This window comes from Oryctolagus cuniculus, chromosome 17 (assembly GCF_051225735.1).
Source record: "Oryctolagus cuniculus isolate XC-2025 breed Fujian yellow rabbit chromosome 17, ASM5122573v1, whole genome shotgun sequence".
In the NCBI taxonomy this organism is placed as follows: Eukaryota; Metazoa; Chordata; class Mammalia; order Lagomorpha; family Leporidae; genus Oryctolagus; species Oryctolagus cuniculus.
In genome coordinates, this window is record NC_142883.1 from 48,777,975 (window position 1) to 48,849,576 (window position 71,602).

General features: G+C 42.8%; 3 protein-coding genes across 11 annotated transcripts in view; 1 reads left to right on the forward strand and 2 right to left on the reverse strand.

Annotated features, from left to right (window-relative positions):
- Positions 1-6,592: 6,592 nt before the first annotated feature.
- Positions 6,593-32,973, reverse strand: SPATA22 (spermatogenesis associated 22). Of its 7 annotated transcripts, none has more exons than XM_051824541.3 (9): positions 32,115-32,244; positions 30,252-30,356; positions 27,226-27,354; positions 25,092-25,152; positions 24,877-24,972; positions 21,231-21,576; positions 18,555-18,681; positions 15,002-15,099; positions 6,595-7,595 (listed from the first exon to the last, which is right to left on the reverse strand). In XM_051824541.3, the coding sequence occupies exons 2-9, from the start codon at positions 30,292-30,294 to the stop codon at positions 7,404-7,406; spliced, it is 1,092 nt and encodes a 363-aa protein (XP_051680501.2). In that variant the 5' UTR covers positions 30,295-30,356; positions 32,115-32,244; the 3' UTR covers positions 6,595-7,403. The 7 variants fall into 7 exon arrangements, with proteins under 7 accessions (XP_089174533.1, XP_089174535.1, XP_069916142.1 ...); XM_008270891.5 differs by having other exon boundaries at positions 31,959-32,179; XM_002718870.6 differs by having other exon boundaries at positions 32,052-32,175.
- Positions 32,974-35,803: 2,830 nt separating this feature from the next.
- On the forward strand, positions 35,804-51,933 carry ASPA (aspartoacylase). Its single transcript, XM_017349056.4, has 6 exons — positions 35,804-36,255; positions 39,923-40,118; positions 41,851-41,944; positions 47,659-47,766; positions 48,226-48,335; positions 51,441-51,933. Exons 1-6 carry the CDS (start codon positions 36,020-36,022, stop codon positions 51,636-51,638), a joined length of 942 nt encoding a protein of 313 aa, XP_017204545.1. The 5' UTR covers positions 35,804-36,019; the 3' UTR covers positions 51,639-51,933.
- A 7,692-nt stretch (positions 51,934-59,625) lies between these two features.
- The window catches only part of TRPV3 (transient receptor potential cation channel subfamily V member 3), a 31,034-nt gene continuing 19,057 nt past the window's right edge, over positions 59,626-71,602 (reverse strand). Inside the window, exons 13-18 of one of the 3 annotated variants that reach the window (XM_051824511.3) lie at positions 69,011-69,176; positions 68,810-68,876; positions 67,322-67,596; positions 65,173-65,285; positions 63,439-63,518; positions 59,626-63,196 (exon numbers count right to left, since the gene is read on the reverse strand). In XM_051824511.3, the coding sequence (XP_051680471.1) occupies positions 63,102-63,196; positions 63,439-63,518; positions 65,173-65,285; positions 67,322-67,596; positions 68,810-68,876; positions 69,011-69,176 (796 nt within the window). In that variant the 3' untranslated portion in view covers positions 59,626-63,101. Of the gene's footprint in view, positions 63,519-65,172; positions 65,286-67,321; positions 67,597-68,809; positions 68,877-69,010; positions 69,177-71,602 lie in introns of all 3 variants that reach the window. The other 2 variants (XM_051824510.3, XM_089318410.1) reach the window with 2 other exon arrangements.

Consider the following 71,602-nt stretch of genomic DNA (forward strand, 5'->3'; position numbering starts at 1 on the left):
GTGAAATAAAGACCTTTCATAGCAAACAGAAATTGAAAGAATTTGTTGCTACTTGTCTAGCCCTGCAAAAGATCCTTAGAGATGTGTTACACACAGGAACACAGAAACATGGCCATCAATATGAAAGAAGGTAAAGAAAGAAAACCTCTTAGTAAAAGATCACAGGAAGCTCAAAGCATATATTAGAAAAATCTTTGGGGAAAATGGCAGGGCAAAGTTACTACTTATCAACAGTCACATTGAATGTTAATGGCCATAACTCTCCAGTTAAAGACACAGACTGGCTGAATGGATTAAGGAACAAAACCCATCTATTTGCTGCTTACAAGAAACACATCTTTCCAACAAAGATGCATGCAGACTGAAAGTGAAAGGCTGGAAAAAGATATGCCATGCCAACAGAAACCAAAAAAAAAAAAAAAAAAAAAAAGCTGGCATAGCCATATTAATATCAGACAAAATAAACTTTAACACAAAAACTGTTAAGAGAGACAAAGGGAGGCACTATATAATGATTAAGGGATCAATTCAACTGTAACTATTATAAATGTAACTGTTATAAATATATATGCACCTAATTTCAGGGCACTGGTTTATTTAAAAGATATGTTAAGGGACTTAAAGAGAGACTTAGACTCCAATACAATAGTACTGGAGGACTTCAATACCCCACTCTCAGAAACAGACAGATCAACCGGACAGAAGATCAACAAGGAAACAGCATATTTAAACAACTCTATAGCCCAAAAGGATGTAATACATATCTACAGAACTTTAAATACTACACTTAAAGAATTTACATTCTTCTCAGCAGTGCATGGAACCAACTCTAGGATTGACCACGTACTAGGCCATAAAGCAAGTCTCAGCAAATTCAAAAGAATTAGAATCATACGATGCAGCTTCTCAGACCACAGTGGAATGAAGTTGGAAATCAGCAACTCAGGAATCCCTAGAGCATATGCAAACACATGGAGATTGAACAACATGCTCCTGAGTGAACACACTGGGTCATAGAAGAAATCAAAAGAGAAATCAAAAAATTTCTGGAAGTAATTGAGGATAACAGCACAACATATCAAAACTTATGTGATACAACAAAAGCAGTGTTAAGAGGAAAGTTTATAGCAATAGGTGCCTACATCAAGAAATTGGAAAGGCACCAAATAACTAAGCTTTCAATGCATCTCAAGGATCTAGAAAAACTACAGCAAACCAGACCCAAAACTAGTAAGAGAAGAGAAATAATTAAAATCAGAGAAGAAATCAACAGGATTGAATCCAAAAAAAAAAAAAATTACAAAAGATCACTCAAAGGAAGAGCTGGTTTTTTTTTTTTTGAAAAAATAAACAAAATTGACACACCACTGGCCCAACTAACAAAAAAAGAAAAGACCCAAATCAATAAAATCAGAGATGAAAAAGGAAATGTAACAACAGACACCACAGAAATAAAAAGAATCATCAGAAATTACTATAAGGACTTGTATGCCAGCAAACAGGGAAATCTGTCAGAAATGGATAGATTCCTGGACACATGCAACCTACCTAAATTGAACCAAGAAGACACAGAAGTCCTAAACAGACCCATAATTGAGACAGAAATTGAAAGAGTAGAAAAGGCCCTCCCAACAAAGAAAAGGAACAGATGGATTCACTGCTGAATTCTTCCAGATATTTGAAGAAGAATTAACTCCAATTCTTCTCAAACTATTCAGAACAATCAAAAAGAGGGAATCCTCCCAAATTGTTTCTATGAAGCCAGCATCACCTTAATTCCTAAGCTGAAAAAAGATGCAGCATTGAAAGAGAATTACAGAGCAATATCCCAGATGAACATAGATGCAAAAATCCTCAAAAAAATCTGGCTAAAAGAAAGCAACAACACATCAGAAAGATCATCCACCCAGACCCAGAGGGATTTATCCCTGGTATGCAGGGATGGTTCAATGTTTGCAAATCAATCAATGTGATACACCACATTAACAAACTGCAGAAGAAAAACCATATGATTATCTGAACAGATGCAGAGAAAGCATTTGATAAAATACAACACCCTTTCATGATAAAACTCTAAGCAAATTAGGTATAGAAGGAACATTCCTCAACACAATCAAAGCAATTTATGAAAAACCCACGGCCAGCATCCTATTGAATGGGGAAAAGTTGGAAGCATTTCCACTGAGATCTGGTCCCAGACAGGGATGCCACTCTCACCACTGCTATTCAATATAGTTCTGGAAGTTTTAGCCAGAGCCATTAGGCAAGAAAAAGAAATTAAAGGGATACAAATTGGGAAAGAAGAAGTCAAACTATCCCTCTTGCAATGATACGATTCTTTATTTAGGGGATCCAGTGAACTCTACTATGAGACTATTGGAACTCATAGAAGAGTTTGGCAAAGTAGCAGGAATAAAATCAATGCACAAAAATCAACAGCCTTTGTATACACAGGCAATGCCATGACTGAGAAAGAACTTCTAAGATCAACCCCATTCACAATAGCCAGAAAAACAATGAAATACCTTGGAATAAACTTAACCAAGGATGTCAAAGATCTCTATGATGAGAATTACAAAATCTTAAAGAAACAGAAGAGGATACCAAAAAATGGAAGAATCTTCCATGCTCATGGATTGGAAGAATCAATATCATCAAAAAGTCCATTCTCACAAAAGCAATTTATAGACTCTATGCGATACCAATCAAAATACCAAAGATATTCTTCTCAGATCTGGAAAAAATGATGCTAAAATTCAAATGGAGGCACAGGAGACTACGAATAGCTAGAGCAATCTTGTACAACAAAAACAAGCTGGAGGCACCACAATACCAGATTTCAGGACATACTACAAGGCTTTTATAATCAAAACAGCATGGTACTGGTACAGAAACAGATGGATGGACCAATGGAACAGAATAGAAACACCAGAAATCAATCCAAACATCTATAGCCAACTTATATTTGATCAGGATCTAAAACCAATTCCTGGAGCAAGGACAGTCTATTCAATAAATGGTGCTGGGAAAACTGGATTTCCACGTGCAGAAGCATGAAGCAAGACCCCTACCTTTCACCTTACACAAAAATCCACTCAACATGGATTAAAGACTTAAATCTATGACCCGACACCATCAAATTATTAGAGAACATTGGAGAAACCCTGCAAGATATAGGCACAGGCAAAGACTTCTTGGAAAAGACCCTGGAGGCGCAGGCAGTCAAAGCCAGAATTAACAATTGGGATTACATCAAATTGAGAAGTTTCTGTACTTCAAAAGAAACAGTCAGGAAAGTGAAGAGGCAACTGACAGAATGGGAAAAAATATTTGCAAACTATGCAACAGATAAAGGGTTGATAGCCAGAATCTACAAAGAGATCAAGAAACTCCACAACAACAAAACAAACAACCCACTTAAGAGATGGGCCAAGGACCTCAACAGACATTTTTTCAAAGGAGGAAATCCAAATGGCCAACAGACACATGAAAAAATGTTCAGGATCACTAGCAATCAGGGAAATGTAAATCAAAACCACAGTGAGGTTTCACCTCACCCTGGTTAGAATGGCTCACATTCAGAAATCTACCAACAACAGATGGGAATGCAAACTGGTAAAGCCACTATGGAAATCAGTCTGGAGATTCCTCAGAAACCTGAATAAACCCTACCATACAACCAAGCCATCCCACTCCTTGGAATTTACCCAAAGGAAATTAAATTGGCAAACATAAAAGCTGTCTGCACCTTAATGTTTATTGCAGCTCAATTCACAATAGCTAAGACCTGGAATCAACCTAAATGCCATCAACAGTAGACTGGATGAAGAAATTATGGGACATGTAGTTTATAGAATACTATACAGCAGTTAAAAAAAATGAAATCTGGTCATTTGCAACAAAATGGAAGAATCTGGAAAACATCATGCTGAGTAAAATAAGCTAGTCCCAAAGGGACAAATATCATATGTTCTCCCTGATCGGTGACAGCTAACTGAGCACCAAAAAGGAAACTTGTTGAAGTGAAATGGACACTATGAGAAACAATGAGTTGATCAGCCCTTGTCCTGACTGTTGATGAACAACTTAATACTTTATCCCTTTTAGTATTTTTTGATCTGCTTAACATTATTGGTTGAACTCTTTAATTAACACACAGTTATTCTTAGGTGTTTAAATTTAACTGAAAAGTAATCCCTATTAAATATAAGAGTGGGAATAAGAGAGGGAGGAGGTGTACAATTTGGGACATGCTCAATCGGACTTGCCCCAAACGGTAGAGTTAGAAATGTGTCAGAGGATTCCAATTCAATCCCATCAAGGTGGCATGTACCAAAGCCATCTCACTAGTCAAAGTGATCAATTTCAGTTCACAAGTGATCATGATGAGAAGTTTAAGCGTCAAAGGGATCACATAAACAAGACTAGTGTCTGCTAATACTAACTGACAGAATTAAAAAGGAGAGAACGATCCAACATGGTAAGTGGGATACACAGCAGACTCATAGAATGGCAGATGTCCTAAACAGCATCTGGCCTCAGAATCAGCCCTTAAGTCATTCGGATCAGGCTGAAGATCCCATGAGAGTATTTTAGGCATAGAAAGCCAAGACACTCTGGGGAAAAAAAAAAAACTAAATGAAAGATCTCTGCGAGTGAGATCCCAGTGGAAAGAATGGGCCATCAAAGAAGGAGGCACCTTTCTCTGAAGGGAGGAGAGAACTTCCACTTTGAATATGGCTTTGTCTAAATAAGATCTGAGTTGGCGAACTCAAAAGGCTTCCATAGCCTTGGCAACTCATGACAAGAGCCTAGGGTGATTACTGACGCCATAAACAAGAGTGTCAATTTGTTAAGTCAACAACAGGAGTCACTGTGCACTTATTCCCCATGTAGGATCTCTGTCCTTAATGTGTTGTACAATCTGAATTAATGCTATAACTAGTACTCAAACAATACTTTACACTTTGTGTTTCTGTGTGGGTTCAAACTGTTGAAATCTTTACTTAGTATATATGAAATTGATCTTCTGTATATAAAGATAATTGAAAATGAATCTTGATGTGAATGGAATGGGAGAGGGAGCGGGAGATGGGAGGGTTGCGGGTGAGAGGGAAGTATTGGGGGGGGGGGGAGTCACTGTAATCCAAAAGCTGTACTTTGGAAGTTTATATTGATTAAATAGAAGTTAAAAAATAAAAAATAACCTCCTGAATATCATAGTTTTTCCTTTCCTTATTGTGTAGAGAAACACAATTTTCCATTGTTAACTGGGATTGAATGACCTCAAGCAATACAGCAATTCCTGTGTTTGTTGATTCAGTGACAGAAGAATACCAAATTGCTAATTGGTAGACTTTACTTCCAGTAGATTGGAACCATTGAAGCGTTCTTGGTAGAAGCATTCCTTCCTTGGGGATTGTGTCAGACACTTCTGGTACTACTTCAGATTCTCGCAGCTATCATATCTTATTCCAGACACAGCTGTAGTAACCAGCTCTGCACAAACATCAACCAGCTTCATGGAGATACAGCCTGAAAGCATTACCTCAGGACTACTCCACCTGCTTCTTGTCCTACTATAGGATTCCTCCGAGTCCATGGAGTGATTTATCATGGAAAATCAGCTTGATGCTTATACATTCACAATCTAACAGTGTAGAGAAATCAATGCCCTATGGGTCAACCCTACAAAACGGGTGCTGGGAGAGCTAACAGATTTATGCCTTAGTCACTCTTTGTGGTGGCCAACTTAAGCATCCTTGTTCAGGCCTCTCTTAATCCCTATTTAACACCCCTCCATACCTTCCACTGCATGAGATAAAATTCTCAAATATAACTCCTCACACATAAAATGTTGTCTCAGTCTCTATTTTTTACACAACTCAGGCTGACAGAAAGTAATCTCTCGGCCGGCGCCGCGGCTCACTAGGCTAATCCTCCGCCTAGCGGCGCCGGCAGACCGGGTTCTAGTCCCGGTTGGGGCGCCGGATTCTGTCCCGGTTGCCCCTCTTCCAGGCCAGCTCTCTGCTGTGGCCAGGGAGTGCAGTGGAGGATGGCCCAGGTGCTTGGGCCCTGCACCCCATGGGAGACCAGGAAAAGCACCTGGCTCCTGGCTCCTGCCATCGGATCAGCGCGGTGCGCCGGCCGCAGCGCGCCGGCCGCGGCGGCCATTGGAGGGTGAACCAACGGCAAAAGGAAGACCTTTCTCTCTGTCTCTCTCTCTCACTGTCCACTCTGCCTGTCAAAAAAAAAAAAAAAAAAAAAAAAGAAAGTAATCTCTCTAAACCAGCAGAGCCCAAAATTGGAGGAGGGGTCCTAAGAGACTGTTATTTGTTCTAATAATAATAATGAAAGAAGGCTGTCCTACTCCCACCTCTTGATTCCCAGGGTTGTGAATCACAGCTATGGGACAAATATAATCATGTATGGGTTTCTGGTTCAAAATACATATCATATTCTATACACTAATTTTTGTAAGTTTATTTACTGATTTATTTTAGCACTTTCTCTTTTTTAAAGATTTATTTATTTTTATTTGAAAGACAGATTATTTTTAGCACTTTCAACAATGGCACATAGTAGAGCATCAATGAATATTTGAATTAAAGGAACTGCATAAACTAGCAGATCCAGAACAATGCACAATAGCAGTACCAATAATGGGCATACTTGACATGCTGCTGATGGTAGGAATGTCTGTGGTACTTCCCCCAAAGCTGGTTTGGGCGATGATTCCAATGTATATTATCCCATATTAAAGAAACATCTATAACTACTATTATAGAATGTTTTTATCTGAAATGGCTGTTGAATATTAGCAAATATTCCATTTTAATACAAACAAAATTATTTTTCAGAAATTATTTCTATATTTAAAAGGTTTTAAATATTTTATTTTGTTTTTAACAAACACACAGTAACAGCACACGCCTCTAGGGTACAATGAAACATTCTAATACATTTATGAGTACACAATGTATATAAATCGAGACAATCAACAGCTCCATCTCCCATTACTGTCCCATGTCACAGCATTTGAACTCCTCTATTCCAGCCATGTCACTGTAAACTACAGACCACATGCTGTAGACCACTGTAGAGCACCAATAATGTATTCTTTATTTATTGCTGTATTTTGGTATCCATTATCCAACCTCCCTCTCCTTCTATACTTCTACTTTCCAGTCTCTAGTAATCAACATAACACCTGAATGTACCCAAGTCTGATATCAGAAGCCATGCAGGCTTGCTTAGTACTTGCATGGGAGGATGTAAGTATTTTAACTCAGCAAATAAAATATACAAATGCAGTAGAGATAAAACCACGGAGATGGTAAATTTAACAGAAAATACCTCAATACCTCAATTTAGTGCATAGCATGAATTTCCCTTATCACTATCTAAATTTCATTCATTACTTTAGTACAATACCTCATCTCAGCATCTACAATTTTAACAAATGCTTGGAAAGTTTTTTGTTCAGAAACAGATGCCGGTCTGACAGAAACACATTTGAAAATGTTGTTCTTCTGGTCATAGTTGCCAACACATCTATGGACTTGGCCTCTAATCAGTCTTGGAAGTTCACGATCCTGTTTGTACAATATGAAAAAAATCATCAAAATTTCAAATTTCTGAGTCAGGACCCCACTGCTGACAAGACTACAGTATCAGACATATATGGGAGTCCTATCACAGGACAGACCCTTACTTGGGTAGGGCATAGCTTCTTAGAAGACTAAATATAATGGCACACTATTTTATAGACTGCCAGAATTGTACTTCCAGTAGATGGCAGAAGAGGTGGGTCTGGTCAACTCTCCAGGTGAGAACAACTAGCTGGATAAATAGATTGCAGGGGCCGGCACTGTGGCGCAGTGGGTTAATGCCATGGCCTGAAGCGCCAGCATCCATATGGGTGCCGGTTCTAGTCCCAGCTGCTCCTCTTCCAACCCAGCTCTCTGCTATGGCCTGGGAAAGCAGTAGAAGATGGCCCATGCACCCGCGTGGGAAACCTGGAAAAAGCTCCTGGCGCCTGGCTTTGGATCGGCACAGCTCCAGCCATTGCGGCCATCTGGGGAGTGAACCATCAGAAGGAAGACCTCTCCCTCTCTCTCTACCTCTCCTCTCTGTGTAACTCTTTCAAATAAATAAATAAATCTTTAAAAAAAGAAATAGCTCACTAAAAGTCTCCTTGTATGCATCAGGGACATATCAAGGCAGTAAGGAATTAGAGACCTCATCTGGGAGAGTATCAGTCAAGGATGGGCCTGAGCATGGGGATGTTTTCGCATTCAGATATCTGCCAACTACAGAAAGGCAGCTGAGAGTCTGAGAAACTGAGTAGAGCTTTTGATAGACTCATTGATCCAGGAGAACAAAAATAGAATAGAATCTGAGGCCCCTAAGAAAAAAAGATTTGAGAACCCATTCCCACCTCTCCCCAGTCTTAGTGTTGGAACCCAAAAAGGCTATGCCTTTAATGGAATTAGCAAACCAGAAAAAGAACAACAATATCCAAATCTCCTCAAATCCTGAATACAATTAAAGCATTCTGAAATGGTTTTCACTCAAAGGTCATAGAAAGCACCAATTATAAGAAGAAAGACTAGTATTGATAAAATGATTATATTAAAATTAAAATGTTCTGTTTATCAAAATCTACCATTAACAGGGAAAAGCAAATCATGGATCATGATAAAACATTTAAAATACACAAAACAAAGAATTTGTACCTAGAGTAGTTTTTTAAACCTCTATAAATCAATAATAAAGAGACAAATAATTCCACATGTAAATAGTACCTAAGTGGCCAGTAAACATATGAAATGGGGGCCAGTATTATGGCACAGTAAAGCCACTGCCTATGATGCTGGCATATCATATAGGTGCCAGTTGGAGTCCAAGCTGCTCCACTTCCCATCCAGCTTCCTTCTAATGACCTGGGAAAAAGCAGTGGAAGATGGCCCAAGTGTTTAGATCCCTGCCAACAATGTGTGAGACCCAGATGAAACTTCTGGCTCCTAGCTTTGGCCTGACCCAGCCCTGGCCTTTGTGGTCATCTGGGGAGTGAATAAGCAGGTGTCTGTCTCTCTCTCTCTCTCTCTCTCTCTCTCTCAAATAAATATACAAAATATTTAAAATCAAAGAAACAAACAAAAATATGAAGCAGTGATCACCCTCATCAGTAACCATGAGAATCATGCAGAATTGAAATAACATTAAACTTACCCACCAGGATGACTAAACACTGACATTACTACATGTTGATAAGGATGCAAAGAAATCACAACCCTTGTATACTGCTTGTGAGTGTATAAATTGAAACAACCTCTAGAAAAGATTCTTCAGCAGTAACTACTGTAATCAGAATATATAACCATCTGTAGTCCAGCTAGTTTACTTCTAGGTATATTCCAAACACAAATGCATGTCTATACAGAAGATATATATTCAAGAATGCTCATTAAAAAATAAACAAAATTGATACAAATGGCTTCACTGCTGAATTCTACCAGACATATAAAGAAGAACTAATTGCAATTCTTAAGCTATTCAAAATAACTAGAAGGAATGAATCCTCTCAAACTCCTTCTATGAAGCCAGTATAACCCTAATTCCTAAACCAGAAAAAGAAACAACAGAGAAAGAGAACTACAGCCCAATCTCCCTGATGAACATAGATGCAAAAATCCTCAACAAAATACTAGCCAACTGAATCCAACAACACATCGGAAAGATCATTAACCTGGACCTAGTAGGATTTATCCCTGGTAAGCAAGGATGGTTCAACATTTGCAAATCAATAAATTAATAAATACACCACATTAACAAACTGGAGAAAGAAACCATATGATTATTTCAGTAGATGAGAGAAAGTATTTGGTAAAATACAACATCCTTTCATAATAAAAACCTAAAACAAATTGGGTATAGAAGGAACATTCCTCAACACAATCAAGGCAAATCTATGACAAACCCACAGCCAGCATCTTACTGAAGATGGAAAAGTTGGAAGCATTCCCACTAAGATCCAGAATCAGACTAGGATGCCCACTCTCATCATTGCTATTGAATATAGTCCTGGAAGTTTTGGCTGGAGCTATTAGGCAAGAAAAATAAATCAAAGGATGCAAATTGGTAAGGAGGAAATAAAACTATCCCTATTTGCAGATAATATGATTCTCTACATAGGGGAACCAAAAGACTCCACTAAAAGACTACTGGAACTCATAAAAGAGTTCGGTAACATGACAGGATATAAAATTAACACAAAAAAATCAATAGCCTTTGTATATAATGAAGACAATGCCATGGCTGAGAAAGAACTGTTAAGATCAATCCCATTCACAATAGCTACAAAAGAATTAAATATACTGGAATAAATTTAACCAAGGAAGTCAAAGATTTCTATGTTGAAAATTTTAAAACATTAAAGAAAGAAGAGAAGAAGACATAAAAAATGGAAAAATCTTCCATGTTCATGGATTGGAAGAATTAATACCATCAAAATGTCTATACTACCAAAAGCAATTTACAGATTCAATGCGATCCCAACCAAAATACCAATGACATCTTTCTCAGATCTAGAAAAAATGCTAAAATTCATAGGGAAACACAGAGACCCCAAATAGCTAACACAATATCTTTTTTAAAGATTTAGTTATTTATTTATTTGAAAGGCAGAGTTACAGAGAGGCAGAGGCAGAGAGAGAAAGAGAGGTCTTCCATCCATTGGTTCACTCCCCAAATGACTGCAATGGCCAGAGCTGGTCCGATCTAAAGCCAGGAGCCAGGAGCTTCTCCCACACAGGTGCAGAAGCCCAAGCTTTCCCAGGCCATAGCAGAGAGCTGGATCAGATGTGGAGCATCTGGCACTCAAACTGGCACCCATATGGGATGACAGCACTGCAGGCAGCTAGACCACAGTGCCATCCCCACTAAAGCAATCTTAAATAACAAAAACAAAGCAGGAGGTATCACAATACCTGATTTTAAGACATATTACAAGGCATTTATAATCAAAACAGCTTGCTACTGGCAAAAAAAAAAAAAAGACATGTAGACCAATAGAACAGAGTAGAAACTCCAGAAATCAATCCATGCATCTACAACCAACTTATCTTTGACAAAGGAGCTAAAATCAATCCCTGGAGCCAGGACAGTCTCTTTAACAAATGATGCTGGCAAAACTAGATCTCTATGTGCAAAAGTTTGAAACAATACCTCTACTTAAACTTTACACAAAAATCCACTCAAAATTAATCAACGACCAAAATCTATGACCCAATACCATCAAATTACTAGAGAACACTGGGGAAACCCTGCAAAACACTGACTTAGGCAAAGAGTTCTTGGAAAAGATCCCAGAATCAATCAAAAGGCAATCAAAGCCAAAATTGACAAATAGGATTATATCAACCTGAGAAGCTTCTGCACTGTAAAAGAAACAGCAAAGTGGAGAGGCAACTGATAGAATAGGAGAAAATATTTGAAAACTATGAAACTGATAAAGGATTAATATCCAGATCTGTAAAGAACTCAAGAAACTTGGCCAGCACTGTGGCTCACTAGGCTAATCCTCCACCTGCAGCGCCAGCACACAGGATTCTAGTCCTGGTTGGGGTGCCAGATTCTGTCCCGGTTGCTCCTCTTCCAGTCCAGCTCTCTTCTGTGGCCCAGGAGTGCGGTGGAGTATGTCCCAGGTCCTTGGGCCCTGCACCCACGTGGGAGACCAGGAGGAAGCACCTGGCTCCTGGCTTTGGATCGCTGCAGCGTGCCGGCTGCAACACACCTGACGTAGCGGCCACTTGGGAGGTGAACCAATGGAAAAAGGAAGACCTCCCTCTCTCTCTCTCTCTCTCTCTCTCTCTCTCTCTCTCTAACTCTGCCTGTTTAAAAAAAAAAAAGAAAGAAAGAACTCAAGAAACTCAACAACAAGAAAACAATCTAGTTAAGAATTTTGCAAATGACTCTAACAGGCATTTTCAAATGGCCATTAGACACATGATCACTAGCTACCAGGGAAATGCAAATAAAAACCACAATGAGGTTTTACCTCACCCCAGTAAGAATGGCTCTCATACAGAATCAAAAACAATAAATACTGGTGAGGAGGTGGGGGGAAAAGGTACCCTAATGCACTGTTGGTGGCAACATAAACTAGTGCAGCCTTTGTGGAAGACAGTATGGAGATACCTCAGAAATATGAAAATAGATCTACAATATGATCCAGCAATCTCACTCCCGGGAATTTACCCAAACAAAATGAAAACAGCCGATGAAAGAGTTATCTGTACCCTACGTTCACTGCAGCTCAGTTCACAATAGGTAAGATATGGAATCAACCCAGATGTCCAATTAATGACTGGATACAGAAATTATGATACATACACATTGCCAAATACTACTCAGAAGTAAAAAAACAATCTTGTATTTTACAACAAAATGGATGCAATTAGAAACCATTATACTGAGTGAAATAAGCCAATCATTAAAAGACAAGTACCATGTGTTTCCTGATCTTTGGTAACTAATACAGTACCTAAAATATAATGTACAGAAATGAAATTGACATTTTGAGATTTGATCATTGTTTACAGCCTTTGTCCCTGCTATTGTGGAACAGTATTTTTCTCTTCATATTACTTGTTGAAGACTTTACTTACTGTAGGATTAATCTTATGAGTATAAAGTAAACTGAAAATAGTTCTTTATAAAAATTAAGAGTGGAAATAGGAGAAGGAGGAAGAAGGGTGGGAGCCTGGGTGGGAGAGAGAGTAGGGTATGAAATTATCAGTATGTTCCTAATTCTGCATATATGAAATACCTGAAATCTGTGTACATTAAATAAAATCTCAAAAAAAGAATGTTCATACAGCAGTATGCATAATAGCCAAAAATCTGAAAATAACCCAAATGTCCACCAACAATAAAATGAAATACTAAATTTTGGTACATTTATACAACAGCAAACATATCAATATAAATGAATGAATTATAGCTACATACACCAACACAGATGGATTCTATAAACATGTTGAGTGGAAGAAAGCAGACATTTAAAAATGCCATGTGATTCCATTTACATAAAGTTCAAAAGCAGGCAAAATTGGATTTCTGACACTAAGTCACAACAGTGGTTACTTTTAGGTAGAAGACAAGAGATAGTGAATGGGAGGAGGCACAAGAGGGGTCCAGGAATGATGGTGATGTTTTATTTCTTTTTTTTTTTTTTTTTTTTTTTTTTTTTGACAGGCAGAGTTAGACAGTGAGAGAGAGACAGAGAGAAAGGTCTTCCTTCTGTTGGTACATCCCCCAAATGGCTGCTACTGCCGGCTTGCTGCACCAATCCGAAGCCTGGAGCCAGGCGCTTCCTCCTGGTCTCCCATGGGGTGCAGGGCCCAAGCACTTGGGCCATCCTCCACTGCCTTCCCGGGCCACAGCAGAGAGCTGGACTGGAAGAGGAGCAACCGGGGACAGAACCCGGCACCCCAACTGGGACTAGAATCCGGGGTACTGGAGCCACAGGCAGAGGATTAGCCAAGTGAGCCGTGGCCCTGGCCAATGTTTTATTTCTTAACCTGGCAAGCGATCACTTATGAAACTTCATAGAGCTATGCAGTTACGTGCACTTTTTATATACATTACAGTTCAGTAACAAAGACTTTTTAAAACTTAGAGAAGACAATATACATTAAGATATAGAAATAAACATAATATTTACTGTTTTGATATCTACTATGTGTCCAGCACTGAACATTTGTTTTATCATCAATCTCTATTTTAATCTCTGAAAGCAGGTTAATCCCAATTCTACATATTTTTTTAAAATGAAGCTCAGATAGTTTAAGCAGCTTAGTTAGGTCATAAAGCTAGTTTATGCTGAAATAAACATTAGAATCCAAGTCTGTTTTCAGAATTGAGACAAATTTCAGACTTAAGGCCAATCTCTTTTACAAAGTATATAGCTCTCATAAGGACCCCAGCCTCCTTTTATCATTTCCAGTCTTCTTTGTCACCAAGACTCTTACTTACATCCCAACCTACTCCCTCCTTCACCAAATTTCAGAAATAGTATCCTACCCCTACTAACTATACACTTCAGTAATTATAAACTACTTGTGGTTCCCTGAATAGCTCAGGCTTCTTCTTCACTTTGTGTCTTGGCATATGCTATTCCCTTGCCACCTCTTCACCCCCTCCAAAACACAAAAGTTGGAGCAACTAAAGTTGACTCTTAAAAGTCCTTAAAGGCCGGCCCCGCGGCTCAATAGGCTAATCCTCCACCTAGCGGTGCCGGCACACCAGGTTCTAGTCCCAGTTGGGGCGCCGGATTCTGTCCCAGTTGCCCCTCTTCCAGGCCAGCTCTCTGCTGTGGCCAGGGAGTGCAGTGGAGGATGGCCCAAGTGCTTGGGCCCTGCACCCCATGGGAGACCAGGAGAAGCACCTGGCTCCTGCCTTCAGATCAGCACGGTGCGCTGACCACAGCGCACCGCCCACGGTGCCCATTGGAGGATGAACCAACGGCAAAGGAAGACCTTTCTCTCTGTCGCTCTCTCTCACTGTCCACTCTGCCTGTCAACAACAACAACAACAAAAAAGTTATAAAGACCTCAGTTACCACTTTTCTTTGAAAATCTTTCCCTGACCTGTCCAATCCTTCTGATCTGCTTCAATAGCACCCTGAATATATCTCTACCATATCATTTCCACAGTGTAACATTTTATACACCTTTCTAATTGAAATTATAAACTCTGAAAGAGCCATTAATCACTCATATTCCACTTTATACCCCTTGCACTCAGCAGTGTCTGACACACAGTAGATCCTTCACATTAGTTAACCAAATAAACAACTTTAACAACAGAACTAAAATGAAAAAAACATATTTAAAGTACTAATAAATTAACATAATTTCTATTGCAATGGAATTATATACTGTATTTTTATGTTTTGTTAGCATAAGCTTTGCAAATAACACTTTAAAATACTCACAATTTCGTAAAATATACAAGGCAGAGTATTTTTCCCATCTCTCATAAGAAAAGTCTTGGAATAATATGGACCAGGTGTAACAGCTGAATCTAGAACAGCTTAAGCAACATTGAAATAGGGGGAAAATCAATATTGGTAAAATGCAAACAAAATTTAGCAAACAGAAGTTGATGTTTAAATCACTGTTACCATACCAATTAATACAGCTCTATTTATAGAGTCATAAAGATTTAAAGTGTGAGTTGTTTTAGTGCACAAAAATTTTGAAATCCATGTATGATTTTTTTCATAACTCATTTTCTACATATTATGAAAAACTTTCATACAAAAAAATTTTTGCACCAAAATAAACTTGTTTTAATTTTTTCTGCATGAACTTTTTAAAGTACCTTTGTGTGTCAAGTTCTTATAACTGATAGTATCAGGCCCTCTAAAGTTTTTTCTTTAGAATTTGTTCTACAAGAATTAAATTCCCAAACCATCTCCTAACTTATAACAATAAACACTATTGCAAATAAGTATCATCATGTAATGAAAATGGTAAATCCAAATCAGAAGTTATATATTCTATCACAGTTCCCCAACTTAGTAACATTTGTGATTTTGAAAAAATTGGGGTTAATTTATTTTCATTGTACATTTTTAAAGTGTACAACACAATATTTTATATACATAGTGAAATTATTACTATAAATAGGCAAATTAACGTTATCTATCACCTTCCATACTTAGCTTCTTGTGTGTGGTAAGAGTGCTTAAGATCTATGATCTTAGAAAATTCTCAACATATAATCATGAATATTAACTATAGTCCTCCTGCAGCACATTAAATCTCTAGTCTTCTTCATCCTACATAACTGCAAATTTGTACCCTATGACCTGCATCCCCTCAAGTCTGCCCATTAAGCAAACTGCTTAACCTATTTCAAAGTTGTTGCTTTACCTGTGCAAACAGTAATCAATTTTTATCTCAAGAAATTATCAAAGGACAACATGACTAATTCCTTCAGTGACCTTCTACTGAGTACTGTAATGAATGCTTGTTATTTTGAGATCAGAATATATTTTCTTTATAAGGACCAGATATTTCTATAGGAAACTTCTCCTCTTCCACTGTTAGCCATAAAATTTGGATGGGATTTGTCTCTACCTTCAGACACAGGTACACCTATAACTACCTTAAGTCAATTGGCATTCCACTCCCCAGCAACAGTCAGTGAAGGGCATGTTAGTCAGTCAGAAATGATAGATGACAGATGATAGATAAATAATAATTTGTTAGTTTCTGAGAAAGAGCAACCAAAACAATCTTATTGAAGAATGTGACACCATGGCACAAGGATGCATGCTCTAGAGAACTTGATAATCAGTCAGAAGCTGCTGTAGACACTGTAGTGTGGAGCCTTAGGATGAAGCCAGCACTGTGAAAGCACAGAAACCATTTGTGCCATCTCCTAAGCAACTGGATTAAGCCTTTCCTGAATTCAGAGACTAGAAAAGTTTTCAGCTCTGTGGATAAATCCCTAACTTATTTAAGCAGCTGAAGTTGATTTTGTTAGTTGCAACTGAAAGGGACCTCCTACATAGTATGCATGGTTCTGGACACTAAAGTTGAATCAAATGTAGTCTCTACCTCTGGTGAGTATAGAGTCTAATCTGTTCATTGCTATTTATGTTGAGTATTGTGATATTTCAGACATTATTCTTCTGTAGTGAACCTGAACAAGTCACCAAAAGGAATTTTGGAGAGATGAATGGACGTAACATGTGCTTTTTAATGGGATAAGGTCACTTTTAATATTTCTGCTATGCAAATGAGGTAGGAACCAGAGGCATTCTTCAAATGAAGAAAAAGTCAACTGGGAAGTCCAACAGGGTTTACCAATTTTGAAACAAGATGTTCTAGCTCTGATAGAGATGGACATGAAATAGCTAACATGGTGTTACATGGCTACTGGGAATAACTAGATAAAATGAAAGCTAAGTCAAGCTTCAACACAGAGTAGAAAAAACTATACCAACCAGATTGGAAATAAGATTCAGGGAAAATAAGTAGGATTTGCAGAATGCCTGGAGAGTAGATGGGACTTTCAGAGGCCAGAGGCACAGAAACCTCCAAAAAGCCATAAAGGATAAATTAACAAAGTCAGCAGATTTTGAAAAAAAGGGTATTCTTTAGGGTTTAGAAACAGCTAGCAAACAAAAGGGCCAGGACAGAAATCCAGAGTCTAGAGAAGGTGCAGGCATTTAGCCAGCAGTTAAGATGCCTGCATCCCATATTAAAGTGTCTGGGTCCAATTCCAGTGAGTCCAGTGAAACTCACCTGGACTTTGGAACTACAGAACTTAAAAGTTTAAAAATGGTTGTTGTTTTCAGCTGCTAAGTTTCTGCTAATGTGTTATGCAGCAACAGAAAACTACTATGTGCTTTAGTCAAAGTCTGTATCTACTAAACCCAGTGTCACTTCATAAAACAATGTTTTCTTCTTGGTGGTAACCAAGAGAGAAATTAGAATTATTTTCATTCTCTGACAGAAATATGTAACTATATTAAATTATATTTATATCATATACATAAAAGTACTTCAAAAAGTTCACAAAATGGAATTAAAAGACAAGTTTAAACTATGGAAAGAAAAATATTTTGAATTTCTACTTATTACATGTTTATCTCTTCACTCTAAGGAAACAAAATTGCAACAACATTCTTTCAAACTCTCTCCATTTTCTTTTTTCTTTTTTTTTAATTGACAGTGAGAGAGAGACAGAGAGAGAAAGATCTTCCTTCCGTTGGTTCATCCCCCAAATGGCCACTATGGCTGGAGCTACACCGATCCGAAACCAGGAGCCAGGTGCTTCTCCTGGTCTCCCATGCGGGTGCAGGGCCCAAGGACCTGGGCCATCCTCCACTGCACTCCCTGGCCACAGCAGAGAGCTGGACTGGAAGAGGAGCAAGTGGGACTAGAACTAGAGCCCATATGGGATGCCAACACCGCAGGCGGAGGATTAACCAAGTGAGCCACTGCGCTGGCCCCTCTCCATTTTAAATACCAATTCAGAAAACAAATTAATTGTAAGGCATTTATTCTTATCTGTAAAAAAATTTCTTAAATGTTCTTTCAGAGTATTTAGAACATGATGTAATGTTTATATAAAATAACTACTGGATTACTGCAATATAGTATAAATAACAATAGATTGAGAAAGGAGGCTTGGATACCAGATCCATCTCTACTGCTAACCTGCTTTGTGATTTCAGACAATCTATTCATATTTTAATTATCTGTTCCATTTCCTTACCTAACTCAAAGGACTGGTTTAGATTACTTGCAAGAGTCTTTCCAGATATAACGTCATGAATTAAAACTACTACCATAAATAACCAAATACTTCATTCACACAAATCAATAACTGGCCCAGAAAATCCTAAAAAAAAAACCCACAATTTTCTTTTACAAAATTTCATTTTTCAAGATCCCCTAGATATTCTTTTTGACATTAAAAACTGTTTTCCAAATGGTGTGACTGAAATATTTCTGAAGTATGATACGTACCTAACAGTTCAAAAAGAAGTACAGCTTTCTGTGCATGTTCACGCCAATACTTCATGCTTTCAATAACCACAGAAAGAATTCTTAACGAATTATTTTTTTCCTTAAACTGCAGCTGAAATGAGGCTTCCTTTGAAAAAATAAAAATACAGGATTAGAAATTATTTTCTCTTTTTCATTATACTCTTTCACCTTCTGTATAAAGATCCTAGGTCCTCATAAAAGACAAATACATAAAATGTGTATAAAGAACTTGTCGAAGTTTTAATACAATTATTTCCTTAAATTAAAGCCATTATTAGTACACTATAAGAGGAGAAACTAGGATGTACTTGAAGACAGTCAAGAAGAGAATTATTTATTATATTCACTCATTTTTTTCATTTGTTGAATATTTCTAAATTATCAAGTGCCAGATCCTGTGATAAACTCAGATATGTAAAACAACTCCTTTCCCTAATGTGCTGACACTTTAAAAGGGGAACCAGACACATTCACTCATTTCGAAAGTATTTTTTAGGCAGCAAATATATGTCAATCACTAAGGAAATATCAGCAAACAAACAAGATATCTGCCCTCACAGATTTTAGTCTAGAGGCTGAATATTTTATTTTATGAATACCTCAGCAATTGATGCATTCTATTAATTCATACAAATCAATTTAAAAATTAAAAAAAAACGTGGAGGGTAAAAGGATAGAGGTTATTTTAAATGGGTTATTGAGGACTGACCAGTGTAAAGACCCTAAGATGAAAATATGCTTGGCATTTTTTAAGATCAACTAGGAATACTTGTGTAGTGTATTAAAATACTACTTTTCAAGAGTGTGAAAACACTTTTTTCATGAGAGTGAGGGCTATAAAGAACACTTGCTGGAACTTTTTTTTTTCCAAAATGCAACTACTTTCCCTTTTTCTCCCCCACCTAAAGTTCTATTATACCTCCTGTTACTAAGATGACTCTGTCCTATCATTCTTGTGTACAAGGAAATATAAGAAAATCACTGTGATACACACTATACAAGGCATATCTCCAAGAAAAAAAAAGAATTTTTTTCATATATATAGGCAGAACAAGCATAAGGTACGTAAGTGCCCAAAGATTAAAAAGACTAAGAAGGTGTCACTACTCCTAGGCTGAAAGAATAGAAGAAAAAATAAAATTACCAAACTCATGAAAGCTGGACTCATGGATGAGCTGTGTCATGCAGGGACACAGCCACTGCTCAACATATTTAAATATGGAGAAAATGGGGAAATCCGACCACCCCTTCCCACCCTTTGATGTCCTCCTAGTGACTCCCCTTGGCTGACCTCCAGCAGAAGTCAACAAATAATGAATCCTAAAACCATGCACTATTGTAGGATGATTCAACCTTCCAGAGCACAGACAAGAATATGTGAAGAATCCATAAGTTGAGGGAGATGTGGTGGAGGGGGACATTATTCACCCATTCCTCTCTGTAATACCTAGCACATGATATATAGAAGATGTTTACAAAGAACAGTTAAAGCATTGTGTGTAGTGAGGAAGTGACTAGTATGGGGAAGAATATAGATCAAAGGAGAGATGTATTAGAGTATATGCAATGTTTAGAAAATCATCTTGGGGCTGGCGCTGTGGCGCAGCAGGTTAATGCCCTGGCCTGAAGCGCTGGCATCCCATGTAGGCGCGGGTTCTAATCCTGGCTGCTGCTCTTCCGATCCAGCTTTCTGCTATGGCCTGGGAAAGCAGTAGAAAATGGCCCAAGTCCTTGGGCCCCTGCACCCATGTGGGAAACCTGGAAGAAGCTCCTGGTTCCTGGCTTCAGATCAGCACAGCTCCAGCCGTTGCGCCATCTGGGGAGTGAACCATTGGATGGAAGACCTCTCTCTCTCTCTCTGCCTCTCCTCTCTCTGTGTAACTCTGACTTTCAAATAAATAAATAAATCTTTTTAAAAAATCATCTTTTTTTTTTTTGACAGGCAGAGTGGACAGTGAGAGAGAGAGACAAGAGAGACAGAGAGAAAGGTCTTCCTTTGCCGTTGGTTCACCTTAAAGAGTCTGAAATGGCTACAGCATTGAATCAGAATTACTGAAATATGGAATAGAAGGCTAGAAAGTTTGAATAGGAAAAAATTATAAAGCAGAGGTTAACAAACTATGCCTTGCAGTCCAAATCTATCCCCCCCTTTTTTTTTTTTTTGCAAAATTTTATTGGAACACAGCCATGCCCATCCATTTATGTGTGTCTATGGCTGCTTCTAAGCTACAGCCACAAAGTTGAGCAGCAGAGCTGAGCAATCACAATAGAAACCATACAGCCTGTAAGGCCAAATATATTTATTATCTCTGCAGAATACATTTTCTGACTTCTGTAGAGAAATACTTAGGATGATATATGAACAGTCTGGATAATTTCTGCAGAAAAATGGGTCAATTGCCATAATTAGTAAAAAGTGAATATTGAAATGCAGTAGGAAAATTCTGAAAGAATTATTAAAAGGAACAACCATTCACACCCTCAAAGAAAATATTTTGCAAGCTAACATCCCATTCACTCCAATGGAACTGGCTATTTGTGCTAATCAAGTCAGGTATGCCATGGGATCAATTTCAAATATTCTTTCCTCTGTAACTTTCCAAATACTTATTTACTCCTATTTTCAAAGGTAAACAAGTCATTAAAACTTTTTACCTTTAGAGTAGTATTTTTTTCTGGAATATCATCCAACGTTTTTTTCTTAAATTGATTTTGCTGTAAATTAGGCTTAAATGCCTGAAATGCACTATTTTTGCCTAAACCTTTTATTGTTGAATCACATATTTTTGATGAATGCATTTGTCTGAGTTCTTGAGTTTCTCTGTGGTGAGGTAAGTTAGGATGTTCAGATATTTTTGATTGTTTCTGTTGTTGAGCTCCCAAACTCACTGCACAAGAATCCATTCCATCATTTGCCACTAGATTTGTTCTTTTACACTGAGACGTAGTATCATTTTTATTCCAAGCTTTTAAGCTGATATTTTTGTTGCCATCTCTGTAACTGTAATAGTAAAAACAAGTTATTTGATTCTATGTGCTTCTTCTTAATTAAAAACAATTCATGAAAGATTTCATTTACATCAAAATTTATAGGTTATAAACTACTTTGTCATTAGCTAGTTAGAAATTCCAAACACATTATCATAAATCTAGAATATATTACTATTTCTCTTTCCAGATGAGAATACTGAGCTCTTGTGGACATAATTTGCCCAAAGTCATATAGCAAGTTACTGACCAGTATAGAACCTAGAGAATGCTGGTCTCTCAACTCAGAGTCCAAAGCTATAAAGTATATTTTTAACTATACCAGCCTTCCTATAACTATGGGTTTCCTGAAGTAGTAAGACTTTGAAGACATTTGTATACTAGCATTTATTTTTAAATTGTCTACAAAAAGTTTTTAAATGAAACTGTAGTTTGTCAGTGATTTTAAATCAAAAGAAAAGAGAGTAAACAGTTCTTTCACCATGTAGCTTAAAAGCTCTACTCGTGAATCTGTTGCAGCATTTAATAGCTGCACTAATCTGAGTGATTACCAGCTAATCAGAACATTATGTTAATGAAGCCAAAATCAGAAGTATAATTTCTAAGCAGGTTAGTTAACAATTCAACAGAAAAAAAAACCAGTCCAAGTCACAAGTTCTTAATTCTGAATAATGTTCCTAAAGATATCACAAGCATTATAAGACAGCAATCAATATGACCCATTCCTTGTTTAAGAAAATAGTCCAAAAACTATCTAGGTTCATTAGTGATCAGGAGCAAATCTGGATTTTATGGAGTCTAAATTTTATATAATTGGGAAGTGCTGTTAAGTAAATTAGGTATGAAATTAAGGATGGAAATGAGAAAAGAAATAAAATTTTAAAAGTTATAAACACCACAAATATCACAATATCTAGAAAAAATTATTATTGCAATTATTAATTAATTGCCTGACATATCTCTACCAGTTTTTTCCTATATTGATCATATATCTCTTCATATGATCATCTCTTTAATCTTATAGTTTTTTTTTTTTTTATTTGACAGGTAGTTATAGACAGTGAGAGAGAGAGAGAGAAAGGTCTTCCTTCCGTTGGTTCACTCCCCAAATGACCACTACGGCCGGAACTTCGCCAATCCGAGGCTAGGAGCCAGGTGTTTCTTCCTAGTCTCCCATATGGGTGCAGGGGCCCAAGCACTTGGCCCATCCTCCACTGCCTTCCCGGGCCACAGCAGAGAGCTGGACTGGAAGAGGAGCAGCTGGGACTAGAACTGGTGCCCATATGGGATGCCAATGCCGCAGGCAGAGGATTAACCAAGTGAGCCACGGAACCGGTCCCTGTAGTTTTGTTTTCAACAGAGAAAATAGAAATACAACTTTGTCTTTCCTCTCTCATGGCTGTGTAAATTATTTTTATTATTTACAGTCTAGAAAAATTTCTTTCAGCTTCACAACTACTTACTGGTAATAGTACATTTGAAACTTTCCCTTACATTTTTGCTCAGAAGTACCCCTAGCTTGGGGAATAGTCTTTGAATAACTAAAGACTTTCATCTCACTCAATGTTCCCTACACACAGATGCCTTAGAAACCCATCCAGCTTAGCCAGTTCCTCTACAACCCAAACAGACCATGAAGCCCAAGTTGTAGTGGCTTCTGAACAGGATAGGCGACATTATCTCCCTCAGATACTTCTTTCTGGGGAAACGACAGGCCCAGATATTCACCAAAGACCCTAAGTGCAGGCTGTTGGTAGGACCAGATGTATGTAAAGGTTTAGGTAGACATCTTCAATCAAACCTGTAGCCCTAGGAGCATCATCAGGATACAGTGGGTGAGCCCAGGGGAATGCTACACTTTACAGGGCCTACACTCTGTTCAAATTGCTGCTTTCTTCTCTGGTCCATGGATAAAGCCATGATTTAGAAAGGGATAATGCAAACGAAGGCCCTGATACTTACATATCATTAGTTTACAGTAAATTCTCCTCTATCAATATTGGATCTCTAACAGGACTATACTCAATTATTTAGTTCAGAGCGATAGGAAAATAACAGCTCTGTTAGTTCCCACAAAATATCACCAGAAGTCAGTCAAAAATTGATATATAAGAACCATTTTATCAGAACATTTTCTAAAATTTATACTGCAACCTTTTATAATACCTATTGTCATAACATTAAGAAAATTAATTTATATAAAAATTGTGGAGCAGGATTTTGGTCTAGTGATTAAGTCACTGGTTAGTATATGTGTGTCTTATTGGAGTGCTAGGTTCCATACCTACCTCTAACTCCAGATTTCAGTATCCTGCTAATGCAGATTCTTGAAGGTAGTGGTGATGGCTCAAGTAATTGGTTTATGCCATCCATGTGGGAGACCTGGACAGAGCTACTAACTCCCAGATTCAGCCTAGCCCAGTTCTGACTACTGTGGGCATTTGGAAAATGAACCAGCAGGTGGGAGTGTGCCCTCCACCCCTTCTCCTCCTCCCCCTTCCCTCTCCCTCAAAGAAATAATTTTTAAAAAAATTATAAGACTCTGAAGACTGTTAGACATAATAAATTATGGGAAGAGTGAGACTAAAAAAGGCCATGGAGAAGAGTCAAAAAAATGGTATTTTCATTTTGTTTTCATTCTGGAAAAGCCAAAATCATTTAAAACAAGGGAAGCTATTGGAATGGAAAGCACACTGACATAAAAGGCAAGACAACATGGTAATTACAAGAGACAGATATTAAATTCTCTCTGTTTCATCAGATGCCCAGAAGAGAATGGAAACCTTTGGTTTAAGCTGAAGTTCTCAGAAATCACCAAGAAATGTAAAAGATCTCAATGTTACACATTACAAGAAACGTGAAGGAGAGTTCTTTAAATGGATGAAAATATGCTAAATAGCAATATGAGAGCATAAGTATGAAACTCATTGGAAAAGACAAATATATAGATAAAATAATACAGCAAAGTCCATATTTATAGGTAATGTATCTGGATTCAGAAGCACATAAAAATATTTAAAAAAATTTTTGTACTGAACATGCATACTTTTTGTCATTCTCTGAGCAATATAGTGTTAACTATTTACACAGCATTTACTTTGCATTAGGTATTTTAAGTTACCTAGAGATTATCTGAAGTATATAGGAAGATGTGCACAGGTTAAATGCAAATACTATAGTTAACTAATTTTAGAAATTTCCTAAATGTAAATCTCCTTAGTAGAGGAGGAGGAAATAAAGGAAAAAGAAATAAACAAAAAATATAAAGGAAATGCAAACAAGAGAATAGATGAGCAAATATAAATAAACTCACCTCCAACCACTCTGGTTTCCTTCAGAATCTGATTGAATAGATTTAGACACAGACTCTTGACTTCTCAGGGTGTGAGAAACAGAATGTGGTGCTTGCCTTTTGAGGAAATATTTCTTGTTAAATATTAATAGCCTGCTTTCAAATTGATAAATATAAAATATATACAGAAGAATAACATCAGTTGGTAACAGACACATATATATTTTTCCACGTACCCTGTGTTCCTTGTTTTCATTAAAGGAGCCAACTCTGGACTTGCAGCTTCCAAGGCCCAATCTCAAAGTAACACAGATCAAAGTAAGACATGTATATTTTTTAAAATAATCACTTCATACTTACTTAATTCCTCCAATGTGGAAGAAAACAAAATAATAATAGATTTAGAAGTATAATCAAGTGGGATGAAATTAGTAACACAAATATTGTTTTATATGAAGATATTTTAAAATTCTAATTGTATAATATCCTATTAACAATTTTTAAGCTTGCCCCAAAAATGTAAATGTATGTAACAAGTATATTTCAGGGCCTGAGCCACAGCTCAATAGGCTAATCCTCCGCCTGCGGCACCGGCACACCGGGTTCTAGTCCCGGTCAGGGTGCCGCATTCTGTCCCGGTTGCCCCTCTTCCAGGCCAGCTCTTTTCTGTGGCCCGGGAGTGCAGTAGAGGATGGCCCAAGTCCTTGGGTCCTGCACCCACATGGGAGACCAGGAGAAGCTCCTGGCTCCTGGCTTCGGATCAGCGCAGTGCGCCGGTCGCAGTGCACCAGCCGCGGCGGCCATTGGAGGGTAAACCAACGGCAAAAGGAAGACCTTTCTCTCTGTTTGTCTCTCTCTCTCACTGTCCACTCTGCCTGTCAAAAATAAAAAAAAAAAAAAGTATATTTCAGAATTTCTGTCTGCCCAAACTTTCTTCCAGAAATAAAAGTAGCAGTAAACATTAAGACCCTCCCAACATTCAAAAACCTGAGTCAGGATTTTAGTGGCCTCACTTACAAGATGAGCTGTACCAGAGTCTTGCTGTCTCTAGGATTTAAGTCAAGAGACACAGAGGGCAGTTGACCAATGACCTCTGTAAACTAGAACCAAGAGTTGTATGGAGACTGCTAGCAATGGCAAGTTAGTTCATGTTGTGCTATCTGAAGCTTTAAGGAAGCAAACTAGATGAGAATATCTTAGACCATTTGTGATACCATAACAAAATACGGAAGACTGGGTAATTGATAAGTAATAAAAATTTACTTTTTTCATAGCTCTGGAAGCTGAGAAGTTCCAGATCAAGGCACCAATAGATTTAATGTCTGGTGAAGGCTTACTTAAGTTTCACAGATGGTGCATCTACCTGTGTCTTCACATAACCGAAGGAGCAAATAGTTTCCTTGTACCTCTTTTATAAATTCACTGATCTCATAATCACCTTCTATAGGTCCCATTTCTTAATATTAATACATTGGCAATGAATAATAATACATTGGTGGGAGCCAGCTCTGTGGTACAGTAGGTTAATCCTCCGCCTGTGGCACCAACATCCCATATCCCAGTTCTGGTCCAGGCTGCTCCTCTGATGATCCAGCTCTCTGCTGTGGCCTGGGAAAGCAGTAGAAGATGGCCCAAGCACTTGGGCCTCTGCACCCAGGTGGGAGACCCAAAGGAAGATCGTGGCTCCTGGCTTCAGATAGGCTTGGCTCTGGCCTTTGCAGCCATTTGGGAAGAGAACCAGCAGATGGAAGACATTTCTTTCTCTCTCCCTCTCACTGTCTGTAATTCTACCTCTCAAATAAATAAAATCTTTAAAAAATATATTAATACATTGACAATTAAGGTTCAATGTAGAAATTTTCAGATTATAGCAGAAAGCAGAGTCAAATGAAAAAGCCAAAATGCTGTAAGAAGAAAAAATGGCCAGGGCCAAACACCAGAAATTCCTGGGCTTCTTCCCTTCCAAATTCTTTTTTTTTTTCCCTGTATTTTTCCTGCTTCTATGCACACCTATTCCCATCCCTGAGACAACCTAAATTTTTCCATTCTTTACCACTAAATAGGTAAGTCAGAACGTCTGTACGTGTTTGAGAAAGAAAAAATAATCACTTTACAGTTCAAGTTACTACTTCTTTATAACTAAGGCTTGAAATCTAAGATACTCTGTTTAAATGCTAAGCCACCCTTGTAGATATAGAAACTCAAACTCCTGAACTGGAATATTCAGAAGGAGCCAAGTAATTTCTGTATTTGGATAGTGAAAAGAAAACCCACAAACTTTCTATGTTTTATTATAATAAAAGAGAAATTGTCATTTTCTACAAGCTTAATAATAATTTCCTGGAAATTATCACCAACTCATTTTCTTACCTGTTGGTAAAGGTGGGAAATCATAACCGTCAGAAGCAGTACTGATACCTGAATCATTTTGAAGTGGATTCGAAGTTAATGGTTGTCTGTTCCTCTTTTTCTGATTGAACAATGGTAGAGGCAAACAGCCTAAATGGAAAATACTAACAAATTAGTACAAAACAGGCAAATAATTATGCCTAGCTGTAGAATAATTATTATATAATACATACAGAGTTTGAATTTTTCTGTATCTATATGTTAATATGCTTATTATAGATACACTTCTGTGTCCATGAATTGACTTTATATTCTTTGGTAAAAATTTTAAAGGCAGAGAGACAAATAGGTGGACAGAGACTTTCTATCTACTGATTCACTCTCCAAATGCCTGCAACAGCCAGATGTGCATCAGCAGGAAGCTGGATCACAATAGAGTCGCCAGGTCCAACCACTGAGCTGAATGACCCAACTCCTGAGCTAAATGCTGGAGCCTATCTGCCCCACAATTCTACATTCTTTTTAAGATCCTGAATAGCCTCATTTGTCTCTCTAAAAAGTCCTTTCTTATTCTACCTTAACATTGCTTTAATTCCTCCTGTTGGAAAGTAATTCCCATCTCCTGGCTCATTCCTAACCCTTTCCAAATCCACTTTTTGCTTTCTTAATTTCCCTCCTGTGCTTGCCTATTACCATATCAACTGGAATGGACCCTTGGAGTACAGTAAGGTGAGAAAGAACCAAACTTTGAATCAAGTTTTCCAAAACCCTAAACACTTTCCACTATGGTAACACCATCCCATTTAGAACCACGGTTCTCAAAATTTTGTTTGGCTAAGAGTTATCTGGCATTCTACTCAACATGCAGGTTCTAAGACCTCACCCTCATAAATTTTATTACAATAGGTTTAACATGGAATCCAAAATTCTGAGATTTCAACAGGCACCCCAGGTGTCTGTACTGCTCTTTCCTGTGGATTTTTTTTTTTTTACAAGCAGAGTGGACAGTGAGAGAGAGAGAGACAGAGAGAAAGGTCTTCCTTTGCCGTTGGTTCACCCTCCAATGGCCGCTGCGGCCGGCGCGCTGCGGCCGGCGCACCGCGCTGATCCGATGGCAGGAGCCAGGAGCCAGGTGCTTTTCCTGGTCTCCCATGTGGGTGCAGGGCCCAAGCACCTGGGCCATCCTCCACTGCACTCCCTGGCCACAGCAGAGAGCTGGCCTGGAAGAAGGGCAACCGGGACAGAATCCGGCGCCCCAACCGGGACTAGAACCCGGTGTGCCGGCGCCGCCAGGCGGAGGATTAGCCTAGTGAGCCGCGGCGCCGGCCTCCTGTGGATTATTTTAAGAAAGACTTAGATAGTGACAATATCTAACCCAAATGAGAAAAAAAAAATATATATATATATATATAAATAATTTATTTATTTAATTCTTCCAGATGGCAGAACTAGAGTACCAAGTCAGGCCAAAAGTCAGACATATAAACTAAAATCTAGAAGGAAATTCAAAGGAAAAAGAGGTCCAAAATCCTCATCTATTGCTGCAAAGCAAGTCACTGGAGCAACCAGGTAGGATCCAAGCTTCCTAACTCTCAGTTCAGATGTCTTGCCACTATAGCATTTTCTACCTGATTCATAATCACTGTTCTACAGGAGAATAATGGTTCTGAAAACTCTCTGATGAAAGACTAGGAGAATTATGTGATCTCTGAAGAGACTGCCTGAGTTTTAATTATGACTTCAAAGGAGGTTTGAATTACAACTCCAAAATAAAAACCTGGGCAATTTCTTTAAACTCTTTGTGCTAATACTTATACTGGGAAGCAAGACAGTATAGTGATTAAGAACATGGAAACACCCAGATTCCTAAGTTCAAATTTTGATTCTCCTATTGAATATATTACTTATTTAACTTCTCTGTGTACTGGTTTTTCATCTGGAAAACAAGGATGATGATAATAGTAGTCTATCTCAGAAAGTGGGTGTAAGAAATAAATGAATTATACATATGTATAAATTATATATATACATAAATCATATATTTGGCCGGCGCCGTGGCTCACTAGGCTAATCTAGGTACATCTGATTTTTTTTTTTTTTTTTTGACAGGCAGAGTGGACAGTGAGAGAGAGAGACAGAGAGAGAAAGGTCTTCCTTTGCCGTTGGTTCACCCTCCAATGGCCGCCGCTGCAGCCGGCGCACCGCGCTGATCCTGGCAGGAGCCAGGAGCCAGGTGCTTTTCCTGGTCTCCCATGTGGGTGCAGGGCCCAAGCACCTGGGCCATCCTCCACTGCACTCCCTGGCCATAGCAGAGAGCTGGCCTGGAAGAGGGGCAACCGGGACAGAATCCGGCGCCCCAACCGGGACTAGAACCCGGTGTGCTGGCGCCGCAAGGTGGAGGATTAGCCTATTGAGCCACGGCGCCGGCCCGGTACATCTGATTTTATTTCCACCTCTGCTGACAAAGGTTTTTCCTTCAGTAAGTTATTTTACTTCTATCAAAAAGTAAAGAGGCTAGAATACATGTCTTTTTAAAATTTCCTTCTAAAATGTGCCATCTATGAACCATATAATTTTTTTTGACAGGCAGAGTGGACAGTGAGAGAGAGAGAGACAGAGAGAAAGATCTTCCTTTGCCGTTGGTTCACCCTCCAATGGCCGCTGCGGCTAGCGCATTGTGCTGATCCAAAGCCAGGAGCCAGGTACTTATCCTGGTCTCCCATGCTGGTGCAGGGCCCAAGCACTTGGGCCATCCTCCACTGCACTCTTGGGTCACAGCAGAGAGCTGGCCTGGAAGAGGGGCAACCGGGACAGAATCTGGCGCCCCGAACGGGACTAGAACCCGGTGTGCCAGCACCACAAGCAGAGGATTAGCCTATTGAGCCACAGCACCGGCCAAACCATATAATCTTTCTATAAGCTTATATATATAAGACAAATATGTTTATAAGACTAAATATAATTCCTCTCTGTCTCTCTCACTGCCTGTCCAAAAAAAAAAAAAAAGACTAAATACAAGACATATAAAAATAAAAGTTATTCAATACCTGCTGTACTTCGAGTTGAATTTTCATGTAGGTTTCTCTTCATTTCCTCCAATATCAAAGTCTATTTGATATTCAAATTTACAATATGAAGTTGTCTGACTAAACCTTTGAATAAGAAAAAATGTAACTCATACTGTATCTACAAAATCAGTCTAATTACAGAAAACTAATATTTTAAACTGGTTTCAAATATGATAAAACATTTAAGGGCATCTGCTGCTTTCTAAGAATTGACAACTCAGAGGAGGGCATTGTGGTAAAAAGAGTTAAGTCACCATTTGGGACACTCACAACCCTATCCGAGTGCCTGGCCCAAGTCCTGGCTTCTCTGCCTGCAATCCAGTTCCCTGCTAAATCATCCTAGAAGGCAGCACAGTGCTTGAGTCCCTGCTACCCACATGGGAGACTTGGCAGTTCCTGATTCATGGCTTCCATCTCAAACAGCCCTAGCTGTTGTCACCACTTGGAGAGTGAACCAGCAGTTGGAAAATCACAATCTCTCCCTCTCCAACTCTGCTTTTCAAATAAGTCAACCTTTAAAAAAAAAAATAACATACTCCATTTTCCAAACTCTTCAAATTCAGTTATGACCAGGGTGACTACAACCTACTTCCTAAACACAGTCTATGCAACGTATTTAAGGATCAGGGATCCATAATGAGAATTCTCAGCCAGGTCTTTTGAAGAGTGAAATGGACTACAGCACTGGCAGACATGTGCTTACAAGGGGAGGGAGAAAACATTCACTACTGAACCAGCCGTGAGAAATCACCCTCTGCGTCCCACTTTTTTGTTTGTTTGTTTTTGACAGGCAGAGTTAGACAGTGAGAGAGAGAGAAAGATGCGTCCCACGTTAAACAGTGAGCATATCATCTGCTTTGGCCACTAATTAGTCGGCGACTTCTGGGTTATATAATACAAAGATGAAGTCCTCGCTTCATGTCCAAAATAATTACAATGCCAAGTTTCCACTCTACAACTCCAACAAATGAGACAAGTTTTTTTTTCCTTTTACAGCATAATTTGTTTGTTTGTTTGTTTGTTTGTTTTACATGCTTAGCTTCCTTATATATTTCAATCCTTTCCTTGAAAGGCAAATTACACACCTAAATGAAATAATCTCTGCTCCAAATTCACTAGCCAGTGAGACGACCAAACATGAACACAACCAAGTAACAACACAAATCCGAAGGAGGTGAGTACTGATTTTCAAATACTGTTTGGAAACATCACACGTGGGAAACACGAGGTCGAGGACTGCCGCCGCTTTGTTTCCACGTTCTGGGCTTGGAGCTGCACACGGCAGCCCCTTTTACAAACCAACCGTGTCATTACAGGGGCCGAACCAGAGGTCGCCACTTTTCCTTAACACAGGAAAAAATGGGGCAACGCCTATCCTACACCTAAGAGGGCTCTCACGTCTCAGAGTAAGCGAGAAAAATTAAAAATCTTAAAAGGAAATCTCCCCATGCCCAGACGGAGGGTACGGAGTTGCCTCTACTCCCGCTTCCGAGTGGCCCTGAACGGCGCTGACGCCCCCGAACGTTCGTTCAATTCGCAAACCCAGCCCCACCCCGCCATCCGCCATCCGCCATCCGCCATCCGACAACGGCAGCCTCCGACAGAGGCCGGGCGCCCCCGTTTCAGCCCCTCAGGGAGGGGGGAGGGAGGGAGACGCTCCTGACAGGATTTATGTTCTCTTCTAACCTCTCCTGACCACCCAGGGACTGGGGGCGGTTTGGTTTCTAGGGTCAACACACGGTCTTTCCCCGCCTCGGCTCTTCTACCCACACAACGCACAACTTTAACCGTCAAGCTCCCATGCTTCGCTCAACGGTCGTCGAAACAGCCCAGACCGCCCACCTTCGCACTTCAGAAATAAGCGCGGGAAGTATGGATGTGCGCAGGCGCACCCCGAGCTTGCGCAGGCGCACCTCGGCCCGGCCTCCGCAGGCCACCGACCGCGCAGGCGCAGAGGCCCCTGCCTGGGCGCGGTGGCTTGTGGGCATAGTGGCATCGTAGTTTCTGGTACCCGTTAGGAAGGGCTTTGCTGAAGTCGCCATAATATTAATGTGCCCGCCTTTGTGTTCTCACACTGTGAGGTTCGCCGCTCCGGGGCGGCTTGAAAGTTTTGCCCACGACGGGAAGGAGCCTGCTTTGATCACCAGTGAGGCGGCGGCAGAGCTCTCTCGCCCAGCCTGTTTCTGCCCCAGCGTGATCAGAAAATGGTGGCTCTCCCTTCTCCGAACTCCACGGGTGTTTCTTAGGTTCTGCACATCAGTTTGTAAGATGCTGGTGACAACCTGAAATGTGCCAGGAAGCGAATGACTGGAAGGCCGCAAGCCTCAAAACCGAGGCATAGGTGCCTTGCCGTGCCAGGCTCACTTTCTGAGTTAGGTGATCAGGGGAGTTGGAGTCTTCGGGAGGCAGCGGAGAGAGCCGAGGCCTGGGCTTAGATGACGGACCAGCAGGGCAAAGGTCAGGCAGGGAGGGAGCTGAGGAGCTGCGGAGACGTTCCCCACAGGCAGCAGAGTCGGGGGAGGACCCCAGCTTTGCGCGCCAGCCTTCCTGCCTGGGATGACTGCGGAGTCCTAGCCATATGACCTTGGGCAAATTTGTAATGCCCTCCAGACCTACGTCCCCTTCCTCAGTAAAATAGCAATAACAATATTCCCTCAATTGCCCTAAAAAATAGTAAATGGTGAACAGCCCTGGCACACAGTAAGTGCTCAATAAATGTTATTTAGTTACTGCAGCTGCTATTTATTGGGTACTTATAGACTACATACAGTAATTCTACTTTAGTCTGAGTTCAAGGACCACAACTTATTGTTACCATATCTTCTGAGTATTTGAAAATGGATAGAACAGAAGGGATGGAACAGGCTCAGGGATGGAAGTGAAAATATTAGTGACAATCTAAGACTATGAAAGAATCAAACACTGGTAGTTTCTTTGACAAGGAGGTCAAATAAGAGTGGAGTTGGATTAAGATTGGATAATAGAAGATTTGAATAGCATAAGGATAAGCTTTGAAGGAATAGGATCATCTTTTAACGTGGAAAGAAGACTTCAAATAAGGATTTTATGCTGCATCCGTAAGGCATACAGCCATAAGCAAAACAGAATCTGCTAGTAATTTAGAAACCGCTGTGTGTCTCTATCTTGTTCTGATTATCGTTTATTTCCACCTGGAAGGTTGTTTGGGGCTAAGCAACATCAATAGGGCTACAGGGAAGAAGGACGTGAAAGTAATGGAGTAGTTTGATTACCTGGGTCCTGGACAACAGCGTTGTGTATGAGACACCTGATGTGTAGTATTGGAGAGAAGATCTTCCCTATCCCCAACTCTCCTGTTTAGGGAACAACCCCACCTTAAATTTATCTCCTCTAAAATTTATGCCACTGATCTAATAGACTATGAAGTTAAAAAAAAAAAAAGTCCCCTTTTTGTTTTAAACTACGTTATTTTGTTAATAAATCAGGCACCTCCATCCCCACAAAACATTTGCAGTGCCAGAAGCTATTACACTCATTTTAAGTACTTCAAAACATTAAGCATTCAACTTAAGAAGGAGATAGTAACGACTAGACTGGGTTTCACCTTTATACCATCAGCTCTCTGAACTCTCAGCAAAGAATGAGACTAATTTTAAAATGTGTGAGTTTTACGGGGCCCAAGAATGAAGTGCACTTTGGGAAACAGGGAGTTAAAAATCTTTCGGAAGTTAACTTGGTATAAGAGTATGAAAAGCCTCTGTTGCTCCAGTTCTAAGGAAATGCTCTCCTTTTTTCTGATAAAGCTCTTCACAGAAGCCAAACTCTTTACACAATAGACAAGGTAAGTATAGGAAAGAATTACTGCAATCATTTTTGGCAAGTCAGGGAAACTTTATTTGGGAATGTAAAATATGCTTCAGAGTGTTGATCTGTTAAAATTCCACAAAACAGGCCTCAAAGTGCAAGTCATCTGTGCCAGCTCCAAGCAAATAACTGAAGCAGCATTTCCAGAGAGACTAGGGCAAAGGACAGAGCAAACTACAAACAGCACAAAAGAAAGAAGGCAGAGTTGAGGGCTACTAATTCACCATTCCTGCTCTGGAAACCAAAATAACTAACTGATACAAACTGTCTGTTTATTTTTAGGTGTGTTTTCATCATCTCTACACTGTCTGAAGTGTTTCGTGAAAATTGATATGGGCAAAAAAAAAAAATCAAAGGCTACCAGGGCTTTGCCTTGGATTAGAACAGTAATTTTAATGTGTAAATTTGGATGTTGTTATTTTGCTTTCTCTATCTCTGCATTCTAATCTCTTAAAGCAAGAACCTAGTTTATTAAGTATTAGGAAGCATTCATATTTTATATGCCCACGCTGTGTTTGTTTGAGTGCTTCTTTGTTTTGCACACATAACAATGGCTGTTATGTGAATTCTGAAAGAGCAAACTTAGCACTGTAGAGAAGACCAAAAATAACAGAGAGGCACCCTATTGTCTTATGGAAAACACTGGGCTTAGAATGAGAAACATGGGTCCTAGGCCTAGTTTTCTCCTGGTTAACTGTGGAAATTAAATCGGGTTATTTTGCCTCTCTTGCCTTCAATGAAGATGTCAATACCTAATCCATCCCATCTTTGATGTATGAATAGACTGAGCTAATGTATAATTGGAGAACACTGTAAATTAAACTACTCTACAGTGTAAAGAATTACTCGTGTGTACCCCTATCAGATAATCTGACAGTATTCAGTACTTAGTATTTCTAGTACTGGAACATATTTGACTTTCTGGGTGATGGAGCAGATTTGATTCAGTCATTTCTCCATCTTAATATTCTGAGCAGTTGTCTAATAAGACCCCCTTTTTGACTAAGACTTACCAGTGGAGTGTCCCTGCTTCCATGTCTGTATGAACTCATGTGATGTGATTAGTGTATATGTATAATATGTCCCAAGACATTTTCAGGCCTTACAAAGAGTTGGAAATTACTAACAGTTTCTTTTCCTTTGGTATTTAGGCAGAAAATGAGGAAGATTCCTAACGAAGTTGACACAGAATTACCACAAAAAAAAAAAAAAAAAAAAAAAAAAAAAAACTTCTTGAGAAAGAAATTAAAAGATGTTTCCAAGTAGCATTTTAAGCCCCAGTGCTCACTGATTTGGTTCTTTCTGTCTCTGCTGGTTCAAGAGGTGTCTGAAGATCTGCCTTTGGCTGTTTATACATGTGAGGTTCAAATGCCCTCTGATCATGAAAAGTGCCTGAACTCACTGCAGAGAAGAAATGCTTTTAAATGCCGTGGAAACATAAATATTGCACGGGTTACTTTTTATATTTTGAGGGATTAGAAATGTGTAAAGTATTTTTATTATTCCAAATAATCATGAAAGCCCCCATTGGTTGACATTCTAGCTGAAGGGAAAATAGAATTTTTGTATTGGTATGAGATGCTAATTTGTTATTGTACTTAGAGCTTCTGACCATCTGAGGGAGTTAGAAGTTAAAGTAAACAGCTGTATCTCTAGTTGATCTTTGCATATTTTAACCCTAATATGGTAAAGGGCAGGGCTAAAGAGGGGAGTGCCCATATAATAAACAGGGCTCCAAACATGTGACGGCAAGTTAAAACTTACTCACTCACGGGAACTCTGTACTTTGCACTTTAGTTAGAGCCACATTTAAATTTACATGGCTAAACTTTTCTTAAGAAACTGAGTTTCCTTTGATCCTCTCTCTTCTGAATTGCAGAAATCAAATCAAACTACTTGGTAAAATGAGTTCCTGTCATGTTGCTGAAGCACCTATAAAAAAGATTGCTATCTTTGGAGGAACTCATGGGAATGAGCTGACAGGAGTGTTTCTAGTGAAGCACTGGCTGCAGAATGGCGCTGAGATCCAAAGAACAGGACTGGAGGTACGGCCATTTATCACCAACCCAAGAGCAGTGGAGAAGTGTACCCGATATATTGACTGTGACCTGAACCGAATTTTTGACCTTGAAAATCTTAGGTAAGAGTATGCTTTGTATTCTATATGCATGCACATATATGTGTAAAAAGTGGTAGTTATAGGAGAAAGAACACCTGTAAGTATATGCATAAATGTTTGTGTTTGTACGTATAGCGGCTACCATGAACTAGAGCACTTTTGCTTCTGATCACACTGCATCACAAATGGCATAGTAACCACATTGGGCATTTACTGCTCAGCCTGTTCTCAACTGATTTGTGTTTTTGAATGTATTTTTTACAGACTGAAGCAAGCATTAAGAAAAGTTGTTATTTTTAGATCATATCTTCAAAGAAGAGATTTAATAATTCTTGACTTTAAATTAGTGTTTTACCACTGTACTTGTGCACAAATGTGTTAGCTTTCTAGACTCACTACTGTGTTTTCATGCAACTGTGTTTATAGTAGTGCATAACGTTCTAGTTTCAATAATGTGATGTTGCAATCAAAGAGTGAGTGAATAGTCATTGCCAGAAAACTTCAGATTGCTCTGTGATCTGAGAAGTAGCTCACCTTCAGTGGCAGATTGCCATAGGTGGGAACAGAGGCAAAGACACTTCACCACAATTTTCTGCATTTAAATCACAACTGGTTTATAATACATTGTATACAGTGTACTAAATTCTAATACTCTAGGAGGGCCCTTATTAATTACTTTTACTTTTGTTTATATCATAATAGCTGCCACTGTGTGTGCCTCTAAAAATTTGCCCTTTACTTCTTCTTTTTTTCTTTTTCCCAAAAATATAATTAAACATGGACACTTCCAGGTACTGTTAGAGTACAAAGCTAAGAACAAGGCTGTTTCTAGAGTTGGTAGACTATTAGCTAAAATGTAAGAAATGCTCAGGAACAACTAACTACACTGCTTTATGTACTTATTTTATGGTCATCTGAGTTGGAGAATTCCATAGGCTCAGTCTCACCACAGATTATAAGATGCATACTACTTTTACTACAGCTCTGCCTCACTTCATGGAACAGATGTTGTTCAGGACGTGGTAGTCATATTTTGCGTATAAAATTATATCTTGGCTCACATAAATTTTAGCTTCAGAAATGCTTTTTCTTCATGATTGAGGTGATGCTGACATGATGACATTTATCCATTAACTTAAAACTGGTTAACTAACTTATATTGCAAGTAAGAATCTGTTGAAGAATAACTCTTTCAGTCAACATATTAACTTCCCAAATAGCTCTAGAATGGACTGGGATGGGTTTTCCTATTGTGACCACCCAATAGTATGCACTTTAGTGAGAGAAGTCTTCAAATTCAGTTTGCTTTATAATTTTTTTAAATATTTATTTATTTATTTGAAAGGCAGAGTTACAGGTTACAGAGAGGCAGAGATAGAGACAGAGAGAGAGGTCTTCCATCCGCAGATTCACTCCCCAAATGGCCGCAACGGCCGAAGCTGAGCTGATCCGCAGCCAGGAGCCAGGAGCTTCATACATGGGCCCAAGCACTTGAGTCATCTTCCACTGCTTTCCCTGGCAGAGAGCTGGATTGGAAATGGAGCAGCAGGGACTCAAACCAGTGCCCATATGGGTTGCCAGCACTGCAGGCAGAAGCTTAACTAGTTATGCCACAATCCTGGCCCTACTCTCTGGTTCTTATTCTTAAAAATTCTGAATCTACAAACAATTCTGCCTTGGGGTGGTCATGAAAACGTAGAAGATAGATAAACTACTTAACTCCTTCCATCCTCCTTCTCCCAGATTTATCCCCTTTCCTGTCTTCCTCCTCTCTCTGCTGGCACCATTACACAAGTCCCCTGTGAAAGTCATCTGAGAACCTTCCCAGTTCTTTTCCCCCCACATTTAGTGGGTCACTAGAGGTCTTGCCCCTGGATTCCCTTGGGATTCTTCCAATGGAACCTGGTCTCCAGGCTGGAGAACTTAGAGCATCCGTTATCTTTCAATGGTGGTGATGTCATTGACTCAAACAGCATAGAGTGATACCGAAGCAAATAGGTTGGGGGCAACCTCATAGGATTATTTCCCACATTGACTTTTAAAATGCATATATACCCATAGGGAAATTTGTTTGATTGCATATAATAGAAACCTGATCAGAGTGACTCAAGCAAATAAGCGTTTCCTGTTCACAAGTAGTAAGTCTAAAGGTGGGGAGTCCAGGGCTGGTGCAGTGGCTTCAGGATACCATCCGTGCCATCAGCTCTTTCTTTCTTGCCACTGCACTATGCTCAGCATGCAGCTTTTGTCCCCATGCATTTTTTTTCATTTATTGGAATGAAAGAGATGGAGAGAGATCTTCCATCTGGTGGTTCACTCCCTGAGTATCTATAACAGCTAAAGCTGAGCCAGGCCAAAGCCAGGATGCAAAAATTCCAGCCGGGTCTCCCATGTGAGTGGCAGGGACCAGTGTACTTAAGTGCACATTTGCAGGAAGCTAGAATGGGAAGTAGAGTCAGGATTTGAACTCAGTTACTTCAGTGTGGGATGTGAGAGTCCCAAGCTGTGTCTTCACTGTGGCTGTTAATGCATTCCAGGCAGGAATTATCCCAGTGTGAACTATGGGCCACTTGAAAACACTAGAGAAAATAGCCAAAAAATAGAAAAAGGTAGAATTACAAGATGTGGTTAAGTGGATTAAATTAAAACTATTATCACAACAAGAAAAAAATGTATGCTAACCATTTCAGTAGCAAGGATAGAGACCCATTTGAGAACACCATAAAAACTTTGAACCCTTCTCCCAGAAAAATACATATATGCATGTACCTGCAAACTTTTCTACTTGGGGAGGGCTTACAGACTCTTATCTATACACATTGTTCCTGGATCAGGAGTGATTCCTGGACCTCAGTTAGGAATACCTAATTAGATGATGTAAGCACCTGTATTGGACTGTTTTTGTGCACTAGAATTAACTAGAATGAAAAAAAAAAAAAAAAGAAGAAGTGCAATGAATGGTCTAGTCCCATGATAAATAGTGCAGTGCTCCACAATTACCCAGAAGCTGCCTTTTGGAATCATGGGTAATTTTTTTTTTTTTTTTTGACAGGCAGAGTGGACAGTGAGAGAGAGAGACAGAGAGAAAGGTCTTCCTTTGCCACTGGTTCACCCTCCAATGGCCGCTGCGGCCGGCGCGCTGCAGCCCGCGCACCGCGCTGATCTGATGGCAGGAGCCAGGAGCCAGGTGCTTTTCCTGGTCTCCCATGGGGTGCAGGGCCCAAGTACTTGGGCCATCCTCCACTGCACTCCCTGGCCACAGCAGAGAGCTGGCCTGGAAGAGGGGCAACCGGGACAGAATCCGGCGCCCTGACCGGGACTAGAACCCGGTGTGCCGGCGCCGCTAGGCGGAGGATTAGCCTAGTGAGCCACGGCGCCGGCGGGTAATTTTTATTCAGAGTTGAAGTCAGATGATAAATTCTGTGTAAAATGTCCTATCTGCCACCAGCCACATAAATGAACTATTATTTAGCAAGCTTGCCAATGCAGCACTAGTTATATGAAATAAAATGGAGGGAAACATGTAATATTTCATTGATAAAGGTTTCAGATTAACTTTCCACTTCTGTCCCAATTTTTTTTTAATCAAAGGTTTAGCCATTGGTTCTTTGTACACTGTGTTCTTACCATGTTTTTATGTGATCTTACCTGCAGGTATTATTAATCTTTTTCTTTCTGCTAATAACAGCAAAGAGGTATCAGAAGATTTGCCATATGAAGTGAGAAGGGCTCAAGAGATAAACCGTCTGTTTGGCCCAAAAGACAGTGAGGACTCCTATGACATCATTTTTGACCTTCACAATACTACTTCCAACATGGGGTGCACCTTGATTCTTGAAGATTCCAGGAATGACTTTCTAATACAAATGTTTCATTATATTAAGGTAAGTTTAAATGTCATTAATGTCTAAGTTGGCACAGGACCTGCACTTCTAAGTCAATTCTAAAAGTAAAACAAGCAGAGAAGGGTCAGGAGGAAAGGTCTGAGATAAATGGCATCTATTTCACAGCCAGGCTTAGGCGTTGGGGCAGGCAGTGGTGATAGGCAGATAAATATATACAATAATAAGATACTTGTAAATTCTTATGTCTATGAAATGACACATTTCATCCAGACACAAAAAAACTGAGTAAAATTCAAATCAAAAAATTGAATGGTATAGTTGAAGTATCTCAATGACAGGAGTTGAGGAAGTTCAAGAAATAGTCGTTTAATTTTGACTAAAGTGCAATGACAAAATAAAGGATTGTCTCCTCATTTCATTTCCCAAACTGAGTCAGATACTCTCACATATATCTGATCGTTCAGTAAGTATTTCATAAAGCCACAAGCTGAAAAACTCAGCAATTCAATGCCTACAGCTAGAAAAGAGTTATGAGGAAATGACAGCAGGCAAAAACACAAATAATGTTATATAAATTATATCTCTGTGTGTTAGACATCTTTCCTTCCTGAGAGCTAGTATGATTTAGTGGGAAGAGTTTGACCCATATAGCCAGGAGAACCTGGGTTCAAATCCTGGTTTTCTCATTCATGAACTTTGGACAACATATTCAACTCTCAAAACCTTACTTTTCCTCATTTTTTAACAATCTTTTGTTTAAGATTTATCTTATTTATTTGAAAGACAGGGTTACATGAGGCAGAGACAGAGAGAGAGAGAGATCTTTCATCTGCTGGTTCACTCCCCAAATGGCCACAACAGCTGGAGCTGGGCCAATCCAAAGCCTGGAGTCAGGAGCTTCCTCCAAGTCTCCCACCTGGGTGCAGGGTCCCAAGGATTTGGGCCATCCTCTGCTGCTTTCCCAGGCACATTAGCTGGCAGCTGGATCAGGAGTGGAGCAGCCAGGACTTGAACCAGCGCCCATATGGGATGCTGGCACTGCAGGCCAGGGCTTTAACCTGCTGTGCCACAGCACCAACCCCTTTCCTCATTTTTAAAGTTGGCGTGATAGCAACACCATATGGCTGCTAAAAGCCTTAAATGAGATAGAATATTTAAGGTATTTAGCTGAATGCGTACCCTATAGAAGAGGTTAACTACTATTATGGTTTCTCTGGAGTATTTGACAGTAAGTTGTTAGTGGCTGTGGTGGCAGGTCGTAACGCAGGTCTATTCTGAAGAAAGAACTTCGTGCTTCAGCTGGCAGACATGGAAGCAGAACTTGTACTCTCATTAAGATAAGCAAGAGGAGGGACAGTCACTCAACCTCTGTAGAGACCTGAGTCCCAGGGGTAGGCACATAATTTTTCAAGAGACCAATAGTAAATAACAAGTGTATGCAGAGATGAAAACCAAAATAACCAAATCCATTTAGAAGGAAAATATATTTCACATTCTTTGGTCATAGTTCCAGAGAATTGTTTAATATACATTTCCTACCCTCCCACCTCCCCCCCCCAAAAAAAAACTATATAATTCAATTGTATGTTTTCAAAGTTATAACAACATTGGGTTTTTTTTTTTTCAGTTTTTTCAGTGTTTCATAAAGCTATCTCATGAACCTTAGCTGATTAAGTAAAACATACTAAGACCATTAGTGACTCTGTAACAGCAAAGAGAACAAAAGACAGAGTCTTGACGTACTAAGAAAGGTGTTTTGAATTCTTTCCAGACTTCTTTGGCTCCCTTACCCTGCTACGTTTATCTTATTGAGCATCCTTCTCTCAAATATGCAACCACTCGTTCCATAGCCAAATATCCTGTGGGTAAGTCACACTTCCCAGTGTCATAGTAAGATATGTCCTGTCTGACACTCTGAGAAAATCACTTTTGAAAGAACATGTATAGCTACCTTTCATATCGTTGTGTCTTCTAATTGTCAATTAACAAGCCAGTTAACATCAACCAGGCTCTAACTAACTATGCCAGATATGCCCAGTTCCACTGAGCAGCTTTCTGGTTTCATTCGTATCATTTCCTTTGCTGCAACACTTGGCCTTTCAAGTTAGTCTGGCAGAATTCTAAGACTCAGTCCAAATGCCCCCTCCTAGGGAACCTTCCCTGATCCCACTCCAAAAAGTAGTACACTCAACAGATATTGTGTGTGCCTATGAACAATCCACACTAGGTGCTAGGTGCTAGAGATATAACAATGAACAAGGCACACAGTCTGACCTCAAAGAGCTTAGTATATGATGCAAAGACAGACAAATAAGCAAGTAAAGACCACAGAGTAATCCATGCCACAGTTATACAGAGGATTCTAACAGCCCAGAAGTCCATCTTGAGGTCATAGAAAGCCCAGATAAAGTGGTTAGAATCCATGCTGAGATCTAAGGAACAAGAGGAAGTAACCAAGCCAAAGATTTTGTTTGTGTATGAGTGTGAGTGTGTGTGTGTGTGTGTGTATGTGATGGAAGAGTTGGGAGCTAACAGTATTCAGCTGAAAGTCTCCTAAGCCAGACCTCCAAAATTAACTGTGATGAAAGATCATTGTTTATTCACAATCTGCTCCATAGAAATATTTTTGTAAAGTACAAAAAATGAGTTATTAAAAAGATGATCCCATACTTGGATGTGGTAGCAATATCATATCGCTATAAAAGTTTCTAAAGACTTTAATTTCTGTCCTTATCTTGCCTGGGACTAGTAGCAAACAGTCAGTGGAACAGCCCTGGCTCCCAGACAACACTATGAAGAAAAAGCAGTATTATGTGCAAGGCCCAGAACCCAACCGATTATATCATCCCTGTAACACTGGGCTCCCCATTTATTTCACATTCTCTGGTCTCTACACCTTGCTGCAGTTTCATAACAAAATTTTAACAAATACCTGAGTAAGTGCACAATTCAAAGTTAAAAATGATTAGCAATTACCATTTTAATTACACATATCCCACACAGATCCATACAGATATATCCATTCCACAGTTCCTGTAGCAATCCATACAAATATATCCATTCCACATAGTTGCTGTAACAATGGCTGAATACAAAGTATTAGCCTTCTGACTATGTGAATATGTATATTCATGAGATTGTGCAGAGTGGTCAAGTTTGATTGGATCAGGAAAGCAGGGGGTCTCTGTTTCTCCAAGTACCGAGGTCCCAGTGACCTCCACCAGGGTGTTTTCTGGCCTTCTGTTTCTCAAGAACTGGAAAAGATCTGACTTTTTGTCCTACTTGCAGGCTGACTAGTTAGCCTGCCACTGTTTGGTGGATGCTGGTAGAAGACACAAGACTCCTAGGACAGAGACAAAGACTCGATTATTAACAACAGTAATAGCAGAGGGCCAGCCCATCCTCCAAGCCCCAGTCCCCATGATGTGAAAAGGGCCACATGACACACACACCAGGGGTTGCCTTCCAGGAGAGGGACACTGAGCTGAGGAGACTGGAGAGAGAGAGAGAGGTCTTCCATCTGCTGGTTCGCTCCCCAGATGGCTGCAACAGCTGGAGCTGCACTCATCCGAAGCCAGGAGCCTGGAGCTTCTTCCGGGTCTCCCATGCAGGTGTAGGAGCCCAAGGACTCAGGCCATCTTCTACCGCTTTCCCAGGCCATAACAGAGAGCTGGATCAGAAGTGGAGCAGCCAGGACTCGAACCGGCGCCCATATGGGATGCCAGCACCAGAGGCGGCGGCTTTACACAGTACTCCACAGCGCCGGCCCCGAGACTGGATTTCTCTTTAAAGTGGGCAGTAATATACCTACCCTGTGATCCGCAGAAAGCACCATCCCCGTCTTCCAAGGTTGTTCCCTGTACAAACACCCTGTCTGGAAAAGAGAGTTTGGAACCAGGTAGTCAGTGTCTGGCCCACAAGACAACAAGAAATGCAAAAGCCCTGTGGAAAATCATCTCCCAGCCTCCCTCTTAGCACATGCTTCCTGTCTGTTACCCATTCACGTTTTCCTAGTCAGTTATCAGGCTGTGAACTGATCTTCCCCTTCCAACATGTAGACCCACACTCTTGTACACTCACAGACATTTACTTTATCTATTTTCTGTTCTCTTTTCTGAGCAGTCTATTCACATAATTCATTATGATCAGACTGCATTAAAATTGTTATTATAACTTAAAATACTTTTTTAAAATCTCAAATGTTTTAAGTGGGAGTATAAGCAAACTAAAATCAAAAGTTAACTGGTTGAGGCTGGCATAGCGGGTTAAGCTGCTGCCTACAATGCCAGCATCCCATATGGGAGCCAGTTAGAGACTCAGCATCTCACTGCTAATGCACCTAGGAAAGCAGTGCATGGTGGCCCAAGTTCTTGGGCCTTGTACCCACCTTGTACCTGGAGGAAGCTCCAGGCTCTTGGCTTCAGCCTGGCCCAGCCCCAGCCTTTGCAGTCATTTAGAGAGTGAACTAGCAGATGGAAGATCTCAATTTCTCTCTCTCTCTCTCTCTCTCCCTCTCCCTCTCCCTCTCCCTCTCCCCCCCCCACCCCATACCTCTGCCTTCCAAATAAATAAATCTTTTTAAAAAATTAACCTGCAGAGTCAAGCTATTGGTATTTTTATTGCAGAATTAAGGGCACCATCAGAATTAGCTATATATTCAAATCAAACAAATCAAGACAAGTCAAAAACTTAACAATAAGGGAGAAAGATCCTGTTTGTGGCACCAAATAAAAGCGTAAGACTTCCAGACCTGGAGAGGTCAAGCTTGATCTGTGGTATTTATGAGCAGTGCTGCTCTTAGCCAGAACAAACATCTGCTGATGTGTGTGGCCTTGCAAACAGAGCCAAGTCTCCAAAACATTTCAGTGCGAGGAAGCTCTAATCGGGGTTGTAAATCGTTAGAAATGCTGTATGTTCTCCTGACAACTTTGCTCTTTTATCTGGAATATTTTTGTATCATCCACTCCTGGAAAGCAAAACCACACTTAGGATCAGAGACCCTTTCCGAGTCCACATTTTATAATACCCTAAGACTATTGCCCCTTACAAATGTAACGTCTAGTAGCTGTCTGCAAGGACCACCTTTAGCATTCTATTGCCAAGTCAGCTGGAAGAAGCAGTTCGCTACACACTCACACAGATTGACCACAGTCTTCACTTCCCCATATTGACCACAATCTCAGAAGAAGAAAAAAAAAAGGGTTATTTTCTCATTTTTTATTTAGTTAGTTGAGAAGCAGAAAGAAGAGAGACAGAGAAGTACGGGGAGGGGAGGACACTCCCATCCAATGATTTACTCTCCAAATACCTCGGATGACCAGGCCTGGGCCAGGACGGAAACCAGGAGCCAGGCGCTCGATCCCTGTCTCCGTGGGTAGCAGAGACCCAGCGCCTCGAGCTGTTACTGTTTCCCTGGTCTGCACCAGCAGGAAGCTGGGGTCAAGAGCCAGAGACAGGTTGTAAAGCTCAGGTATGCTGGGCGCACTAGGTCAATCCTCCGCCTGGGTGCCGGCATCCCATATGGGTGCCGGTTCTAGTCCCGGCTGCTCCTCTTCTGATCCAGTTCTGCTATGGCCTAGAAAAGCAGTGGAAGATGGCCCAAGTGCTTGGGCCCCTGCACCCACATGGGAGACTGGGAGGAGGCACGTGGCTCCTGGCTTTGGATCTGGCCATTGCGGCCATTTGGAGAGTGAGCTGACAGAAGGAAGACCTTTCTCTCTGTTTCTCTCTCTCTGTGTGTCTGTAATTCTACCTGTCAAATAACTAAATAAAATCTTAAAAAAAAAAAAAAAAACTCAGGCATGCAGATGTGGGACATGAATGTCTTAATTAGCATCTTAACTATTAAGTGAAAGACACACACCCTGGTATTATTTTTATGACTATAATCAGTTCCATTTCTGACTGTGCATGACCTACCTGTCCAATAAATATAAATATTCTGCTCTGGTATCAGATTTTATATTAAAGTTAATATTTCATTTTCAAAATAGGCTACCATACCTGTATCCTACACTCATAATCAGAATAGAAAAACTTCACTAATTGGCCCTTCTGGGTCAAGCATCCCCTTGTACCAGTCTATAGTCCTCCCCATCCATGTAGGACTGTCTGAACCACACCTTTCGTCTCCCCCAAAGACAAGAACACACAGAATGTTTTTGGTTCCAAGTAACTCAAAATGGCTTAAACAATAAGATAAGTATATATTTTATAAAACAGTTCAACAATATCTAAGTGGCCAGCTTTGTTTTTGCTTGCTGGGCTACCATCTTTAGCGTGTCTTAAGCTCTCCCTATGGCCGCAAAATGTCCACCATGCCAACATGACAATATCTAGTGAAAGAAAGGCAACTCTCAGGAATTCCCCTGCCAACCTTCTGTTACGGCACCCCAGTCAGTACTGGGCTACACATGCATTCTTATATCAGGCACTAGGGCCATGGAATTATTGTGATTGACTTAAACTATTCATCATTACCTCTGAGCTGGAGAAAAGCTCACCATCCTTGAGGATTAGATACTCAACCAAAATCAGGATTCTCTTGGAAGGGAGGAAGGTGGAATGGATTTGGGGTAGACAAACAACAGTGTCTTCCAAAGCACTCATGCAGACATATCTATGAATGCATGTTTTCACCCATTTGTATGAATTATTGTGCACAGATAGCTTGACTTGGCCAAATTTATAACACCATATACTTAAAATATGTGCATACATACACACAAGCAGGCTAAACACAATGAATTAAAAAATGAGAGAAAATAAGGTATTTGTGAAGTAACAGACATGGGTGAAAATAGGATGAGTGTAAAAGAGTAATTGGATAGAAGAGAACAAGGATGGATGATATTACATATTGTCAGTGGTCTGATAAGTGAACAAGGTGATGATTGGAGGGACAGTTTTGCAGGAGGCTTGAACAGGAGGACGGGGACTGTATGAACAGTTTGAAGGGAGAGTATTTTGTAGATGTAAGGGTTGATGCTTGGCAGGCACAAAGGGTGGACGTGACAATACAAGCATAGACTTATGGGGATTAGAAGTGTTTTTTTTCTATAGAAAATTAAAACCATTTTAACTTTGAATTGTTACATTAAGGTAAAAATGTTTTTCTAGGATCACATAGCTTGTCGCATAGACTTAACTCCGTGGTTCATCCAGCTTAGTTTTCTATGACTAATAGATGTCCTTCCTCCTATCAAAGCTAAATGTTAAATCTATGACAACATTTCTGTCAGTGACCACCTAATATTTTGTCACCATGGATTTGTCTAATTCTTTTAATATACCATCATTTTTAAAGGAAAGTTAAAGAAAAAACCCAAGATCTTACTACTCTAACATAACTCTTTAATTTTTCCCCATAGTCTCTCCAAGTCTTTATTCATTATACACATATCCCTCGAACACGTAACAGTTCTGTTAATTTTGCCCAACATTAGGTCTCAAATATATATAATCTCCCTTTTTAATAATTTCTAATGATAGGATTCTAGATCTTGCTATACTAAATGCCCAATTTTACAATACGTTCTAATACTTATGTTAATGTGGCTCTCTTCCCTTATGTAACTAGGAATAGAAGTTGGTCCTCAGCCTCAAGGAGTTCTGAGAGCTGATATTTTGGATCAAATGAGAAAAATTATTAAACATGCTCTTGATTTTGTACATCATTTCAATAAAGGTAAGTAGTGGGTAGGAGTTGTTTCCATGTGTGTGTTTGTGTGTGTTTGTGTGTGTTCATGCTTCAAAAAGTTCATGGAAATTAATGTAACAGGTAAATTTGTTATGGTATAAAAAATTTGAAGTTATACATTTGAAAATATTGTATATTTTTTTCATAATACACATTTTCCCTGAACTCTTTGAAGACTCCTTCATATATAGAGATATACAGATATGAAACTTAGCCACTAAATGTTGAGATACCAATTAGAACCTGGATTCGCTTGCCAGGTTTATAATCTTAGTTTCTTATTAAAATTATTTTCTCACTTCAGCTACTCCTCAGTGACCGTAAGTGACAGAATCCAGAAAACGATCACAAAGTAAAGCCCCTGTATCAAATCCTTATCTTCCTAGTAACTTTCCCTTTCAGGAGAGGCCCTCTAGTTGTGATTTATCCATATTGGTTTTGCCATAGGAAAAGAATTTCCTCCTTGTGCTATTGAAGTCTACAAGATCATGGAGAAAGTTGATTATCCCAGGAATAAAAGTGGAGAAATCGCTGCTGTCATCCATCCTAACCTACAGGTAACATTTGCTGTTTCTTTAAAACATTGAACTGAACAGTGCTCTACCTTTGAGTGGTTGCAGAGAGCACTCTACCTGTAGTAGCTCACTGGATGTTCTTCAAAGTTCTGTCAAGTGGGGAAGATGCTCAGACCCTCTCTCAATGAGTGCTTACTGAATAGACCTATGCTGGCTCAGGGGCCACATCAGTGAGCATGGCCTCTGTCTCCGTGGAATTTAGAGTCGAGATACAGTAAAGTCTGCATGATGGTCTAGAGATGACCAGGTGCTGTGATGGACAATGAGATGAGAGAGGAGCAGGCAGATGAGGCCTTGCCAGAGACAGCAAACTTCCTTCCCAAGGGCAACGGGCAAGAAGGCTCAGAAGTTCACTCCTCCCCCCAGCCCCGGCCATGTAGCTGTCCACGAGAGACCCAGCACAAGTGTTCTTTGCAGTTGCCTCCCTGTGACACCACCAAGTGAGTGAGAGCAGAGCACTCAGGACCCCTTCTCTGGAATGCTCTCAGCCACCATCCCTTGACTCCCCTCTCCCTCTCCTTGTCCCTCCTCCTTGCCTGGTTTGGTCAATCACTGCATCATGAAGATGGAATGATATAGGAGGTTTAAGTTGGGGAAGGCAAAGGGAGGAGCACAGATTCTCAAATGTGCATCTCCACTCCCCGTTGCAAGGACCCTACACACTCCAAGGCCTGTTGTGTGGTAGAGACCTGGTGGGTTCCCTCGTCTGAGGCGCTCGTCCTGGCTACTCCCCAGAGAGCTTCATTAAAAATCGCAGTGCCAGGACTCTACTCTGAGATCATCTGATCTCACTGACTTGGGTAATCAGGGTGGAAAACCACTGACGCAGTTCAGATCCCTATGTAAGGACTCCAAGAGTCATCCAGACTCACAGCCTAATAGAGTTATCCAACATGACCCGCACAGCCTGCTGGAGCAAATCCTGCTTTGAGGCTAAGTGGGAGCCAGGTGGAAACCTGAAGAAGGAACCTTAGGCCATGTTTTAAAAGAAAGAAAAAAACACTGGGAGAGAGAAAGGGAGAAAGCATTGGAAGTGACACAAGTATCAAGTGCAAGGAACCCGGGCCAAGGTGAGGGTGTCCCTACAGCTAAAACCCTTGGGATTTTTTGAGTTTTGTGTGCCTCAGGTGTGCCCGGGAGGAATGTAAGAATAACCCCGTGGAAGCTGAGAAGTGAGATCAGTGAAAGTGGTCACGGGGTGATGGGCAGTTTGATTTGATGGCTCAGTGTTCTGCAGGCGGGCTTAAAGGGGTGCTTACTTCAGTGAATATTTCTGATGGGCCCTGAGATTCAAGATAGGTGAGGTCCTTCACGGAGCGTCCTTCCTAAGCGATTAGAACGGGCCATGAATAAGTAAATAATGCACAAACCAGATCATTTCCAAGGGTAGTAAGTGCAGTGAAAGAAACAAACAGAATAGTGCAGCAGAGAATAACAGAGGGGTCCAGTCAGAGGAGTGTTCAGAAATAGCCGTCTCTGAGTCGTGGCCTGAAGCTGGGACCTGGTAGGTGAGAAGCCAGCCAGGCGGAGGATGAGTGCAAAGTCCCTGAGGGTAGAACGCACTTGGGGTATGTGAGTGACAGCAAGAAGACCAGTGTCCACAGAGTGGGAGTGAGCTGAGAGCACCACAGGCCCTGGTGCCAGAGACAAATTGGAACCGTACAAGAGTCATGGTCCTTAATCGGGAATGCTAATTGGCACTACCTGGAGGATTCCCCCCTTCCCACCTTACAAATGCCCAGAACCTGTCACAAACCCCTAATGCGGGCCTCTCAAACTCAGGCCACACGAGAATCAGCTGAGGTGCTTTGTTAACCTCCCCAGAGATTCTGATTTAATCCATCAAGGTGGAGATACGGAACTGACTGAGTTTGCCATGTGCCACTGAAGAAGTTCCTACAGTGGTCCAGGCCACTTCTGCCTGAAAAGCACTGGTCCAGAGCTGTTGTCCCCACCCAGGCCATCCTGTGAAATCGCCTTAAAAATACGAAAGCAAACACCAGAGAACTCTAAATGGTGGCATGAGGGATCTGAGGAGGTAGCGGCAGAATTCTATATCTTGATGGTGTAGTTATAGATTATATGTCTATGCTATGCATATGTCAAAACTCATAGAGCTATCAACAAACAAGGAATAAATTTTACCACAGATTTTAAATTTAAAATATTTATTAAATTTTTAATAAAATTGTGTTAAAAGATAGGCTCATAGGGCTAGTCCCTGCATGCAGATATATTAACATCGCAGGTGGACATAATGTATAGCCAAGACTGAGAACATCACCATGCCACTGAGGGTTCAGATTTAGGAGAGCTGCAGTAGGAATGAAAACCCCGGGCCTTCCTGAGACTGCTGGGAAATGCTAGCACCCACAGTCTTGGGCCTACCCTCTACCCACAGAATCAGAATCTGTATTTTAGCAAAGTCTCCTGGGTGACTTCCCAGCACATTGGAGTTGAGGAAGAACTGCCACAGGGTCGCTATGGTGTAACAGCGTTGATGTTTGAAGTCTTAGCGACCCAAATCGCCAGTATGGAGCCCTGCAGTCATTAACATGACGAGGGGGCACATCTGGAATATAGCCACCTTATCTTGGGCATGACCCTTGTCCTTTCACAGCCCCTCAGAACAGAATCTCCTGTAGGCAGGCGCAATGTGACTCATCTCTGTAACCCCAGCAGTAGAATGTCTTGCACCTGCAAGGCTCCAAATGGATATTTCCCAAATTTGGTGGAAAAAAATTTAACTCAAGCTGGCGAGAGGTAGAGGGTGCAGTTAGGCAGACACATTTCCTGTGGCCTTTTAATGTAGGGAAGCTCTTTGGCAACATTGAAGTTAAGCCTAGTATGGAAGCAAACTTTCCATGTTTGGATCATAACAACTAAGAGGAAAACCTAAAACCGCTGTCCACATTCCTTATACAATTACAGTTTCGCCAGCTCACTCACCTGCCTCTCAGCGCCTCTCTCTGGCATTTGTTTTAAAATAATGAAAGGCTATAATTCCCAGCTTGTCTAAAGTCTAAGACAACATTTTAAAGTGGGAGAAAGCGATGTAACTTATTTATTTTCATTGTTTCCTGAGAGGATCAAGATTGGAAACCACTGCACCCTGGGGACCCGGTGTTTTTGACTCTTGATGGAAGACTTATTCCACTGGGCGGAGACTGCACGGTGTACCCAGTGTTTGTAAATGAGGCTGCCTATTATGAAAAGAAGGAAGCCTTCGCCAAGACGACCACACTAACGCTGAATGCAAAGAGCATTCGCTCCTCTTCACACTAGACAGCCATTGTAACTTGCTTATTACGCTCTATCTTCAAAACATCTACTAGTTTGAAAGAAGAGAGCAGGATTGTGCCTTACTCGGCTTCATCATAGCTCCTTGCCTGGCGCCTGGCATAGTAGGCATCCAGCAAAATTCTCAAGTGGAAGGATGCATTAAGGAATATCTTTTAAAGGTATTGTATTTTATGTAGGTAGCTTACTCAAAGAAATGCTTTTCCTATTTCTGTATCGCTTTTTATACCTTATACTTGGATAATTTGACATTCTTAATAAATAGTTTATAACTTCAAAATGTAAAATTGATCTAGATACTATATACAAAAAGTTATTCATTTGAACATAGAATTAAATGTTGCATGTTGGGGTTGGCGTTTTGGTGCAGTGGGTTAAGCCACTGCCTGCAACCTCAGCATCCCACAGGAGCTCTACTTCCGATCCAGCTCCCTGCTAATGTGACTCGGAAAGCATCAGAAGATGGCCCAAGTCCTTGACCCCTGCTACCCACACAGGACATCCAGTTAGAGTTCCAGACTCCTGGCTTTTGTCTGGCCCAGCCATGGCCATTTGGGGAATGAACCAGCAGATGTAAGATTTCTCTCTCCCCCCACCCCTTTCTCAGTAACTCTGCCTTTCAAATAAATAAATAAATAAATAATGTTTAAGTATTGCATGTTATCAACCAATATATAAAAGCTACCAGAGGGATCAGCATTGTGGTATATGTGGGCTAAGCCTCTTCCTGCAGCACTGACATCCCATATGGGCACTGGTTCTAGTCCCAGCTGCTCCTCTTCCAATCCAGCTCTCTGCTATGGCCTGGGAAAGCAGTAGAAGATGGCCTATGCACCCATGTGGAAGACCTGGAAGAAACTGGCTCCTGGCTTTGGATTGGCCCAGCTTTGGCCGTTATGGCCATATGGGGAGTAAACCAGCAAATGGAAGACCTCTCTGTCTCTCCCTCGCTGTATCTATAACTCTATCTCTCAAATAAATAAGTAAAAGTTTTTTAAAAGCTACCAGAAATTAATGGTGCAGACTGCATTTTTTAAAAATGTATTTATTTATTTGAGAGGCAGAGTTATAGACAGAAAGAGAGGTCTTCCATCCACTAGTTCACTCCCCAAATGGCCACAACAGCCAGAGCTGGGTTGATCCAAAGCCAGAAGCCAGGAGCTGCTTCTGGGTTTCCCATGTGGTTGCAGGGGCCAAAGGACTTAGGCCGTCTTCTGGTGCTTTCCCAGGCCATGGCTGAGAGCTGGATTGGAAGCGGAGCAGGGAACCTGGAGGGAGTTCCAAGATGGTAGAGTAGGGTGGGAAGTTACTGCTCCAGCTCAGAAGATAGTTTAATAAAAGTGGAGATAGTGTAGTCTCAGGAAAGAGGGGAAAAAACAGCAGAGGAAACACTACCAAAATTAGAGGGACATGGTGGACCTACGTGGAGGGCGTGGGTGCCCACAGCTCGAGACTCCAACAGCTGAGAGCCTACACACCAGCACAGGAAAGTGAGGTGAGACAGAGCCTAGAGGGAGCCACGCTTAGAGCCCTGTGGGGGAAAATGTACCAGCCAAACTAGGGGAGAAAAAAAAAAAAAAAAAGGATGGGACGGACACGTTTCTCTCTCTCCGATCACTTAACAAAGGCGTTCTGTAACAAGCTGATAGAGCAGGCCCCATTTTGGACGTACGTAACAGCTGTGCCAGCTCGCATCTGTGCCCGGCAATCAGCCGAGCAGAGACTTCTGACTCCGGTGGGGAGAACTAACGGGGCTAGGAGCTTGTGACTGTGTGAAGCTTCTGCACCAAGACGGACGTGTCAGGGGAATCACGGTGTGGCTGGGACTTCCAGCAGTCTCGTGGGAGACTCCACAAGCTCAGGGGTCCCGGTTACCTAGTGAGAGACATTGCTGGGGAATCTGAACTTACATCGACGATTGCACAGATCCTTTGCATGGTCCTTGGGACAGAGCAGACAAATATTATAGCCACTGGGGCTAGCACTCAGGCTCTGATCTCCATTGAGGAGAGCTCAAGCTGAGCAGAATATACCTCCCTTCTGATGAAAGAGAGATTTACCACGCCAAACCTGGGTGTGTCACCTTAGGCATGCCCTTAACCCTGGAGAACTGAACAGAGCTCTCTGGCCGCACCCACTACAAGCCTCTAGAGATTCACTGAAAGCAGACATTCCACTTATCTACAGTCATAGTACAATGATAAAAGCCGCCACAGCAAAAAAAAAAAAAAAAAAAAAAAAAAAAGAGGAAGTGGAGCAGCTGGGACTCAAACCGGCATCCATATGAGATGCCAGCACTGCAGGCAGCAGCTTTACCCGCTATGCCACAGTGCCAGCCCCCACAATACATTTTTTTCAAGATACCCTCCCATGCCCTAAATGCCCACCACCCTCCTCTCCCATGATTCTTGTGCAGAGAACTCTGGCAGAGCACTGCCTCCCTTCCATCCCATCCCCCTCAGGAACTCCTCTCCCCCCACCTAAGGCCATAACTGTCAAGCAAAGAAGTTTTAATCCCATGTTGTGGACCCCAGGAACCCATGTTTATGGTTTCAAGTGTACTTACCAAACACGCTGACATTACCTGGAAAAAAAATATATAGACACACACAAACATCTTCATCCTTCCAGACAGAATCCCATTAAAGCCAATTTTATGCCATATTCAGTGTTCTATAGAATACAATGAAGCATCTATCTTTATACTTCCTCGAAATTATTTTCATTGGGATAAACTCTCCCTTCTGAATTCTATAGTAAGAAATCCGATTTGTTAATCAGCTTTTGTACTTCACAAGTTTTACCAAGTCACAGCCTCCCACTGTGAATGTTCTTTGTTGTTTTACTTCCCAGTCTGATTCTTCTGGGTCAGTTTTTTCTAGATGTAAATTTTGTCTTCTCCCATTAAGTTTTAGTTATTTTTAAAATTTACACTGTGCAATTTAGGTCATTGTGGTTTTGATTTTTGGATGGATTAGTGCTATCAGGTCTAATTTTCCCTGACTCTATTTTTTTAAGATTTTTTTTTTTATTATTTGAGAGGCAAAGTTATAGAGAGAGGGGGGGAAAGACAGAAAGGTCTTCCATCCTCTGGCTCATTCCTCAAATGACCACAATGACCAGGGCTGGGCCAGGCCTAAGCAAGGAGCCAGGAGCTTCATCCGAGTCTCCCACGTGGGTGCAGAGGCCCAATCACTTGAGTCATCTTCCACTGCTTTCCGAGGCCATAAGCAGAAAGCTGGATCAGAAGTGGAGCAGCCAGGACTAGAACCAGCGCCCATATGGGATACCAGGGCCATAGGCGAAGGCTTGGCCTACTATGCCACAGCACCTGTCCCTCAATTTTTCTTAATATTTATGTATTTATATGAAAGAGTTACATAGAGAGAAGGAGGGGAGAGGGAGACAGAGACACAGAGAGAGAGAGATACCTTCTATCTGCTGGTTCACTTCCCAGATGGCAGCAACAGCTGGCACTGGGCCAGACCAAAGCCAAGAGCCAGGAATTTCATTGGATCTTCCACATGGGTGGCAGGAACCCACGCACTTGGGCCATCTTCTGCTGCTTTTCCCAAGCAACCAGCACCCCTGGATTGGAAGTGCAGCAGCTGAGACACAAACCGATCACAGGCGGTGGCCTCGCCTACTATGCCACAATGCTGGCCCCGGGTGTGACTTTTTAAGGCCTATAACACATTCTTGAGTGGTGTTAGCCACTTTCCTTTGTTTATTTCTGTCAACCTACTGACTCATTTTTCTTGAGATGGAGATGATCCTAACAGCTCCCCTGGTGTTGTGAAGATTAAGTGGAGTAATCCTTGTAAGCACTTGGCCCAGTGCTTAGCATAGACCATGTCCTTATGGATGATCTAAGTACAAACTCCCAGCACAAAAGGCCCTTCATGACCTGCCCCACCCTTGCCCACAACCCCTCTAAACTCATCTCCCTTCAGTTCTCTCTGTCCCAGCACCCTTCATGTTATCCTATCCCTGTATGCCTTCACACAGACTGGCTCCTCCACCTAGAATTTTCCCCACCGGCCCCCAGCCCCCATCCCATTCAGATCTTGCCCTAGGTAATCCCTGGGCTTCCTTCCAAATGCAACTCAGCTCTCATTGCTGGCATGAAGCCGTCTTGGTCTCCCTGTATCTGGCCTGGTTGTCCTCCTTCTGTCTTGTCTTGAGGTCACTAACGGTGTCTTTTCCAGTGTCTACAATCTAAAATCCAATAAATGTAGGGAATAGAAGAGTATGCACAAGCACCCCTCCTCTACCAAAACATCCCCGTAGTCCACCATGTCCCTGCCTTCTTTCCCACTCACTTCCTGAACATTCCCTCATCATTCCGGAGTAAAACTCATTGCGTTTGACCCCCTTCAGGCTGCTACTGTGTCCCAAAAGATAGCAGGAAGAAAACACACCCTTCTAAGCCTTCCACCCCGTGGTGGGGGAGGGGGGTCAGGGACCTGTCTGTCCACACTGGGGGGCCCCCTCACCCTTGATGGGAAGTCTCAAAGCCTCTCCACAGTGGGACAAATCCTGCATACTCGGCCTCTGCCTGCCCCTCCTGCCTGACATTGCGCGGCTCCTTGCTCCCAGCCAGTTGGCCATACAGGCTGCTGCAGGCCTCAGAAGCACCAAGCGCCCTGCTGTCTTTGGGTCTTTGCCAATAGTGTCTCCTCCCACCTTGAGCCCCTGCCCCACCCCCACACTCCCCTTACCTGAGCTGTGCCCCAGGCTCGGTTAGGCCGCTCCATTACACAGGCTCCCTGGCACTCCTGCACTTGGCCAAGCTGCAGGCACAGGGATTTGCAGAGTTGCAGAAAGGAGCAGTTAGTGACTGCCTCTCTGGTGAGACTGCAATTGCTCCAGGACAGCAGGGAAGATTTTGTCTTGTAGCATCTGCAGCACTCAACACACAGAAGGAATTAGATTGAGTTGTTGGATTAACACGAGTTGACACAGTGAGGCAGATGCCATCCGGAAGGGCTTCCTAGGGAGAGAGGATTTTTACTTCCCCACATGGGTGATCCTGAGACAGCCAGCAGGAGACCCCAGAAGTTAACACTGGGACTGGAATGATGGACCACAGAGGGGGAGGGACTTCCAAACGTCTATGGGGAATGGAATGGAAAAATAAGTTTATTTTGGTAACAAAAAACTGAAATCCGTACAGAGTTTTTCCTACGATGTATTTTCCATGAACTTTTTGAAGATCCCCCCATATAGTCACTGCTTCAATTGAAAGACCCAATGGGGATAGGTAGTGGAGGACTCCATAGCCTGAGAGCGCCGTGGAGATGACCAAGGCTGTTGTGCTGGGAGGGGGCAGTGCCCATAAGTGCAACAGGGCAGCCAGATCAGTGCCAGGGAGTGTCTGAAAGGCCTGTGTTCCCACACCGCATGAAGACAAGTCTGAAGAATGACCACTTAGGGATTCCCAGTGCTCTTTTTATATCTCTGCACCTCCCACAGATGCTGCCTTCAAGGTGCTCATAATCCACCCACGGAAACCCCTTGGTGCCCCACACCCCAGCACAGACACACGGAGAAGCCGGCCCAGGGCCTGGTACATGATTGCTCCTTAATCCTTATCACATCAGTGATTAGGGGGCTCACCCAGAGAGGGCCTCCAGCAGGGCTGCACAAGGCACAACTCCATGGGGCTCCACTCACAGATACCACAAAGTGAAGTACACAGCCTAGAATTTCACAGCCCATCAGACAGAAGGACAGGATGAGAGTTTCCTCAGTTCAGCCAAGACAAAGAACAAGGACGTGATTAGTAAACAAACTCAACCAGAGAGCAGCGTTGTGGCACAGCAGGTTAAGCCACCGTATGCAACACCAGTATCATTTGGAAGTGCCTGTTCAAGTCACAGCTGCTCTGCTTCTGATCTAGCTCCCTGCTATTGAACTTGGGAAAGCAGTGGAAGATGGCCCAAGTGCTTGGGCCCTGCCACCCCCATGGGAGACCCTGAGGAGGTTCCTGGTTCCTGGCTCCAATCTGGCCCAGTGCTAACCATTGTAGCCATTTGGGCAGTGAACCCATGGATACATTCTCTCTCTCTCTCTCTCTCTCTCTCTCTCTCTCTCTCTCTCTCTCCCCTCCTCCCACCATCACTCTTTCAAATGAATATAATAAATTTAAAGGAAAACAAAAAAACAAACTGGACCAAAAAGCTGGGGCCAGGGGATTGCCATAGTATCAATTAGAAGAGAAAAGATATTTGAGCCACATTAGCTACAGATGGGCTAAATGTTTAACATAAAAGCTCATTTGTAGAAAATACATCTCTAAAGTGGAGGAATAACTTTCTCTATCATGAAACAAGTAATCCCAAGGAAGTGGCAAGAAGTCTCTGGGCAGGAAGTTTAATGCAATCGGTGTGCATACCAATGAATCTGTAGGCCTGGTGGCCAGAGTGGAAGGTCTTTCTATGTCAGATTCTATTCTCACTGCAAAATTGAGTGAGAGGGAAGTGGTGAGCTCACAGGGTTAGGAAGTATGACAGCTTTGAAACAGCTCCCAGAAAACAGGACGGAGAGCCAATGAAGGAAACAGAAGCACCACTGGGCAGTGCTAAGGGGGGGTCGTGGAGATAAAATAGGATGAAGTACATAAATCACATGGCACACAGCAGGCACTCGATAAATATTAACTTCTTCCTCCCCTCCTTTCACCACCTTTAATGTGAGAAATTGCCTTACTCATGTTTGTGTCTTTGCACATCCAAGACATTCATTGTATTGAACGTTTTGACTGGCTCTACAGCCTCTCATATGGGAAGGGATACATTCTTGTAGAACTGGACCCTTCCCTTTGCTGTTACTGTCAGAGCGGTGGCCTGGTATAGTGGGAAATGAGGATGTCTCTTGATACTGGACTAACTAAACCTCAGGGAACCCAAATCCTCAGGCCAGGACAATGTTTTGTGACATAGACATGTCATTTCATCTGTTTCCAAGTCCTACTTTCCCCACCTATAAACTGGGATATCATTCTCACCCAGCATGAATGAGAGGGCTTTGTAATGTAACCTGAAAACATTGATATAATCCTTTTGGCTAGGTAATTTTTCACCATATTAAAAGCCATAAAAATATTCATGCCCTTTGGCTTGGACATCGCATTGCCAGAAATATACCCTACAATGTAGTCTCCATGTTTTTTTCTGTCAGTCCACCTAGAATGTTCCCAGGGATGGCAGATTCCTGGATTATGATCTAAAGTCTGTTTAAACTGGGATGAAAATTACATACAATTCCCATTTATTTATGAGTCAATAAGATACATCCCAGTGCAGGAAATTATTCAGAACATCATTAGAATTTAGTAAATAATTCACCAAATGTAGTATTTCACTTACTAATAAATTGATCTCTAGTTCCACTACCCATCCAGACAAAGCAGTGTCTTGTCATTGATGTTGAGAATTGCCATCCTTCTGAAATAACTCAAAAGGCAATAATGCACATATTGAGAGTTGGGCTGATAGGAATGATGATAGTAATGATATCAGATCTTTCGTATCCATTCTGGCACACAGGAGGAATTTAAACCTTCTGGTCTCCGGGTGGAGCCATGGGCAGAATCCATGGAGAGCCAGCAGGGCATGATGGATGGAGCACTGCCCGAGGGTCGTATGTCCTGAATGGATGACGTTTTCTGGCTGGGAATCCTTGGGCATGTCACTTGCACTCTCTGAGTCTCCTTTTTAAACGACTCACAAAGTTGCTGATGGGCTCACATGGGGTATCAGACATGAATGCAGTTTGAGCTATAAACACTGGATGAAGGTGATGTGTCGTACAGCTTGCTGGCTCTGCCCCTGAGCTGGGACCATTAACAATGCTTCACATCCAAAAACTGGCCTTCCCTTATTCACACTTGGTAAGCAACACTCTAGGATTTCTAATGGTTCTTCCCTTTGGCACACCCAAGGCAAGGATAAAACATGACCACAACAAGGCAAAATAAATATTTATTACAAACCAAAAAGAAAAAAAAAGCATTTCTTCCATGGAGTAAAATGTTCTTGCTCTTCGTATGATTTCTTTCTTGAACATAGAGTTTCACACACACAGCACTAAGAACAAGGATGTAAATTACAGTTTACAAAGATCAGGCATGTTCAGTGAGAAGGGGTGACAATGCTGTGTTTGGAATCAAGATCACAGTTTATAAAACAACATGTAAATCAGTGCAGCGGTCAAGTATGGCTTACAGGCTCAGGGGACGCCCCATCTACCCGGGCCCCGCCCAGAGCAACAGGACACAGCTCCCCAGGACTTGAGGAAGGAAAGGAATGTCAGCAACACTGGGCTCTCTCAGGCAGGGGCCTGCCAAGAGCTCAGTGAGTTCACAGTACAACCTCGCACAACTTCTCCCATACCCCAGCGAGGAAAGCAGCACCCTTTTTGTTCAAATAGATCCATCACATCATGTCCAGAATAATGAATTCTTTCTGAGGAGAGGTTTAGCTGGAAGAACAATTGCAGCAAAACCCACAGTCTGAGCATGGGCGATCCCATCCCTGGAAAACACCTTCCCCTTAACTTTCTGAAATGCAAATCATCACATGTCACCATGTCCTGAGAGGCCCATGGGCTCAGAGTGTGTGTGTACACTTGACTTTTAGACCAGCCAGCGCGATCACGGGCACAGTGTTGCCTGCCAAATGAGCCATCTGACACAAAGTCCTAGTCCCTGACATTTGCTGACCACATAGCTAGACTCAAACGTCCTGAATACGTGTGCTTTAAAAACAAAACTGGTGCACGGGCAATCCATGGTCCAGGAACTGGGATATTCCGGCTTCAACAGCTCTGGTAGAACTTCCCGCATGACTCTGAACAAGCACACGTTCCAGTCAGTTTAGTCTCCAGGTGTAAAAAATGGGGTCCTTTTGACTTGGGTGCTTTCAAGCCCATTGCTTCCCTTTGCCTTGGGAAACCTGCCTAGGTTCAGACCTTCTAGGCTGAAAGCCTTTGGGGGATGCCATGGAACACCCAACACAGAAAGTGATCTTACCAACACATTCCACACAGATCCACAGAGAGCAGCTCTCTGTCACATATGAGAAGACAGAGGCCCAGTTACTGATTTCCATTTGCCAAACATCCCCAATACCTGTCCAAGTGGGAAACAGGGAACCACATAGATTTAGCTATTACTATCCTATGCAAAGCAGTTCTGGAGTTCCCAGCTCCACAGTGTAGCGCATGGCACCATGGGTCCAAGTGGCTGCCCTTCAAACCAGAGCGCCTGCTCAGTATAAAAGCAAGGAGGTGACTGCGTCTGTGGAGGGCTGGGTTGTAGAAACTCCACACTGAAAGGAAACTCGATGTTCACTCAGTTACTATCTTCAACAACGTCCCTAATGACTGCTCAAACTTCTTCTGTTTAAATATCTCCAATATCTGAAGTTGTTGCTGGACTGAACTGAGCCAACATCTTTCTCTAATTCTTTTGCTAGTTCTGCACACCAGGCACACATTCTGCCCCCATGACAGCCCCTCAAATCTCTTCTCCAGAGACTCATACCCAGAGCCACCTACCCCACACCTGAGCTTGGCTGCATGCCCCTGGCTTAGCACACCTGTTGACGCCACAGCTTGGCTGGGAGTGTGAGGGCTGCCAGGTGGTGGAGTTCTCAATGCTGCATCTTCTTCCCCTCCCCCTTCTCCCCAACCCAGCCATCGGGGCACAGAGGCCAAGTCTCTATCCATCTAGCTAAGCTGACACCCAAAGCAGTGGGGGTGCAGGGGTGCAGACACTGGCCCATGGCTCGACCAGGACTCGGTTTGCCTCAAGTCAGATTAAAAAGGAAATTGCCAAGTTGTCTGAAAGCCAAATGAACTCTTGTGCCGTTTAGAATTAAGGGACAGGCATTTGGCCTAGCAGTTAAGAAACTCACATCCTACATTGAAGTACCTGGGTTTGATTCCCGGCTCCACTCCTGATTCGAGCTCCCTGCTCATGCACACCCTGGAGGCCGTGGTGCTGGCTCAAGTGACTGGGTCCCTGCCACCCGTGTGGGAAACCTGGATTGAGTTCTTGACTCCTGGCTTCAGCCCCAGCCTGGGGCCACTGTGCAGGCATTTGAGGAATGAACCAGCAGGTGGGAGCTCTGTCTATGTACACCTCTCAGCCTCTTAAACAAAATTAATTTTTAAAATACAATTAAAATTAAAATTAACTCATGGTAACTATCTTTATAATTTCACTTCACAAACTCCCCCCAGGAACCCTTTCCCCAGATAACAGAGGCAGAGTGGATTTGTGTTTGCTTAAGCTCTGGTCACCTAGAAGATTTCGCCAATCTCCGCCTCACCCCTGCCCCCAAACTGACTCTGAGTAATTGCAGGGGCAGCACATCAGAGGGTGAAGATCTAAAAATAAGCTCCAAGTCTTGGCAAACGTTCCTCGTTCACAAGCCTTCCCCATCAGCCTCAGAATTCACAGTTAACAAAGATATTTAATGCCAAAGCATTTCAGGTATTTTGTTAAATTTCCCCCAAAGACAGACACTCATAACCTCTCAAAGTCAAGGGCGTAGGAACAGAGCAGCTGCTACTTTCGTTTCAGATGGAGCCGTGATCCCAGCTCCATGCCTTGCGCCAGGACGAGAAGGGGCCAGGATAGGAGCCAAGCCCTTTCACCCAGATCCCAGCCCCCGGGGAAAGGACCCACCCAGCCAGTCCAAGTGAACTTCTGTGTGTGTGAAGAAAAGCCTTTTGTCCTTGCCCGGCTACCCTGAGGCCAATTATCTAACACAACAAGCCCAAAATCTACTTCTCAGCTTTTTAAAAATCACATCCTTCATCTAAAGTAATTTTCATTCAAAAACTGAAATGTCTTGTCTCTATTGAAAATAAAACTCCTGTGTTCATCACGCTACTAAAAATCTCCCTCGGTCTAAGCCCTGGGTTTCTTTCCAAGGGTGGTTTCCTGTTTTCTGAAGGTTCCGGAAGGACATTTCCAGAACTCGCTCCCCTCCTCCCTCAGGATATGTGGCTCAGCTCAGAGCCCTGCACATCCTGGGACAAGATCAAAAGTCTCCCACGCATTCGGGCGTGGTGAGGATGTCCGTGAGGTGTGGGGGCTGGGATCTGTGATCTTGGGAGACACTGGCAGCAGGAAGACTCGGCACCACCCCACCCCACCCCCGTCTGCTGACCAGCAGTTTGTGAAATCAGGGACTTCACCCATGACTTCAGGACACTCCCATTTTCGGGGCCACTGGCCATGGGTGCACACAAACTCTGCCAACTAGCAAATCCCAGGGCGTTTCAACTGGCAAGTGCCCCTCAGTCCAGTGGCACTCAGCATTGGGGGGGGTGGGGGCTTGCTGCTCCTGGGCTGGCAGAGCCAGGCCCAGCGCCCTGCAAAGCCCCTCAGCACAGAGTCTCAGCCTGCAGCATCAGACAGCCCTGGGTTTGCATCTACACTGAAGTTTCCGGGAATTCTTCCATTTCTTCAAATGCATTGAGGGTGGTTTTGCTGTTGCTCCTGGACGAATCTTGAATCTTGTTTAAGTCTGCTTTAAAAATAATAATAAAACTGTTTTTAGAAACATATCATTCTGTGTGCCATGTCTGATGTCTTGGGGGCAACACCTGCTTTTTTAGAAGTTGTTCCAACTGAAGTTATAAAGCATCCAAGCTGGAAGAGACCCTTGTTTCACAGATGGAGAAAAGTCGTGGTCCTCAAACTTGATTGGCCCCAAGGTCACACAGTCAGACAGGACCAGATCCCACAGTGCCTTGCAGCAACAGTTACCTGTCCGTTTTATGGGTCCCGGGTCTTCTTTCAGGAAGGAGACGTGTGTTTTCCATTCGGTCCACTTCACCTCATTGATCCTGCAAGTATAACCATTATTTTTGCTATGTGGCAACCACATCTCATCAAACACAAACAAGTGGAGGAGCATTTGGAATATCCTCATCTCTAAACAGCTCTCTTTCTGTCCATCCTGGGGACCAGGACCCCTGCATGCTCCCCATGGACACAGCAGCGCTGTTAGTGTTTGAAACCTGCCTGGAGCCCCATTTTCCCAGGCCTCAAGGATCCATTCTCCTACCAGGGTGCAGGACCCAAGAATCCTATAAGGTGCTAAGACAAAGGGTGCATCTTCCGACATCACAGCTGTGCCTGATTGGTGAGAGGGTGTCGGCCTGGAGGGAGGGAAAGCTAAGAAAGTGTGAGGGTTGAAAGTGTGGAAGTTTAGCTAGGGTTAGAGACACTTTAAGAGAAGGTGGTTAGGGTTCATGTCGTAATGGGAGTGGGCAGTGCCTGAGGTGTTGAGTGACAGCTGGAGTGGGTCTGACCTCAGCTCACATTCAGAGAACATCTCTGGAGTGATGTTCCCTCAAAATCAGAAATATCTGTTAATGCAAAGATGATGGTCAGCAACGGTGGCTTCCAAGAGGGAGAACTTCAATTAGAGAAGTAATTTATTGCTTAAGTTTCATTTATTTATTTATTTGAAAGGCAAAACAACAGGGTGAGGCAGAAGGAGAGAAAGATCTTCTATCCACTGATCCATTTGGAAATGGTTGTAACAACCAGGTCAGGGCCAGACTGAAGCCAGGAGCCAGGAACTCTATCCTGGTCTCCCACATGGTTGCAGGGGCCCAAGCACTTGGGCCATCTTCCACTTCCCTCCCAGGCACATTAACAAGGAGCTGGATTAGAAATGGAGCAGCCAGGGCTTAAAACTGCATCCCATGTTGGATGCCAGCATTCCAAGGGGCAGTCTAACCTGCCACAATGCCAGCATGCTGGCCTCAGAGAAGTAATTTAAGGAAGTACAGTTATATGCAAAAATGGAAGTCTGTAGGGTCAGGCAGTTAGGAAAGGGTGAGAACAGACAGACTTATCAGAAAAGGTGGGCTCATCATGGGATTTGGGGGGACTTTACAAAAATCCAAAAAGTGTGGATTTGTCCATAGAAGATGTCCTGGGCTCCTCGCTTCATCCTGGCCCAGCCCCAGCCATTGAGGCCATCTGGGGAGTGAAAAAGTAGATGGAAGACCTCTCTCTCCCTCCCTCCCTCTCTTCTCCCCCTCCCCCACCATCACTCTGCCTTTGAAATAAAGAAAATAAATCTTTAAAAAAGAAAAGTGACTATCTCACTTCTACTTGCCAATACTAAAGTAGTGCCCCATTCCCTCTGCTGTCACATGAACCCATGGAGGGTGGACAAAAGAACAAAGGTCAGGCTGGTAAATCTTTTCTAAGCCCAACCCTGGCCAGGGAGAGGCTGTTAAGGCACCTTCAAAGGGACAGGGGGTGAAAGCAGAGCGGGCAGTCCCCTCCCTCTTTCTGAAGCTCACCCTGAGCTCACGATGCCACAAGAGTTGAGTCCGTCCTCTGAGAAGGCCCAAGAGACAACGGCCTTGGTTACAGCAATCGAGGGGCAGCACCATTTCCCTGATATTTTGGTCACACTGGTTCATCCACCTCCATCCACCCCCAAAAAGCCCCCACGGAAGGGCCCTCTCCCTCAGTTACCGCAAACACAGTCGGAAGTCTTCCTCGGCCACTTTACACAGCTCCCCCATGCGGAATCTGCTTCTCAGCCATTCCGGCAACATCTTCTCAAACTCCAAGATCGTCCTGGCTCTCTGGGGACATAAGCAAGCCTCAGCAGGTTGCTCGGAGCCAGCCCCGGGAGCGCAGCTCCATGGCTGCTGCATGCACATGCAAACAGGTACACACACACGGCATCCCCGCTACATGCTCAGTGCCTAGATCCTGAGGACTCCACTAATCCCAAGGATGCAAAGATGAAAAAGCAGAACACTTGGGAAAGACAATCAAAGAGCTTGGAGCACCATGTGATATCTCTGGAAGTTCAGGCCTCTCCTAACTGAAGACGTCCACATCCTGGAATCCCAACACAGAGGAAAGCTGAGACATGATGGAGTCCCACTGCCCTCCCAGTCTGGGAAGCCACTGGCAATCTTCCTGGGAAAAACTTATCCAATCTCTCCCGAGCATTATCCACAATCTAATTTAGCTGTCTTCATAAGTAGACACTTTTTTTTTTTTTTTTGACAGGCAGAGTGGACAGTGAGAGAGAGACAGAGAGAAAGGTCTTTCTTTTTTCCATTGGTTCACCCCACAATGGCCGCTGCGGCCAGCACACTGCACTGATCCGAAGCCAGGAGCCAGGTGCTTCTCCTGGTCTCCCATGCGGGTGCAGGGCCCAAGCACTTGGGCCATCCTCCACTGCACTCCCAGGCCACAGCAGAGAGTTGGACTGGAAGAGGGGCAACCAGGACAGAATCCGGCGCCCCAACCGGGACTAGAACCCGGTGTGCTGGCACTGCAGGCAGAGGATTAGCCTATTGAGCCACGGCGCCGGCCCATAAGTAGACACTTTTTTTGTGTCAATCAAAACTTTTCTCAGGGCCAGTGTCGTGGCTCAGTGGGTTAAGCTGCCACCTGCAACCCCAGCATCCCATATGAGCACTGGTTCAAATCCAGGCTGCTCCACTTCTGATCCAGCTTCCTGCGAATGCACCTGGGGAAGCAGCAGCAGCTAGCCCAGGTGTTTGTGCCCCTGCCAGCCACATGGGAGACCTGGAGGGAGTTCCAGGCTTCTGGCTTTGGCCTGGGCCAGCTCCGGCTGTTGTGGCCATTTGGGGAATGAACCAGTGGACAGAAGATTCTGTGTGTGTGTGTGTGTGTGTCTGTCTGTCTGTCTGTATACCCCTGCCTTTCAAAAAAATATTTTTTTAAAAAAAGTTTCTCTCCCTGCAGTTCTGCTGTGTATCTTGGTTCTGCCGTGTACCTTGGTTCTGCCTTCTGGGGCCCCTGAGGAGAGATATTCCCTCTCTCACAGGCAGCTCAGTAAACATTTACAGAAACTCTCACCTTCTCCCACCCCAGTTTCCAGCAACCTCCAAGGCAGTAGCCAGTCCACTCAAATCTGGTCACTGCCTCTGGCCCCATCCTGTGGGTTGGCATCCCTGGTGTGTGAGGAGTAGAACGGCACCATCACCTCCACTAACCCAGATCCTGCACTCCTCTTAATACACCCTGGCCGGCACCACGGCTCATGTGGCTAATCCTCCACCTTGCCGCACCGGCACACCAGGTTCTAGTCCCGGTAGGGGCACCGGATTCTGTCCCGGTTGCTCCTCTTCCAGTCCAACTCTCTGCTGTGGCCTGGGAGTGCAGTGGAGGATGGCCCAAGTGCTTGGGCCCTGCACCCCATGGGAGACCAGGAGGAGGCACCTGGCTCCTGCCATCGGATCAGCGCAGCTCCAGCCATAGTAGCCATTTGGCGGGTGAACCAACGGAAGGAAGACCTTTCTCTCTGTCTCTCTGTCTCTCTCACTCTCTAACTCTGCCTGTCAAAAAAAAAAAAAAAATACACCCACGGTCGCCCTTCGACACCCACCATTCACAAGGCTGACTCTGAGCGGGCCACCCCCACGAGCCAGAGTCCTCCTCATCCATGATGCTGTTCAGCCACACCTCCTGGACCCTTCCTCAAAGATCCTAGGGCAGGGCTTTCTGAGATCTGGCCAATCACAGGGGAGCTTAAGCAGATTCACAGCCCTGCCCCACCCCGACTGGTGCCGGCGGCCGGCAGTGCCTGGGTGCTGCGCCGCGTCCCCCTGAGGGCTCCCACGCTGGGCCCTCTGCTCACCTGCAGGCGCCAGATGCGCTCGCTCTCCTTGGACACATTCTCCACGGTCTCGCCCATGAGGGCGATGAGCATGTTGAGGAGGAGGACGAAGGTGAAGATGACGTAGGTGATGAGCAGGAACAGAAACAGGATGGGGTACTTGGAGTTCTGCTGGATGTTCAGGTCGCCCAGGCCGATGGTGAGCTTGAAGAGCTCCAACACCGCGTCCCCGAAGCTGCCGTAGGAGCTGCACTCCGCGTTGCCCTCGGAGCACTTCTCAATCAGCGACGCCAGCGCTGGGACGACAGGACGGCTCCCGTGAGCCGCTCAGCCTGGCTAGCTGCCGCAGAGCTCGTGCGCATGCGCCCACCTGCGGGCCCGCCGCTGCCTGCTCTCCATCTCCAGCCTCAGGTGCCCCGCCCTCCTGCAGAAAGCCAACCCACCTAACAAAGCCCCCTCCACCCTCCACCCCACAGTTTGGCCCTTGGCCATTCACAGCCTAGCAGAATTGCTAATTATAACCAGTGTGTGCTGTCCCTGATCCCTAGTTCATCTTGGAACTCCTGGATTCCTGCAGGGGGCACCTCCCCCAAGACTGTGGGAGGCCCTGAGTCTCCTCTCACTGCTCTGCCCTGAGTTCTCCTTTAGCAAGACCTCACTTTCCTCTTCTTTCTAACACAGCACAGCAACGGTTCATTGCTGGCTGGAGGGATAGACGGATGGACCAATGGGTGGATGGCCCAATGGGTGGATGGACCAATGGGTGGATGGACAAATTAATGAAAGAATGGGTGGGTGAATAAATGATCAGCTGAAGAAGCAAATAAGTAAACAAATTTCGACTCAGAAAAGGCCGTAGACCGCTGAATTTCGAACGCCAGTGATCACTGAAGGAAAGGGGGTTGGGGTGGGAAAAGTGGTATGGGACAAAAGTCCCATCTGTCCATGCAGAAGTTAGGAGTAAAATCAGGTTGTGCTGTCCTCTCGGTTATAAATGGAGAGGTTTTAAAAGGGGGCTCCACATTCCTGCTCCTCAGCAGGTCAGAGGCTCTCGCGGAGTTCCGTGAGGCAAAGCGTGGGGGTAGCAAGATCCGAAGGCCAAACGAAGTGGCTGCAGTGCACTGCTTGCTCCTTCTTTGCAAAGACCATCAATCAAATTTCTGTCCACCTTAGTCTCCCCATCTGCATAACGGGGCCAAAAGCACCTGCCGAGGCTTTCTCAGGTTGCTCAGGGCTGTGAAAGCAGGGGAGCGATGTGGAGGGTGTGGAGGGTGTGGAAGGGGACAGTGACAGGCCTCAGCCTTCATGCCTCGGTTACTTTGTGACCGGGATGATGACCACCACTGGACCAAGTTGTTGAGAGAGTAAGAGGCAATGCATGGAAAATGCTAGGCCAGTGGGGGGGCAGGGGATGGAATCGTTGCTAAGGCTACTGCGTGCTCTGGTCATTCCAACTTCCAAAAAGTGTTTTCCCGTGAGTGGGAATTACAATTACTGCAAGTCAATTACCTACTCCAAATCCAAGTAAGAACACGATATATACGAACAAGAACTTGAGGACATCGTGCAAAATGACCTACGAAAAACAGACAAAATTCCAGCGTAAGCCTCGCGCTCGCCTGCTTCCTCCTGCCCTCACCGAGCCGGCACTCGGGCCGTCCTCCCTCCCGCCTCGCCCAGGCTTCTGGGGGCCCAGCAGCACGAACGCACCTTCTGGATCATGACGCTGTACATGCCCATGGACTGGAACCCCCGCGTGTAGTACAGCATGTTCGCCCAGCCCAGGGCCATGGCCAGCACGAGGCAGGCGAGGTACTCTTTGTAGGCAAACAAGTACAAGAAGACAGACAGTATCACAAGCACAGCTTGGACAAAACTGTTCAGGAGACACAGGAGACAAGGGCTTTACTTAATCCTCCTCCACAGCAGGGCAGAGACGTCGTCCCAACCCCCAGGCCTCCCTTCAACCCCCTGAGCCATCACCCTGAGAGACCCACTCTACCATGTCAAGTCCAGCCTCACCAACACCACCACCAGATGGGAGTTGGGGGTCTGTGGTGGGCTGGTAGCAGCTGACACAGATGTTTCGAAAAAAAAAAATCAAGAGCCCCAAATTCCCAGGAGATTCTGGGGTGTAGCCCAGGAAGCCAGAGAGTTCTTAAATCACCCACATGATTTCCGATTCCCACATAGATGTGGTAGCTGCCGGGGTAGACCAATGAGACAGCAGAAGGCTGCATTTTTAACCACGACAGAAGCTGCCAACATCCACACTTAAAAATCAGCCACAGCAAAGTCTCCAACAACCACTCTTTTTTTTTCTTTCAGAAATTGTTATATTTTTATTTTCATTTATTTGAATGGCAGAGAGAAGCAGACAGAGCTCTTCCATCTGCTAGTTCACTTTCTAAATGCCTACAACATCAGGGACTGGGCCAGGCCAAAGCTCAGTGGGAGGCTCAGACTCTACAGGTGGCGGGGACCCCAGCACTGGAGCCATCACCTGCTGCCTCCCAGGGTGCACGTTAGCAGGGAGCTGGAAGCGGAGCTGGGATTCAAACCCAGGCCCTCGGTGCCACGTGGCAACATGATCACTGCACCAAACACCCGCCCCTCTTTATTTTTTTTTAATCCTTTAAACAAAGTATGGCATATGCTAAGGGAAATAAGCCAGTCATAAGAAGACAAAACTATGTGAGTCCACTTCTGTGAGGTACCTAAGATGGTCAGACTCGCAGAGATGGGGGCAGGAGGGGCGGGGGAGCAGGGCTGCTGCTTCATGGGTATAGACCATGAGGTTTGCAAGATGCAAAGAGTTCTGGAGACAGGCTGAACAGCAGTGCAAATGTATTTATTGGAGGTGTGTGCTTAAAAATGATAACTCTTATACTATGAGTATTTAACCATAACTAAAATTTTTTAATGGGCTGGCACTGTGGCACAGCAGGTAAAGCTGCTGCCTGCAGTGCCAGCATCCCGTGAGTGCCGGTTAAGTCCCAACAGCTCTACTTCTGATCCAGCTCCCTGCCAATGTGCCTGGGAAAGCAGAGAAAGATGGCCCAAGTGCCTGGGCCCCTGCCACCCATGTGGGAGAAGCTCCTGACTTCAGCCTGACCCAGCCTCAGCCATTGTGGCCATTTGGGGAGTGAACAAGCAGATGAAAGATATTTCTCTCTCTCTCTCTCTCTCTCAAACTCTCTCTAACTCTTTCAACTGAATAAATCATTAAAAATTTTAAAAATAAATAAACATTTTTTACAGTGTAGTCGTCTCTTGGTATCTGAGGAGGACGGGCTCCAGGACCACCCCCTATACCAAAATCCGAAGTCCCTACGACAGCAGGTTGTAGCAAGTCTCTTACATGACAGGGCTCAGTCTTTACATGGAACCTACACACATCCGCCTACGCACTTTAAATCACCTCCAGATTGCTTCTAAGACTTAATACAGGGTGAATGCTAGGTAAACAGTCACGCTGCATTGTTCAGGGAATAATGTCCACATGTACAGACATAATTCTTTGTGAACATTTTCGATCTTCAGTTGGTCGAATCCACGGTTGCAGAGCTCTTATACCAAACAATCAAGACCAAAGCATTTTCTTCAACAGCGCATGCACCTTTGGCTTTTGCACACATCTGGATAAAAGTTCTTTCTTGCTTCTAACAGCAGGAAGTTTCCACAATGGTAAAACACTGAGCTCAGGGGAGGACACAGGGGAGATTATATTTTTCTGGTGCAATGAGAAGCAAAGGCCTAGCGGATCGACTGCATTCGGGACTGACATGAGGAAGATGTTTCTTCTTCCTCCACACTCACAAAAAACAGGAAGCAGAAGTGCAGGACAGTGCACTGGGACCTTTTGTCCAGACTAAAACCCAGGGCTGTGGAAGGGGATGTGTCTCTGGGTAGTGGACCCTCCCACTTCCTCAAAGATGAGCCTTGCATAGAGGGCAGTGTTGCACCTGCCCTGCCCACTCACTGCCTTGTCTGGGGCCCAGCCTGCTCATGGGGTAAAGAACTCCGCTCATGCTCAAGGCAGGAACACACTTAATAAAACACATAGGTATGTGTAAGCATCAGGCCAAGACTCGGACCCAGCCCGTGGACCCAGCCTCCCCAGTGCTCAGAAGAGGAACCTGAGCAAGGGCCCCGAGCGCTGGAGCCCACAGTCTGCAGCCCAAGCTCCCAGCCCTGTCCTGCCCCCGCCGCTTCCCCACGGCAGCGGTGCTGAGTCACCATGCGCTCACACGAGCCTTTGATGTCAGCCGCACGTGGCCTCATGCAGACGGCTGCTGGCAG

Excerpts from the sequence above, each read along its gene's own strand:
- SPATA22 (XM_089318407.1), bottom strand. The coding sequence starts at position 32,268 with ATGCCACTATGCCCACAAGCCACCGCGCCCAGGCAGGGGCCTCTGCGC. Across the intron at positions 27,355-32,114 it reads CTTATTTCTGAAGTGCGAAG|GCTGTTTGCCTCTACCATTG; the intron begins GTGGGCGGTCTG and ends TTTTCCATTTAG. Across the intron at positions 21,577-24,876 it reads GGAAACCAGAGTGGTTGGAG|TTACAGAGATGGCAACAAAA; the intron begins GTGAGTTTATTT and ends TTACTATTACAG.
- ASPA (XM_017349056.4), top strand. The coding sequence starts at position 36,020 with ATGAGTTCCTGTCATGTTGCTGAAGCACCTATAAAAAAGATTGCTATC. Across the intron at positions 36,256-39,922 it reads TTTGACCTTGAAAATCTTAG|CAAAGAGGTATCAGAAGATT; the intron begins GTAAGAGTATGC and ends TGCTAATAACAG. Across the intron at positions 41,945-47,658 it reads CATAGCCAAATATCCTGTGG|GAATAGAAGTTGGTCCTCAG; the intron begins GTAAGTCACACT and ends TTATGTAACTAG.